This window comes from Physeter macrocephalus, chromosome 17, assembly GCF_002837175.3.
Source record: "Physeter macrocephalus isolate SW-GA chromosome 17, ASM283717v5, whole genome shotgun sequence".
Taxonomy (NCBI): domain Eukaryota; kingdom Metazoa; phylum Chordata; class Mammalia; order Artiodactyla; family Physeteridae; genus Physeter; species Physeter macrocephalus.
Window position 1 is genome coordinate 5,331,153 of NC_041230.1, and position 65,760 is coordinate 5,396,912.

A 65,760-nucleotide genomic window follows, 5' to 3' on the forward strand; every position below is an offset into this window, starting at 1 on the left:
AGCCCTGGCAGGCGGATTCTTAACCACTGTACCACCAAGGAAGCCCCCCCAATAAATCCACTTCTTACTCATCACTTTGTCTCTCACTGAATTCTTTCTGTGACAAGACATCAAGAACCTGAGCTTCGTTAAGTCCTGAGACGAGGTGTGTGATCTCAGTTAAAAGAACGTGGGTTCAAGTCCCAATCTGAGGCCCACAGTTTCATAAACAGGGTTCCTGTGCGGAATGGAACCAAGAAGGTCAGTGGATTTTTCTCTGCAGGTGGGTTGCCCTCTGTTTATTCCAAGTGGAGCTGGCTTATCCCTTACAGTTGTGAATCCAGTTTCCTCTTTAAGATATTTCTTTATAATTGAAAAATTAATTGATTAAAATATTTAATAGTGATTATGTGTAGGAGCATTGTATCCCTTCCTATGGAAACCGAAATAAGGCTTAGGGCTACTCTCTAGCTGTGACCCTGTTTACCCTCACCACAGCCCTGATCACTGTAAGATTTTTTTTGTTTGTTTTTGGGTTTTTTTGGCTGTACCGCATGGCATGCAGGATATTAGTTCCCAGACCAGGGATTGAACCCAGGCCCAAGGCAGTACAAGCGCCAAGTCCTAACCACTGGACTGCCAGGGAACTCCCAGAATTTTCTTTTTATTCATTTGTAATCCACGTGGCTCCCTCACTTCATCCCAGACTGACTTTTGTCCTTTCCTGACAGTCCTCTGATTGCCCCCTGGGAAGTCACCCCAGACTCTAAGATCTTCTCAGTCTACTTTGTTGTCCTGAGGACACTGGTCATCTGACTTTGTCTTGGGCATTTACTTAGCACAGGCAAGAGAAACACCCTCTCTGGGCCTCGGTTTCTTCCTGTGCAAAATGGAGAGGATGGTGGGGGCCTGATCCCAGGGCTCCCAGAGAAGGTAAGGAGAGGATGCGTGGCCACACCCCCACCCCCAACCTGCCCCGACGACACAGTTACTGTGGGGCATGACCGCCCTAGTGCTAGCTTGCCGGCGGTGTACGGAGGGGACAGAGAATGACTAGGGGGAGCACCCTGGGCATCTACAGCTCAGGTCTATCCCGGGAAATGCTCCTCAGGCCCACCACTCCAAGAGCACTTTCCATCGCTCTGCTCTAATCGCTGCCAGACCTCCTCAACTTGGGGGGCATCAGGGGTGAGGGGCACTGTGCCTCCTCCCAGAGTCTCTGTGCCTTCTCTGGGCTGCACCTATACGGAGGCCTGGCTGGGCTTGGGGACCTGGAGCCTCCACCTGCTGTTATCCAATGGAGGTGTCGCTGCTCACAGCTTACAAAATCAATTACATACTCACAAATGTCCATAGAAAAGAAAGGTGCCTGTAATCAGAATGCTGACAATCTGGGGAGATGGTGGACTCAGCATCCCCCAAAAACCACCTCTAGAAATTCTGCTCGGCCATGAAAGTTTTAAAGGAAAGGAGGGACGTCATCTCAGTTAATCATTGAGATTGCAACAGGAGGGAAGGGGGCAGGGCACAACATTTGAAAGGATGACATAGCCCGAGGACATGACATAAACTGATTAGAACCAAATGGGTCCAAGATGGTGGACAAGTTGACTTCCCCTAGAATATGAGCTTCATTATATGCTCATTGTAACACATCAGTGAGCTAAATGACACACCCACAGGTGCCATGACAGTTCTAAGGCGACAATAAGGATCAAAAATTGGGCGGTTGGGCTTCCCTGGTGGCGCAGTGGTTGAGAGTCCACCTGCCAATGCAGGGGACACGAGTTCGTGCCCAGGTCCGGGAAGATCCCACATGACCCGGAGCAGCTGGGCCCGTGAGCCATGGCCGCTGAGCCTGCGTATCCGGAGCCTGTGCTCCGCAACAGGAGAGGCCACAACAGTGAGAGGCCCATGTACCACAAAAAAAAAAAAAAAAAAAAAAAAAATTGGGTGGTGGCCCAATTCCTGGAAATTCCTGCCCCTTCCCAAAATAGCTGGAATACTCCTCCCACTCATTATCCTATGAGAAATTACCCACCACTATAAAAACTGACAACCCCACACCCTAGTGCCTTTCTTACCTTCTGAGATGGCCCACTCTCTGACTGTGGAGTGTGTTTCTCTCTAAATAAATCCACTTCTTACCTATCACTTTGTCTATCACTGAATTCTTTCTGCAATTAGACATCAAGAACCTGAGCTTCATTAAGTCTTGAAGTCAGGTGTGCCATCTCAGTTGGAAGACTGTGGGTTTTGGCCAGGTTAAGTCCCAGCACTTAGGTTCAAGTCCCAATCTGTGTTTTGGCTAGGTTTGAGTCCCAGCCGCGTGGGTTCAAGTCCCAATCAGGGTCTTGGCCAGGTTCGAGTCCCGGCACGTGGGTTCAAGTCCCAATCTGAGGTGCACGGTTTCAAGATGGCGGATCAGAGTCTTTGCCATCCTCCACTGCATGTAGGCTCATGGACTTCTTGTGATCTTCCCCTAGATGTTATCTTGTTCACACAGTTTGTTTGTGAGATCATTGAAGGGGAAGCTAGGGAAGAGATCTGGTCATCTGTTAATTACTTATTTTTCATTTCTGCTTCTTTGATCTACAGAAAGAAATGACAAGTTAGGCAAGGTATTCTGTGATTAAAAGACTTGAAAGGTGTGCTTGGGCCAGAGATTAGTAGAGCATGGGGGTGCCTGGTTTAAAAGTTTGTTACAATATAACTGCTAAAATGACAAGAAAAGGGGCTTCCTGCTGAGGGCCTTGTCACTGGCCACTGGTCTAGTGGCTAAGATTCAGTGCTCTCGCTGCTGCAGCCTAACTGAATTAATTCTCTGGCCGGGGAAGGGAAATCCTGCTTCAAGCCACTGCAGGCCGAGGCCACCCGAGATCAGAAGGATCAATAAAGTTTGCAGAAACACTTAAAAAGCCCAAATTCCACAATGGTTTTCTGGGAAGAGTTTTTATAGGCAAAATCTGGGGGTGGGCTGCAGGGTGTGTAACCCTCCTCTGATTGGTTGGTGATGAGATAACAGGGTGGTCTTTCAGGAATCTCAGTCATCAGCCTTCTGTTCCCAGCCAGTCTGGGGTCCATGTGCTTGTGTTCAGCCAGAAGCTACCATCCTCCACATGGGTGGGGGCCTCAGATCCTGCAGAAGAACTCAAAAATATATTGTTATGTATATTCGTTGAGGTGGAACCAGGACCCTGCTTTATCCCTGCGCTATTGTTTTCTTGACCACTCCTCTGTTTCTGCATTCCCTCCCTTCCCTAATTAGTAACAGTATGGATATGACCTTTGGAACTCAGAAAAGGTCTAGGAGCCTGAAGCTTTTTTTTTTTTTTTTTGCCACCAGGTATGTAGGATTCTTGTTGCCCTGCCGCCTGAAGCTTTTTTTTTTTTTTTTTTTAGCCACAAGGTATGTAGGATTCTAGTTGCCCTGCCCAGGGATAGAAGCCGTGCCCCCTGCAGTGGAAGCATGGAGTCTTAACCACTGGACCACCAGGGAATCCAACAAACATAAGGAGGGGTTTTGTACCTCAGAGGGCCCTGCAGGGTCCTGCTCTGTTTCATCATGAGCATTTCTCACAGCAACCTACCTGGAGAAGCAGATTTCTGGGGGAAATGCAGGGTCAGAAAAGTGAAGCGTTTTCCTGTATGATCAGGCCCAGCCGGATGGCTGCTCTCTTGCTCTCTGTACATCCCCTGCCCGATCAGTCCCTGCCTCACCTACACCCCACTCACCTGACTGACCTCCCTCTTAATCATAAAGCTTAATCAGTGAATGCCTACATACTCGCCCCACCCCACACCCCATCACCTCAGCTCGCAGGATCTTAGTTCCCCGACCAGGGCCACAATAGTGAAAGCACGGAGTCTTAACCACTGGACCACAGGGATGTCCCTGTTCTAATCTTTAGATTAGGACTATCTCATCTCCACTGTGACAGTTTATCAAAGTGACTGTGAGGGGAGTGCTCCTCTGCCAGCTTTCCTGGCAACCGGTGAACCAACCTGATGTCAGTTCTTCCTGGAACAGGCAACCTCCCTCTTCCCTGTGAGAAATGGAATATTTCCTGCCATGTCAGTGAACAAAGGATGTCACAGTCATCAGTGATTGCAGCCACAGCCTACGATGAGCTGGTGAGCACCGAGGGAACTCAGGAAGGAAACAGAGAATACCTGCCATCTAGCAGCCCTCAGACTGCAGCCACTCCCCACGGTGAGCCCTGAGGGAACTCAGGGTGAGAAAACACAGGACACTGGCCTTGGATAGCCAAGGTGCATATCAAAGGAATGATTGCAGTGAGCCCAGACTCTTGCATCTTCCCATACACAGAAAAGTGCTAAATTCCTTAATTTGAGATTTCTAATTTTCTTTTCTTTTTTTAATTTTAAAATATATTTATTTATTTATGGCTGCGTTGGGTCTTCGTTGTTGCGCGCACGAGCTTTCTCTAGTTGCAGAGAGGGGGGCTACTCTACCTTGTGTACCCCCAAGAAGTCCCAGTATATAGCTCCTCACTAAGGCTCCAGCTTGTCCATTATACGGGCAAGAGGTCATTAGTCTGGCCATTTAACACTCTGCCAGTCATAAAATTTGCCATGTTGCTACAACATAAGAACTCCCCATTTTCTCTCTCTGGTCCCTTATTTTTTCCTTCATGGTACTTACTACAAACTGCAACTATTTATTTGTCTTTTTTTGGTTTTGTTTATTTTGGTTTTGTTTACTGTTTTTTTTTTCTATTTGTTTTTTCTGTCTCCTCCACTTGCTTATATGTTCCATGAGGGAAAGGACAGCATCTATCCTGTTCACTACTGTATCCTAACTGCCTAGCACAGTACCTGGTACACAGGCATTCAATAAAGATTTGCTGAAGGCATAAACAGAGTTAGTCTGTCTTCACCAACATTAAATTCTGGTCCTTCCTTCTTCGGGAATACATATGTTCAGGAAAACATTATCCTCTAAGATGATTTACATCTGAGTTAAAAACTTGTACAAACTTATAAATCTCCTCTGTGTATTTATTTCTTCAGCCTAGAATGGATGACCTGGTCTGCTGATATCACCTCTTCCATTAAATTTGTATTATGCCCAGAAAAGCATTTTTCAAAATTTTCAACAACTAAAAAAAAAATTTTTTTCCTCATAATAAAGGTCAATTCAGTGCCTTTACCATCTGTTCCTTCATTAAAAATGTTTGAACAGGATCCTGTCTTTCTCCAGAATCACATTTCTGCCCACAGTCATGTGTCACCTCATATCACAAGTTAACCAAATTCTCAAATATTATTAAAGTATATCTTCTGACTCACTGGGCAATTTTTGTACAGGTTGGAGTACTTGCTGTGAGTGTCGTGAGGTAGCTTTTCTTGTTCCTGAATCAAATAAGTGGTGGATTCATTCATAGCATAGCATTTCAAAATTGAACATTCCATTTAATCAAAAGCTTCTATTTTCTGCCTATGAACGTTTATTTCTAGCAACTAGTAAGTGCATTCATTAACAGTCAGTTTTACACACACACACACACCCCCCACACACATACACACAACATCTTTATCACTATAAGAGTTATTATACACATGACTACAAGTAACTAAGAAAGAAACAGTACTAAGATCCAGGCAGTATGTTCAGTTCACCTACTACATAAGTAATAACTACCTCAGGCTCCTCAGTGTCATAGCTTAATTCAAATTCACACCTTAGCAAAACTACAAGATTCTGTATGTCTTGGACCTTCAGGGTTGGTTTTAAATAGTTGAAACCTTGGAAGTTAAAATCCTTAAATGCCCGAGACTTATCGAATATCTCACTTTTGTAAAGATCTGTGCTCTCAACATGGTTAAAAAAAAAAAAAAGATTTAACACACGTTATACTAGCAATCTATGAAAATCTGTTTTTCACCTAAAGATAAAGTGCATCAATGTGTAATCTGTCCAACAGGACCAGCTATGGTTTGGGTAGAAATAATAACAAAAATATACACCTCACAAGGATGTCTGAAGAATCAAAGTGGATAATACATGTGAAGGAATAAATAAATAATAACGTACTATATAAATGTTAGTAGCAGGTGGTAATGTTAATAATAAAATAAGTATGTTGTGCACCTTAAACTGCCATAATGTTATATGTCAATTATATCTCAATAAAGCTGGGGGAAAAAATAACAGAAAAATACAGTAGATATCCTCTCTCATCGGAATGAATTAGGGCAATTTGTTGCCTGGCTACATAGAGAAGTCAGTTACAGCAAGGAATCCTAGAAAATGATAAATACACACAGTAACCATTTTATTTTCATTTAAACCATGAATAAGTGTAATTCTTTCACCAATCCTCTGTGTAGGGCCAAGTCCTTATCCGAGTTTAGATCTGCTACCTGGAATTCTAGTCTTTCTTACATAAACCACACTCATAATGCATTATTTATAATTGCAGTTTCAGCTCTCATAAAATGCAGAAAAAATTCAACATATATGAAACAATCAAAACAAATTTCTTCTTACTTTTTATAGTTTTCTCCAATATTTTGAATTTTTCTTGTTTACCCCTAACTTGACAGCCAATTTCTTTTTTTTTTTTGGCTGCACCATGGGACTTGTGGGATCCTAGTTCCCAGACCAGGGATTGAACCCAGGCCCAAGGCAGTACAAGCGCCAAGTCCTAACCACTGGACTGCCAGGGAACTCCCAGAATTTTCTTTTTATTCATTTGTAATCCACGTGGCTCCCTCACTTCATCCCAGACTGACTTTTGTCCTTTCCTGACAGTCCTCTGATTGCCCCCTGGGAAGTCACCCCAGACTCTAAGATCTTCTCAGTCTACTTTGTTGTCCTGAGGACACTGGTCATCTGACTTTGTCTTGGGCATTTACTTAGCACAGGCAAGAGAAACACCCTCTCTGGGCCTCGGTTTCTTCCTGTGCAAAATGGAGAGGATGGTGGGGGCCTGATCCCAGGGCTCCCAGAGAAGGTAAGGAGAGGATGCGTGGCCACACCCCCACCCCCAACCTGCCCCGACGACACAGTTACTGTGGGGCATGACCGCCCTAGTGCTAGCTTGCCGGCGGTGTACGGAGGGGACAGAGAATGACTAGGGGGAGCACCCTGGGCATCTACAGCTCAGGTCTATCCCGGGAAATGCTCCTCAGGCCCACCACTCCAAGAGCACTTTCCATCGCTCTGCTCTAATCGCTGCCAGACCTCCTCAACTTGGGGGGCATCAGGGGTGAGGGGCACTGTGCCTCCTCCCAGAGTCTCTGTGCCTTCTCTGGGCTGCACCTATACGGAGGCCTGGCTGGGCTTGGGGACCTGGAGCCTCCACCTGCTGTTATCCAATGGAGGTGTCGCTGCTCACAGCTTACAAAATCAATTACATACTCACAAATGTCCATAGAAAAGAAAGGTGCCTGTAATCAGAATGCTGACAATCTGGGGAGATGGTGGACTCAGCATCCCCCAAAAACCACCTCTAGAAATTCTGCTCGGCCATGAAAGTTTTAAAGGAAAGGAGGGACGTCATCTCAGTTAATCATTGAGATTGCAACAGGAGGGAAGGGGGCAGGGCACAACATTTGAAAGGATGACATAGCCCGAGGACATGACATAAACTGATTAGAACCAAATGGGTCCAAGATGGTGGACAAGTTGACTTCCCCTAGAATATGAGCTTCATTATATGCTCATTGTAACACATCAGTGAGCTAAATGACACACCCACAGGTGCCATGACAGTTCTAAGGCGACAATAAGGATCAAAAATTGGGCGGTTGGGCTTCCCTGGTGGCGCAGTGGTTGAGAGTCCACCTGCCAATGCAGGGGACACGAGTTCGTGCCCAGGTCCGGGAAGATCCCACATGACCCGGAGCAGCTGGGCCCGTGAGCCATGGCCGCTGAGCCTGCGTATCCGGAGCCTGTGCTCCGCAACAGGAGAGGCCACAACAGTGAGAGGCCCATGTACCACAAAAAAAAAAAAAAAAAAAAAAAAAATTGGGTGGTGGCCCAATTCCTGGAAATTCCTGCCCCTTCCCAAAATAGCTGGAATACTCCTCCCACTCATTATCCTATGAGAAATTACCCACCACTATAAAAACTGACAACCCCACACCCTAGTGCCTTTCTTACCTTCTGAGATGGCCCACTCTCTGACTGTGGAGTGTGTTTCTCTCTAAATAAATCCACTTCTTACCTATCACTTTGTCTATCACTGAATTCTTTCTGCAATTAGACATCAAGAACCTGAGCTTCATTAAGTCTTGAAGTCAGGTGTGCCATCTCAGTTGGAAGACTGTGGGTTTTGGCCAGGTTAAGTCCCAGCACTTAGGTTCAAGTCCCAATCTGTGTTTTGGCTAGGTTTGAGTCCCAGCCGCGTGGGTTCAAGTCCCAATCAGGGTCTTGGCCAGGTTCGAGTCCCGGCACGTGGGTTCAAGTCCCAATCTGAGGTGCACGGTTTCAAGATGGCGGATCAGAGTCTTTGCCATCCTCCACTGCATGTAGGCTCATGGACTTCTTGTGATCTTCCCCTAGATGTTATCTTGTTCACACAGTTTGTTTGTGAGATCATTGAAGGGGAAGCTAGGGAAGAGATCTGGTCATCTGTTAATTACTTATTTTTCATTTCTGCTTCTTTGATCTACAGAAAGAAATGACAAGTTAGGCAAGGTATTCTGTGATTAAAAGACTTGAAAGGTGTGCTTGGGCCAGAGATTAGTAGAGCATGGGGGTGCCTGGTTTAAAAGTTTGTTACAATATAACTGCTAAAATGACAAGAAAAGGGGCTTCCTGCTGAGGGCCTTGTCACTGGCCACTGGTCTAGTGGCTAAGATTCAGTGCTCTCGCTGCTGCAGCCTAACTGAATTAATTCTCTGGCCGGGGAAGGGAAATCCTGCTTCAAGCCACTGCAGGCCGAGGCCACCCGAGATCAGAAGGATCAATAAAGTTTGCAGAAACACTTAAAAAGCCCAAATTCCACAATGGTTTTCTGGGAAGAGTTTTTATAGGCAAAATCTGGGGGTGGGCTGCAGGGTGTGTAACCCTCCTCTGATTGGTTGGTGATGAGATAACAGGGTGGTCTTTCAGGAATCTCAGTCATCAGCCTTCTGTTCCCAGCCAGTCTGGGGTCCATGTGCTTGTGTTCAGCCAGAAGCTACCATCCTCCACATGGGTGGGGGCCTCAGATCCTGCAGAAGAACTCAAAAATATATTGTTATGTATATTCGTTGAGGTGGAACCAGGACCCTGCTTTATCCCTGCGCTATTGTTTTCTTGACCACTCCTCTGTTTCTGCATTCCCTCCCTTCCCTAATTAGTAACAGTATGGATATGACCTTTGGAACTCAGAAAAGGTCTAGGAGCCTGAAGCTTTTTTTTTTTTTTTTTTTAGCCACAAGGTATGTAGGATTCTAGTTGCCCTGCCCAGGGATAGAAGCCGTGCCCCCTGCAGTGGAAGCATGGAGTCTTAACCACTGGACCACCAGGGAATCCAACAAACATAAGGAGGGGTTTTGTACCTCAGAGGGCCCTGCAGGGTCCTGCTCTGTTTCATCATGAGCATTTCTCACAGCAACCTACCTGGAGAAGCAGATTTCTGGGGGAAATGCAGGGTCAGAAAAGTGAAGCGTTTTCCTGTATGATCAGGCCCAGCTGGATGGCTGCTCTCTTGCTCTCTGTACATCCCCTGCCCGATCAGTCCCTGCCTCACCTACACCCCACTCACCTGACTGACCTCCCTCTTAATCATAAAGCTTAATCAGTGAATGCCTACATACTCGCCCCACCCCACACCCCATCACCTCAGCTCGCAGGATCTTAGTTCCCCGACCAGGGCCACAATAGTGAAAGCACGGAGTCTTAACCACTGGACCACAGGGATGTCCCTGTTCTAATCTTTAGATTAGGACTATCTCATCTCCACTGTGACAGTTTATCAAAGTGACTGTGAGGGGAGTGCTCCTCTGCCAGCTTTCCTGGCAACCGGTGAACCAACCTGATGTCAGTTCTTCCTGGAACAGGCAACCTCCCTCTTCCCTGTGAGAAATGGAATATTTCCTGCCATGTCAGTGAACAAAGGATGTCACAGTCATCAGTGATTGCAGCCACAGCCTACGATGAGCTGGTGAGCACCGAGGGAACTCAGGAAGGAAACAGAGAATACCTGCCATCTAGCAGCCCTCAGACTGCAGCCACTCCCCACGGTGAGCCCTGAGGGAACTCAGGGTGAGAAAACACAGGACACTGGCCTTGGATAGCCAAGGTGCATATCAAAGGAATGATTGCAGTGAGCCCAGACTCTTGCATCTTCCCATACACAGAAAAGTGCTAAATTCCTTAATTTGAGATTTCTAATTTTCTTTTCTTTTTTTAATTTAAAAATATATTTATTTATTTATGGCTGCGTTGGGTCTTCGTCGTTGCGCGCACGAGCTTTCTCTAGTTGCAGAGAGGGGGGCTACTCTTCCTTGCGATGCGTGGGCTTCTCATTGCAGTGGCTTCTCTTGTTGCAGAGCACGGGCTCTAGGCGCGAGGGCTTCAGTAGTTGTGGCATGTGGGCTCAGTAGTTATGGCGTATGGGCTTAGTTGCTCCGTGGCATGTGGGATCTTCCCGGACCAGGGCTCGAACCTGTGTCCCCTGCATTGGCAGGCGGATTCTTAACCACTGCGTCACCAGGGAAGTCCCTAATTTTCTTTTATTAACAGTAATCTTTTGTTCCTACCACCTGCCCTTTTTTGCAAAACTCCTGTATATCCTGGCTCCCCCCTCGCCTCCTCGGAGCAGTTCTCTCAAGGTTACTTGAGATGCTGCCACCCGGGCTTCAAGTTCGAAAAATTTCCACTGAATAAAACATAACTCTCAACTTTTAGGTTGTATGTATTTTTTTAGTCGACACCTGGTAGCGAAGACTGCTGCCCTGTCCTGCCCGCCATCTGCTGTACACAGTGGGGTGTGGCTCCAAGAACTTTATGCTTCAGGTGGGTGAGATCCCCTCACCTATTAGACCATCGATGTCTCTGCCGCTGACCTCAGGCATTCCTCAGTTTTGAGGCTGGGCAAGTACAGGGCTTGCAGGACTGCTGGATGCAGCCCAACACTTCTCCAAAGTCACACAGCAGGAAAGTTTTGGGGTCTAGAGGCTGAATACAAACTCCCAAGACTGACCCCAGAGCTGGGTTTAAACATTTTATCAGGGCACGTGAAGCACTTCACACCCCACCAGGGCTGGTGGCAGACGGCAAGGACCAGGGAGGCTCAGTTGCTGCTGCTGCTGCTGCTTTTTGCGTTGTTTGAATTCTAATCATGACCGTTTTCCCTCATTCCTCTGAATCCCAGAGCACTCACCTTCTGCCTGCACAGTCCTCAAGGGGGCGCCATCGTCTGTCAGCTCCACGGGCCTCTCCCATGGGAGGCATTTCTCTCAGACACAATTTCATTATGTCCAAAGGCTGAGTCCGCCTCCACCTTGAGCCCAGCACACAGTCAGCTGACCAAGAAACTGGTCTGAAAGAGAACTAAATGAAAAGCAGAGGGATCTTCACACGCATGTTGACTGAAAAAAAATGCACAACCTAAAAGTTGAGAATTCTGTTTTATTTGGAGGGTTTTCTGAGGACTTCAAGCCCTGGAGGCAGCCTCTCAGATAGTTGAAGAGGTCAGGGAGGAGCCAGGATCTAGAGGAGTTTTTGCAACAAAGACCATGTAGTCGGAACATCAAAAGATTACTGTTAATTAAAGAAAAGCAGGGCTTCCCTGGTGGCGCAGTGGTTGAGAATCCGCCTGCCAATGCAGGGGACAAAGGTTCGTGCCCCGGTCTGGGAAGATCCCACATGCCGCGGAGCGTCTGGGCCCGTGTGCCCCAACTACTGAGCCTGCGCTCTAGAGCCCGCGTGCCGCAACTACTGAAGCCTGTGCACCTAGAGCCCGTACTCCACAACGAGAGAAGCCACCACAATGAGGAACCCGTGCGTCCGCAACAACAGAGCAGCCCCCGCTCGGCGCAACTAGAGAAAGTCCTCGTGCAGCAATGAAGACCCAACACAGCCAAAAATAAATCTAAAAAATTAAAAAATAAAGAAAAGCAGATATCTCAAGTTAAGGAATTTAGCGCTTTTCTATATATGGGAATAAGCAAGAGTCTGGGCCCATTGAAATCATTCCCTTAATCTGCACCTTAACTACCCAGGGCCAGTAACCTGAGTGCCTGAGTGGGGGGCGGGGGCGGGTCTGCTTCCTGCAAAAACAACTTGGGAATGTGTGTCAAACCTTTATATCTTACGTGGCGGATTTACAGCCCCACTTTTGTCCTTTGAAAACTATGTACATACATCAGTGGAACAGAGATAGAGCTAATCTTTTAGTCCTATGGGTGTCTGGTTATTGACTCAAAGACCAGAGCCTTGGGGAATTCCCTGGCAGTCCAGTGGTTAAGACTCCGCACTTCCACTTGAAGCCCCCCACCCCCCGCAAGAAAAACCAAAAAAACCCGAAGTCTTCAGGTGTTGGGCCTGTTTGCTCAAGGCCATCCCCCATTTCTTTTCCAAGATGGCCACGCTCTTGTCTTCTTGTCTCGATTATACATATATGTCTGTTTCTTATTAAGATATTTAGTATGTCAAAGTGCTGCACTTGGGGGTAGCATGTTTAGGGAGTGTGAGTTATGCATGTCTCACCTGGATGGACTCTGACCTTTTGACCTGATGAAGTCATAGAGAACACCTGTCAGAAACTCAAGCTATTTATCTGACCCTTACCCTAAAATAACTCGGGATTCCTTAAGGACAAATATTTTCTGAGTGAGAGTCAACTACAATTCTCAACCAGGCAACTTTAACAACCTCAGGGCTTTTTGCTTTATAAGCCCCTGACTCTTTTTCTTCCCTGAACACTCTTTAGGGGTTACCTGTATCTGTGTCTCCTGAATTACAAGTCTTAAGACTCCAAATAAACTCTTTTTAAAATTTGAAGCCTCTTGCATTGTATGTATATATATATTTTTTTTTAAATTTATTAATTAATTTATTTTTATCTGCGTTGGGTCTTTGTTGCTGCACGTGAGCTTTTTCTTGCTGCAGCAAGCGGGGGCTACTCGTTGTTGCAGTGTGCAGGCTTCTCATTGTGGTGGCTTCTCGTTGTGATGCACAGGCTCTAGGCGCGGGGCCTTCAGCAGTTGTGACGCATGGGCTTCAGTAGTTGTGGCTCGCAGGCTCTAGAGTGCAGGCTCAGTAGTTGTGGCACAAGGGCTTAGTTGCTCCGCTGCGTGTGGGATCTTCCTGGACCAGGGCTCAAACCCGTGTCCCCTGCATTGGCAGGCAGATTCTTAACCATTGTGCCATCAGGGAAGTCCCTTGCATTATATTTTTTGCTACAGGCATGTAACAGGCATTCTACTGGCATGTAAAAAGCAATTAGATAATGTCGATGAAAAACTGATAGTCTAAGAAAGAGAGGGACTTCCCTGGTGGTTCAGTGGTTAAGACTCCGAGCTCCCAGTGCAGGGAGCCCAGGATCCCTGGTCAGGGAACTAGATCCCGCATGCATGACGCAACTAAGAGTTCACACGACGCAACTAAAGATCCTGCATGCTGCAACGAAGATCCTGCGTGCCACAACTAAGACCCTATGCAGCCAAATAAATAAATAAATAAATAAATATATTTTTTTAAAGAAATAGAATATTGTGGGCAGTCTGGTGGGCATGGCTGGCCCATAGACTAGTTGGTTGTCAGGCCCTGACTTGTTTGGAGGCTGCTGTCTGCTGGTGGGTGGAACACCTAACCTCTACACAGCTAAGGGCCTTGGCAGAGGAAGGGTTGAGCTTGTGGGCAAAGATGGGCAAGAGAAGAATTTTGAGAATGACCACTCCCTCCTCTGCTAGATCAGAGAAGGTTGCAGGACAGGCCGAGAACTGAGAACATCACTAGATTTATCTTTGTAGTTGCCATGTGTTTAACAGCAAGAGGAACTGGATTCTAATAATCTATTTTCCTGTTTAAGACAATTACTTATATTTGGAAATGAATCAATTAAATTGTTCAGTGATGATAGTATGTAGAAATGTCCCTTTGGATGTAAATGCCCAGGAAGCCCTGTGTTTCTCTCATTGTAGCTGTATCACCGTCAGGACTTGAATATTTTATTCATTTGTCATCCACATGGCTTCCTTCCTCACTTCACTGTAGACTCATTCTTGTATTCCCTCCTCTGAGAGGCCTTCCCAGGCTTCCCCTTCTGAAGTTGCCCCAGGGAATTCCCTGGTGGTCCAGTGGTTAGGACTCTGTACTCTCACTGCCAAGGGCCCAGGTTCAATCCCTAGTCGGGGAACTAAGATCCCACAAGTCACGAGGTGTGGGAGCAGGGGAGGGTGAAATTGCCCCAAACTCTCTAGTCTCCTCTGTTTTATTTTTGCTTTACTTCAGAATCCTTAGGACCATTTTACATTTTCTTGATTGATTGATTGATTGATTGATGTGGGATCTTAGTTCCCTGACCAGGGATCGAACCCCTTGCCTTCTGCATTGAGAGCACGGAGTCTTAACCACTGCACCACCAGGAAAGTCCATTTATTTATTTATTTTAAATTGAAGTATAGTTGATTTACAATGTTGTGTTAATTTCTGCTGTTCAGGACAGTGATTCAGTTATACATATATATACATTCTTTTTCATATTCTTTTCCATTATGGTTTATTACAGGATATTGGATATAGTTCCCTGTGCTATACAGTAGGACCTTGTTATTTACCCACTCTATATATAATTGTTTGCATCTGATAATCCCAAACTCACACTCCTTTCTTCCCCCATACCTCCTCTCCCTTGGCAGCTACAAGTCTGTTCTCTATGTCTGGTAGTCTTTTTCTCTTTCGTAGATAGGTTCAGTTGTGTCATATTTTAGATTCCACATATAAGTGATAGCATATGGTATTTGTCTTTCTCTTTCTGATTTACTTAGTATAATAATCTCTAGGTCCATCCATGTTGCTGCAAATGGCATTATTTCATTCTTTTTATGGCTAAGTAGTATTCCATTGTATATATGTACCACATCTTCTTTATCCATTCATCTGTCGATGGACATTTAGGTTGTTTCCATGTCTTGAGTATTGTGAATAATGCTTCTGTGAACATAGGGGTGCATGTATCTTTTTGAACTATAGTTTTGTCCAGATATATGCCCCAGGAGTGGGATTGCAGGATCATATAGTAGTTCTATTTTTAGTTTTTTGAGGAACCACCATACTGTTTTCCATTGTGGCTGCACCAACTTACATTCCCACCAACAGTGTAGGAGGGTTCCCTTTTCTCTACACCCTCTCCAGCATTTATTATTTGTAGACATTTTAATGATGGTCATTCTGACTGGTGTGAGGTGGTACCTCATTGTAGTTTTTATTTGTATTTCTCTCATAACTAAGGATGTTGAGCAACTTTTCATTTGTCTATTGGCCATGTGTATTGGGTTGGCCAAGAATTCCTTTGGTTTTTAAGTAAAAATAAAGGACATTTTTCATTTTCACCAAGAACTTTATTGAACAGTGTATTCACCCTTTTGTTCCACTACCTTCTGCCATTTTTCAGGCAACTTCATAATTCCACCTTTCCAAAACTTTTTATCTTTTTGAGCAAAGAACTGTTCCAGGTGCTTTTTACAGTCTTCCAGGGAACTGAATTTTCTTCCATTAAGAGAATTTTGTAAAGACTGAAATAAATGGAAATCCAAAGGTTCAATGTCTGGTGAATATGGCGGATGAATCAGAACTTCCCAGCCAGGCTATAATAGTTTCTGCCTGGTCATCAAAGAAACATGTGGTCTTGTGTTATCCTGATGGAAGAGTATGTGTTTTCTGTTGACTAATTCCGTACACTTTCATCGAGTGCTGCTTTCAGTTGGTCTAATTGGGAGCAGTACTGGCTGGAAGTAATCATTTGGTTTTCTGGAAGGTGCTCATAATAGAGGACTGCCTTCCAATCCCACCATATACACGTCACCTTCTTTGGACGAAGACCGGCCTTTGGTGTGGTTGGTGGTGGTTCATTTTGCTTGCCCCATGATCTTTTCCATTCCACATTATTATACAGTGTCCACTTTTCATTGCCCATCACAATTTGTTTTAAAAACAGAATGTGTTCATTACATTTCAGTAGAGAATCACATGAGGAAATATGGTCAAGAAGGTTTTTTTCACTTAACTTATGTGGAACCCAAACATCAAAGCGATTAACATAACCAAGCTGGTGCAAATGACTTTCAACACTTGATTTGGATATTTCGAGTATGTCAGCTATCTCCTGCATGGTATAATGTTGATTGTTCTCAATATCTCAGTTTGATCGCTATCACGTTTGAGTGTTCTACCTGATCGTGGAACATCATCCAGAGAGAAATCTCCAGCACGAAACATTGCAAACCACTTTTGACACATTTGATCAGTCACACCACTTTCTCCATACACTGCACACATCTTTCCTTTTTGTGTTTCATTTGTGTTTTTACCTTTCTTGAAATAATAAAGCATAATATGCCAAAAATGTTGCTTTTTTTGTTCAATATTAAAATGGCTGCAAAAAAATTCACCAATTTTGATGTTTGTTTTATTTTATTTTATTTATTTATTTTTTTTTTTTTTTTAAATAGTGACACTCCTATCTTGATGGCAAGCCAGGGAACTTTGCCTCCTGCTTTCTTTTTTTTTTTTTTTTTTTTTTTTTAAAGAATATGTTGGGGATAGGAGTTTATTAATTAATTAATTTATTTTTGCTGTGTTGGGTCTTCGTTTCTGTGCGAGGTCTTTCTCTAGTTGTGGCAAGTGGGGGCCTCTCTTGTTGCGGAGCACAGGCTCCAGACGCGCAGGCTCAGTAGTTGTGGCTCACGGGCCTAGTTGCTCCGCGGCATGTGGGATCTTCCCAGACCAGGGCTCGAACCCGTGTCTCCTGCATTAGCAGGCAGATTCTCAACCAGTGCACCACCAGCGAAGCCCTTGATGTTTGTTTTAAAAATGCACTCTGATATGACAGCTCTCATGATACAATCTAACAAAATTGTTTCGAATGAAGTTAGAGACAACTAAGCACTATTAGAGCCATCTTACGGAAAATACCGAGCGAATTTTTTGGCCAGCCCAATTTTTTTTTTCCTTTGGAGAAATGTCTATTTAGTTCTTTTGCCCATTCCTATTGATCATTTATTTAGTTTCTTTGTGAGAATCTGACTCCATCCCTGAAACATGACCTCTTTTCATTTCACCAAAAAATATGCCTTTTTGACATATTTATTTTGAACTAAAGGAAATTAAGAAGTATTTAATGCAAGAAAGGCACTGTGTTCTCCCCCTATTTGCCTAAAAGCAGGATGTAAATTTACAAAGGACAAAAATTAATCACCAGAGACAACTTTAGACGCTTATCAGCCTGGAGAGAGCACAAGAGGAATTTACATAACAAACTTTGCTAACTAGTGGCAAAAAACAAAATTCAGCTGATGAAATTTGAAGATCTAATTGGCTCTATTGAATGATTCATGTATCAGGGACCATCCCATCTAGGGATTAGAAAGGAGTTCCAAAGGGCTACAGAAAAGGAAAAGTTTTTAAAGGCAGAGAGAGGGGTGAGACAGGAGGTCATAAAGAACGAATTTGTGAACACTGATAAAGGGAAACCTCACTAATATGCGGTCAAGGGGCCAGAAGGGGAGCTCTCAGGAAGTACCACTGGACATCAACTACAGGAAGAATTGTCAATTATAAACCCCAACAGAAGAATCATTAAGAGGAAAGAATCATCAGTTACAGGCCCCAACAGGAAAAGATGTACATCGCATCTCCTACAAGAAACCTAGTACCCCAGCAACTCCACCAATGAGAAACCCTCATTACCCTAAACTCTCACTTTTCTCCAATAGACTTCCTTTCAAAATAATGCCTCCTGACTTCCTCCCTTTTCTCTAAAAAATAACATCCCTCTCCTTTGTTGGACTTGCCTATGGTTTTTGCCATTGCTTGCTTGTTCTGATTTATAATTCTCTGCTATTTCTGAATAAACCCATTTCTGCTGGTAAAATAACTGTTTTATTTTATTATTTTTATATTTATTTATTTTTTTGTTGTATGCGGGCCTCTCACTGTTGTGGCCTCTCCCGTTGCGGAGCACAGGCTCCAGTCGCACAGACTCAGTGGCCATGGCTCACAGGCCCAGCCGCTCCGTGGCATGTGGGATCTTCCCAGACCGGGGCACGAACCCGTGTCCCCTGCATCGGCAGGCGAACTCTTAACCACTGCGCCACCAGGGAAGCCCTATTTTATTATTTTTTAAAAAAATTAATTTATTTATTTTTGGCTGTGTTGGTTCTTTGTTGCTGTGTGCTGGCTTTCTCTAGTTGCGGTGAGCAGGGGCTACTCTTCACTGTGGTGCATGGACTTCTTATTGTGGTGGCTTCTCTTGTTGCAGAGCACGGGCTCTAGGCACCCGGGCTTCAGTAGCTGTGGCATGTGGACTCAGTAGTTGTGGCTCACGGGCTCTAGAGAGCAGGCTCAGTAGTTGTGGTGCACGGGCTTAGTTGCTCCATGGCATGTGGGATCTTCCCAGAGCAAGGCTTGAACCCGTGTCCCCTGCACTGGCAGGCAGATTCTTAACCACTGCACCATGAGGGAAGCCCCTATTTTATTTTTAAGGTCAACAGATTATTTCGCGAAGGGCACTCTCCTTTGGGGGATAAAAAGCGTCTAGCCGGCAGATTACCTCACTAGTGCTGGCCAGGAAATTCCAGACTGACTGGTTAAGATTACATTCTTAGGAGAAGCTAAAACTGCAGTTAGGTTCAGATATTAAGTCTTGCTATGCTGACATGCGTTTAGCACAAGTGACTCCATTTTGGGCCTGTTGTCTCTCTTTTTTTTTAACACTAGCTCTTATCCAACATTACTTTCCCACATTATTTGGCATCCCTAGAGACTCAAGTATTTTTCCTTTCTTTGTTACACCTCAAATGTATTGTTCTTTGTCGAAAGTATTATATAAGATTGAATTCTAAGCCACTCTTTTTCTTTTTTTAATGTCCTAAATTATTTATTAGGTAAGAATTTTACAAACATTACTTATATTAGCGGTAACAGTGGAGCCGGAGAGTAACTGCGCCTTCTCCAAACTTGCGGCCCTTTCTAAGGCCGCGGTTCTTTCTGCCTGCAGATGTCAGCCCTCACATCTCCCTGTGTCTAACCCAATTCTTTGAGTTACTCAACCCTGTCTCTCTCATGTATGTATAAACATGTCAATAAACTCCTGTTTGTTTTTCTCTTGTTATTGCCTTTTGTTACAGAGCTTGAGCTGAAAAGGTAAAAACTGGGTAGAGGAGTTTCCCCACCTACATCTCTAAATACTTTACAGTGCTGATGAACTGCAGAGAACACTCCCCTGCAGTCCGCCTTCGACCCCTTTAAGAAGAAAGGAAGCCCCTCCCTTCACTCTTAAAGCCTGGACGCCTTTTCACAGCGTCCCTCGAGGTGCCCAGTGCTTTTACTCCGCGGGGGCGGATGAGTAGCGCCCCTTCCCGCGGGCCCGTGGAGTTATGGGAACTACATTGCCCAGAACACACTGCACCAGAAGAAGAGCGGTGTTGCTCCAATGAAAGACCAGGACAGGGGCATTTCCGGTCTTAGGAAGCGTGTCAGGGCTGGACTTCCGGCGACTTCCAGGTTGAGGCCGCGTTTGTTTCCCTCGGCCTTGTCTACAGTGTCGGAGGCGGTAGAGCTGTGAGTAGCGGTAGGGGCTGCTGCTCCCGGTCCCGCTCCGCCCACAGATTCCGATGGCGGCGGCGGCGCTGAGGGACCCGCCTCAGGTAAACGCTCGTCCTGCGGGCCCTCACCGCCCTCACCCCACCAGACACGGAAGACCCGAGTACGGGGCGCCTGCTCACGTGCCCGCAGCCCAGGCCGCGGTGTCCAGGAAGATGGGGTCCCTATTTTTCACAGACAGTGTGATGGCACGTGGGAGAGGGTTACAGGCGGAGGTACCGGCGAGCATGTCCCAGGCCCTCACTAGTCCTGACATCAGCGGTATAGTGTCTGGAATTGTGGTGTCTTGAGGCACTTCCCGTGCTGATTTCCTGTCTCTTGCCTGTGGGGACCCTGGGAGTACCCCAGTGCAGGCCAATCGATAACATAGTGGTGTTCCTATTTCTGGCAACCAGTGTAAACATATGGTGTGGGAGTTTTCTCAGGAGCATATAGCAGCATGAGCAAATGCTCAGTGTGACTGAGTTGGGAACAGGGTACAGTAGGTCTTCATTCTTTCTGTTAAGAACAAAGAGCAGGGAATCAAGAATCAGGCCTGGGGCTTCCCTGGTGGCGCAGTGGTTGAGAGTCCGCCTGCCGATGCAGGGGACGCGGGTTCGTGCCCCAGTCCGGGAGGACCCCACATGCCGCGGAGCGGCTGGGCCCGTGAGTGAGAGGCCCGCGTACCGCAAAAAAAAAAAAAAAAAAAAAGAATCAGGCCTGTAATGTGGCTGCCTGAGAATCTGGGCATCTATTACGGAGATAATGGGAGATTTGCATAAGAGAAAGGAGTTGGTCTTATTTAGGTTTAAAAGGCTCCACCTGGCTACACAGTGGAGAGGAGATTATGGGGTTAAGGCAGGTGGCAGGGAATTCAGGAGGAGGTTACTGCTATAATCCAGATGAGTGTTGATGGACCAGAGTTATGACCATGGAGGTGGGAGAAAAGGTTGGATTCCAGGTCCATTTTTTTTTTTTTTTTTTTTTGCGGTACGCGGGCCTCTTACTGCTGTGGCCTCTCCCGTTGCGGAGCACAGGCTCCGGACGCGCAGGCCCAGCGGCCATGGCTCACGGGCCCAGCCGCCTCGCGGCACGTGGGACCCTCCTGGACCGGGGCACGAACCCGTGTCCCCTGCATTGGCAGGCGGGCTCCCAACCACTGCGCCACCAGGGAAACCCTCCAGGTCCATTTTTAATGAAAGAGCTGAGTAGACTTTGGATGGTGTAGGTGAGGGAGAAAAAGGAGGAGCCAGAGATGACCCTAGAGTTTTTCATCCTATCAGCTGAAAGGATGGAAGCTCCAACAAACTGGGATGGAAAAGTTGGTGGTAGGTTAATTTTCCTTGGGAACATCACAAGTTTTGTTTTGGTCCTGTTAAGACTCTGAAAAGTTTCAGAGAACAGTTAGTGGAGTGGGCAGTTGGACACACAGGTCTGGAAATCTGGAGAAGGCTTTCAGGAGGGAGACTTTCAAAAGTGGTGGCTATTATGTAGACCAGGGTGGAGCTGTGGATGTTGTTTAGGAAGGGAATGCAGGTTTTAGTAACAACGCTATTGGAGAGTCAGAAGGACTAGGGTGCATACTAAGGAGTAGTTTTCTTCCTTGACACTATTAGGGTTGCTGGACCTCACGAAAAGAGATTAGGGAGAGGGGTGATAGTGGAAATGGTGTGGGTTGATCTAGCAAGTAGCCAAGGCTTCCATGGGATGAATGGACTGGAGATAGCTGCTCCTATGTCCGGGAGGCATAGGAGTAATTGAGACAAGATGACACTGAGGCAGGGCTCCTGCTAATTAGTACTGTATGAATTCACCAGGATTTGGTGGTGAGCTTTGATGGGTTGTAGGATGTTTCATTCTTGCTAGTGAATAAGGTCTGGGGCGAATGTGGTCACTTGGGAGAGTCACTGTGCCGGGCATGTGGGACTGGGCTTTTAATGAAGTTTGGGTGGAGAGCAGAAGGTTGTGGTGGCTGAATGGACAGCAAGTGCAGCATGGAAGTGGAAGAGGGTCATGGATATCTGAAATTCACATGTGGCTCTGGGTGGTTAATATTGAAACAAAGATCACAGGCAACATCAATCATCAAAGCAGCATTGAGAATTTACCTGGCTGTGCGATCCATCAGAGGATTGGGGTTGTACTAAATCATGTTAGTAATTTTTAAGCACTCTTCTGGATGCCGTTTGCCAAGTACATGGGTGAGTCCAGGGAGATGTCTGTGGTGTGGGGCAGGAAGGTGGCAGAGCTGGGGAAGTGCAACTGTGGGGTCTGAAGATGTGAGAGATGTGTCTACACAATGATGTGCACAAGGAGAGATTGTGAGCTGATGGTCCACAGGCCCTGGAGTTGGGGCCTTAAGGGTGAAGCATGAGCCCAAATTTGTGTCTTGGAGGCACAATCTGGGAGGCCCCAGGGGAATTGCTTGGCAGGCCCAGAGCTGAGATGGTATTTATGTGCTGCAGCCCCCTGCCCCCCCATCTTTTGTTGCTGAGCACAGTAATTAATGGAATCCTGAGGAGAGTGTGGGCATCAGTGGCACCAGGGCCTGGTATCTCCTTTGAGGTGGGGAGCTTTGAAAGGGGATGATCGTGGAGATGTGTGAGGAGTTGGATTGTGGGTTTTCGGAGAATATTCGTAGTTTCATTTGTACTAATCGTGACAGGGTGGTGTGACCTTTGAGGACATTGCCGTGTACTTCTTCTGGGAGGAATGGGGCCTCCTTGATGAGGCTCAGAGATGCCTGTACCTCGAAGTGATGCTGGAGAACTCTGCACTTGTGTCCTCGCTGAAGAGTAAGTCCTTTACTCTTTTTTTTTTTTCCTTACTCTTCCCAGTGACCTGGACTAGGCTCTGTCTTTCCTCCCTTCCTTTTCTTCAGAGGATGTTGTCTTCTTCTCACATATGGACCATGGGAACTGCTTCCTTGCCTAGCTTTCTGAGTAGTTGATGTCATAGCCAGGGCTGGGTTGTTTACACTGCTCTCTCCTTTCTTTTGTAGCTTAATATCTGCTGTACTGATCTCTCATAGGTAAGGATTTGAGGTATATAATCTTGTAGTGAGCCTAATGAAGTCTACCTTATTAGTGAAGAGCATTTTTCATATAACTGTGGGCTGTTTGTATGTATTCTCTCCACGTCTGTTGCCCCTTTTTTTTTTTCTTGCGGTACGCGGGCCTCTCACTGTTGTGGCCTCTCCCGTTGCGGAGCACAGGCTCTGGATGCGCAGGCTCAGCAGCCATGGCTCACGGGCCCAGCCGCTCCGCGGCATGTGGGATCCTCCCGGACTAGGGCATGAACCCGCCTCCCCTGCATTGGCAGGCGGACTCTCAACCACTGTGCCACCAGGGAAGCCCTCGTTGCCCATTTTTTAACTCTATTTTTTTTGTTATTAAGTCTTTTGAATACCTTGTATATTTTGGATTGTAACATCTTATCAGATACGTGGCTTGCAAATATTTCCTCCCATTCTGTAGATTGCCTTTTTTTGTTGTTGATTGTTGCATTGCTGTGCAGAAGTATTTTCATTTTGTGTAGTCCTAGTTGTTTATTTTTGCTTTCATTGCCTGTGCTTTGGTGATATCCAGAAAAATCATCACTAGGACTAATTTCACAGAACTTTTTCCTTAGGTTGTCTTTAAGGAATTTTACATTTTTAGGTCTTACATTTAAGTCTTTAATGTATTTCAAGTTAGTTTTTATAAGTGGTATAAGACAGGGGTCCAGTTCCATTTTTTTTTTTTTTACCTGTGGATATCCAGTTTTCCTGACACCAATCAGAATTTACTCTCCCTGCCATCACCACATTTTATGTTTTTGATGTCACAGTTCACATGTTCTTATATTGTATATCCATTAACAAATTATTGTGGCTATAATTATTCTAATCCTTTTGTTTTTAACTTTTATACTTGAGTGATTTAAACACCACCATCACAGTATTATAGTAATCTGAATTTTACTACATACTCAGTTTTACCAGTGAGTTTTATATTTTTCTATGTTTTCATGTTTCTATTTATTATCCTTTCATTTCTGCTTAAAGAACTCCCTTTGGCTTTTTTTTTTTTTTTTTTTCAAGTTTCAGATATTTATTAATCAGTGTAAACCCCAACACAAAACACCAATGTGATTTCATGCATTTAGAGGGGAAATATTTCCTGGTTAAGTGGAAAATTGTGCAGATGGCTTCTGGAAGACCTTCATTCGAAGAAGCATTATAGTGAAACATTTCATTTAGAAGTCTGGAACTTCTTTCTTCAGTTTGCTGTAATCGACATTCACTGAGTAGAACTTGTATTGATCATTGGGACCCAGTTTGTTCCAGGGTTCTGGGTTATTCTTTCTTTTTTTCCTCTTTGGCCACGCTGGGCGGCTTGCGGGATCTTAGTTCCTAGACCAGGGATTGAACCCCGGCCATAGCAGTGAAAATGCCAAGTCCTAACCACTGTACTGCCAGGGAACTCCCTGGGTTATTCTTTCTGTCCCAGTTGACATCTGGATTGAACAATTCCAGTTGCAAGACATACAATGCTGCTCCAGTACCTCCCACTCTAATAAATACAAAGAGGGGGATCAAGCTAGGATGCTTCTTGGCCTGACCAGTGATCTGGTGGAGCATGGTTGCGACAGAGGCCTTGAGTTCAGATGGAGACAAAGACATGTGCAAGGCCCAGGACTAAGTAGTCTCTTCTCCCTTTGGCATTTCTTAGAAGTCAGGCTGAGTGTCAATAAATGAACTCCCTCAGCTCTTGTTTGTCTAAAGTCTTTCCTTAATTGTGCAGGACAGCTTTGCTAGGTAAAGTATTCTTGTTTGGCAGTTTTTTTCTTCAGTGTTTTTTTTTTTTTTTTTTTTTTTGCGGTACGCGGGCCTCTCACTGTTGTGGCCTCTCCCGTTGCGGAGCACAGGCTCTGGACGCGCAGGCTCAGCGGCCATGGCTCACGGGCCCAGCCGTTCCGCGGCACGTGGGATCTTCCCAGACTGGGGCACGAACCCGTGTCCCCTGCATCGGCAGGCAGACTCTCAACCACTGCGCCACCAGGGAAGCCCTCTTCAGTGTTTTGAATACAGTATCTACAGGATATTTGTTCCAGGAGCCCGTGTGGATACCAAAATCTGTGGATGCTCAAGTCCCTTATATAAAATGGCATAGTACAGTGAACAGAGTGAACCCTCCATATCTGCAGGTTTAGAATTCACAGATTCAGAGGACCAACTGTATATCATCCCACTGTCTCCTAGGCTGCAAGATTTCTGCTGAAAAATCTACTGATAGCCTTATGAGGGTTCCCTGTGTGAAGGAGTTTCTTTTCGTGCTTTCAAAATTCTGTTTGGCTTTGTTTGCTTGTTTACTGACAGTTTTGTTTATAATGTGTCTTGGTAATATCCTGTTTGGAATGAATCTGTACAGGGACCTATGAGCATCATGAATTGGGTTGTCCACATCTCTTCCCAGATTTGGGAAGTCAGACATTATTTCATTAAACTTTCTGACACTTTTTCTTTCTCTCTTTCCTTCTCCTGGGACTCCAATAATGCAAATATTGTTTGGCTTGATGGTATTCCATAGTTTACCTATGCTGACTTCACTTTCTTCCTGGCTGGATGCTAAATGACCTGTGTTTGAGTTCACATTTTCTTTCCACTGCTTGACCAAGTGTGTTGTTGATACTCTGTTTCATTTTTCTTTTCATTTGTTGTATTCTTCAACTTCAGAATTTCTGTTTGATTCTTTTTTTTTTTTTTTTTTTGCAGTACGTGGACCTCTCACTGTTGTGGCCTCTCCCATTGTGGAGCACAGGCTCCGGACGCGCAGGCTCAGCGGCCATGGCTCACGGGCCCAGCCGCTCCGCGGCATGTGGGATCTTCCTGGACCGGGGCACAAACCTGTGTCCCCTTCATCGGCAGGTGGACTCTCAACCACTGCATCACCAGGGAAGCCCTGTTTGATTCTTTTTTTATGATTAATGTCTCTCTGAACTTCTTGTTTTGTTCCTGTATCATTTTCCTTATTATGTTGAGTTATCTATCTGTGTTCTCTTGTAGCTCACTGAGCTTCCTTTTTTTAAAAGTTATTTTATTTATTTTTGGCTGCATTGGGTCTTCGTTGCTGCGTGCGGGCTTTCTCTAGTTGCGGCAAGCGGGGGCTACTCTTTGTTGCAGTGCGCGGGCTTCTCATTGCAGTGGCTTTTGTTGCGGAGCATGAGCTCTAGGCGTGTAGGCTTCAGTAGTTGTGGCTTGCGGGCTCTAGAGTACAGGCTCAGTAGTTGTGGTGCACGGGCTTTGTTGCTCTGTGGCATGTAGGATCTTCCTGGGCCAGGGCTCAAACCCGTGTCCCGTGCATTGGCAGGCAGATTCTCAACCACTGTGCCACCAGGGAAGCCCCCTCACTGAGCTTCCTTAAAACATTTATTTTGAATCCTTTGGTGGTTCGTAGATCTCCATTTCTTTGAGGTTGGCTACTGGAAAATTATTATGTCCCTTTGATGGTATCATGTTTCCTTGTTTTTCATGTCTCTTTTATCTTTGTGTCAATGTGTGTATGTGTGGTGAATCAGTCATTTCTTTCAACCTTTTGGGGTGAATTTTGGTTAGAGAAATAGCTTCACTTTCACGTGAATGCAGGGGTGCTGGCTGGGTGGGGTATTGTGGTTTTGACTCCAGTGAAGACCCCAGGAGTATAGTCTCTGTGCAGATCTGTCAGCTTACATCAGAATGGTGAAGATTGTAGGGGTCCTCAGTGACCATGGCAGCAGTAGTATGCGTGGTGGCAATGGCTTTTGGAGTCTTTGGTGACAAAGACTGCTGGGAATCCACTGATCTCTTTTTCTCCCATTGAGGATGTTATGGCTAAGGGGATTTCCTTTGGAATCCATGCTGATGAACTCTGCAGGATCCTCTAATGTGAAAACTGGGGAGTCTGCTGCTATCGGAGGGGTTCTTCGTTGTCAGTGACAAAGCCTGCGAGGGTCCTCCACAGAGCAGGCCAATAGGGACCATGATGGCACAAGCCCAGTGGCTGACACAGGTAACTCTCACTTATGTACTTTGATCCTAACCATCCAGGCATCTCTGCTAAGCCAGTTTTCCCAGCGATCCTTTCTGTGCAGTTATTCTCCTTTTTGTGCTCCACTGTGTTGCTGTTTGTCTTAACTGGACACTTATGCTGTACCCTGCACCCACCCCAGAGCTATTTTTATTCATTGATAGCTGTCTAATTGTTTTTGGAAGGGGAATGAATGCTAGTATCTCTTATTCTGTCATCTTGCTGGCATCACTCACATAGATCTCTTTTCTCTGGTCTTTTTTTGTGCTGAGTTGCTCTGGGACAGTGCTGGCCATTCTTTTGTGCTGTTTTTCTCTTAGGACTTGCATCATGTGTCCCACGTACTTGCTCAGCTAGGAGTTGGGGGGAGAATCCTTTGTGCATCACAGGATAGACATGACTCCAGTCATGGAAGAGTGGGCTCAGAGGGAGCCTGGTCTTGGTGAATGGCAGTTGGCGAGGGTGTGACACCAGGGCTGTGTGTAAGACCATACCAGAGGCCTGTCCCATTCAACCAGTGTTTTGTTTCCATTGCCTGTATCCACATCCCATTGCCATTTGTTCTTCCACATTGTTGATACTTTGCCAACTTGTCAGTTCTAGTAGTTATCATTTCCACTCTGGTTTCCTTCCAGTGGTAATCTCCATTTCTCTAAACCCCACATCTCAACCATTTCTTTGACAGGTCTCCCTGTAGTGCTCTCCAACATCAGGCCACACATGCTGTGCTTGGAGGTGTGCATATATCCTTATATTGACTTTGAACAGTATCTACTCTGTTATAGTTGATTTTCATGGGATGGGTACATTCACATTTTTCTACACAGCCTCATGTCCACCAACAGGAATGGTTCTGTAGGAAGCCAATGACAGAGGAGTAAGTTGTAAACCCTACCTCTGTTCCTTGTGTTATACACTGTCTTTGTGTCCTTCCCTTGGTGGGGTTTCCACCGTTCGGTGACTTTAGGAGCCCAGCAATGCACAGCAGCCATTTCTTCAGAGTTCAACTTGCTTGTCTTCAAAAGTATCCCTGGACCCATGCCTAGATGTGACGGATGCACATTTGTGATGGGCTTGCCCCATTCCTATAATGTCAATATATACTTCACCAGTATTTCTTTGGGTTCAGGTTGCTTCTGTGGAGCACAGGATGCAGAGGTACACTTTGAACAAAGCATTTCTATAGAAATCTCACAGGCCAGAACTCCCAGTCCAGCTCCATCTTCCCAGAAGACCCACCCCTGCGAGATGTGTAGTCCAGTCTTTTTTTTTTAATATTTAAAAAATATATTTATTTATTTATTTTTGGCTGTGTTGCGTCTTCGTTGCTGTGCACGGGCTTTCTCTAGCTGTGGTGCATGGGCTTCTCACCGTGGTGGCCTCTCCCATTGTGGAGCACGGGCTCTAGGCGTATGGGCTTCAGTAGTTGTGGCCGTTGCTGTGCACGGGCTTTCTCTAGCTGTGGTGCATGGGCTTCTCACCGTGGTGGCCTCTCCCATTGTGGAGCACGGGCTCTAGGCGTATGGGCTTCAGTAGTTGTGGCTCGTGGGCTGTAGAGTGCAGGCTCAGTAGTTGTGGCACACGGGCCTAGTTGCTCTGTGACATGTGGGATCCTCCTGGACCAGGGCACGAACCCATGTCCCCTGCATTAGCAGGCGGATTCTTAACCACTGCGCCACCAGGGAAGCCCTGTGGTCCAGTCTTGAGAGACATTTTCCAGTTGGTTGAGCAGCAGGGAACACAACACAGCCAGAAACTCGAGGTGTGGGGCATGTGCAAAATGTTTTTATTTCAGGGCAAGCAAACAACACCAGAAGCAGCACATGGGAGAAAAACCGTTCTTAGGCAGTGTAGGCAAGGCTTCACTTGTGAAGAGCTGCAATTTCCAGGAGTCATGGAAGCCTTTTACCTGCAGGGAGCTTGGGAAGGACTTCCTAGTCTTTTCAGGACACCTCCAGCAACAGGCCACTCACTCCCGGGAGAAGCCAAACAAAAATCTCTGAGTGTGGGGTGACTTGTCGAAGAAGAAAAATTCATTATACCTGGGGAGAACGCAAGAAAGCCTTCAACCCCCAAAACACACTTGATCAGGACCAGGGTGTCCACACTGGAAGACAGTGTTTTTGTGTGCCAGGACTGTGGGAAAGCATTCAGGTTCAAATCCTTGTATGTTGTACATCAGAAAGTCCACACTATAGAAGGGCTTTACATGTGTGGTGAATGTGTCAAATCTTTTAAGTGGAGCTCGACGCTCAGTCAACATGAAAGAGTTCATACTGGGGCAAGGCAGTACAAGTGCAGCAAATGTGGGAAATCCTTTAGCTACAAATCTTTGCTCGTTTATCCCCAAAAAAGTCACATTGGAGAAAAATGATACATGTGCAGTGAATGTGCCCAGTCTTTTAGCTATAGTTCCATCCTTACTCAACAACAGAGTGTTCACCCTGGAAAATGGCCTTATGAGTGCACTGAATGTGGGAAGTCTTTTACTAATAGGTCTGGCCTCCGTTATCATCAGAGAGTTCACACTGGAGAAACGCCTTATGAGTGCAATGAATGCAGGAAGTCTTTTACCTATAGTAAAGACCTCCATTATCATCAGAGAGTTCACGAAGGAGATAGGCCTTATGAGTGCAGTGCATGTCAGAAATCTTTTACTGCTAGGTCTGGCCTCCATGATCATCAGAGAGTTCATACTGGAGAAAGGCCTTATGAGTGCAATGAATGTGGGAAATCTATCACCTTCAGCTCCAGACTTCACTGTCATCAGAAAGTTCACACTGGTGAAACACCTTGTAAGAGTAATGAATGTGGGAAATCATTCAGCAAAAAATTGCTTTCTTTCAACATCAGAGAGTTCACATTGTGTAAAGGCCTTAGCTTTTTAGGAAATGTGCGATTGTCCTGTTGATTATAATGGCACTAAAGGAGCCATCTATCTGAGTTCAGTTTTGTACAAATGTTCACAGTTAGGAGATCCCCTGTAAGTTTGAGTTATATGAAAGCATGTGTGGCTTGTTATACTCTCTGATCTGCTCAGGGCTCTTGCCAAATTTATGTCAGTGCCAATTTCTATGGCCAAAGACGTTTTACCTTTACCACCTGGCAGGTCCCCACAGTTTGCATCAGTCACCATCCCAGTGTGCTCAGGGAAGCTGACCACTGGTCTCCCATGTAAAGGTTTGTGGATTCCTGTAGTCTCTCATTGATATTCTCCTTAACGCCGTTACTGCAGAGGCGGGAACACAAAGGTAGTGAAAATGGAGATCTGTAGTCCTGGGATGTGGCTTTGTGGCCCAGTCTGTATTCCTGTTGACATGGTTGGAAACGTCCTTCATTGCTCACCAATGTTGGCTTCCACTGAGGCAAGACTGATTCTCAGAGGGCATGAGGAGAGACATGGTGGTCAATATAGCATTCCCAAATTTATTTTCTTAAAAGGGATGCACAGATTTGTGAAATATAAAGCCATTTTTTATAGCTTTATTTAAAGGTATAATTTACATTGAATTAAACTTTATACATTTTCATGTATACATAATTTAAAGTATACTATTTGATAAGTTTTGATGTAGGTATGAACCTGTGAAACTACCATCATAGTTATAATAATGGCCATATCCATTGCTGTATATTTACCTCATGTCCTTTTATAATCTCTCCCTGCCCTTCCCTCCCTCCAAATAATCATCGATTTACTTTCACTTAAAATTGATACCTTTGCATTTTGTAGAATTTATATGGTGGGAATCATTAAATATTTACCCCTTTTCCAGGTTTACTTTATGTTGTCTAACTACTTTGAGATTCATCAGTGATATTATGTGAATACTTCCCCTTTTTCTTTTGCTGAGTAATCTTATCTTTGGATAAATCGGTATTTGTTTATTCATTCATCTGTTTATGGACATTTGGGTTATTTCCAGATTTTTGACAATTTAAAAATAAACGTGATACAAACATTTGTGTACATTTCTTAAAATGAATATGTTTTATCTTTTATCAATAACTTTGAGTGCAGTGTCTGAGTCATAGGGTAGGTGAATGTTTAACTTTTGAAGAAACTAACAAATTTTGATCTAAAATGACTACCTTTTTGCATTCCTACCAGCAGTGTATGAGGGTTCCATTTCCTCACATCCTAGTGAATCCTGATTTGTTTATTTTAATTTTAGTCCTCCTTTAAAAAAATATATTTATTTATTTATTTGGTGCCAGGTCTTAGTTATGCCAGGCAGGCTCCTTAGTTGTTGCATGTGAACTCTTAGTTGAGGCATGCATGTGGGATCTAGTTCCCTGACTAGGGATCGAACCCAGGCCCCCTGCATTGGGAGCGCAGAGTCTTATCCACTGCGCCACCAGGGAAGTTCCCAATTTTAGCCCTCTTAATAAGTTTGTCATGCTATCTCAGTGTTGCTTTAATTGGATTTCCTTAAGGATTCATGATGAGCATTTTTTCGGATGTGTATATGCTATCTGTATGTCTTTGGTAAAATGTGTGCTCATATCATTTGGGCTATTTTCCTTTATGAGTTAGGGCTATTTCCTTTTTTGGCAGGCCTCTTACTGTTGTGGTCTCTCCCATTGCGGAGCACAGGCTCCGGACGCACAGGCTCAGTGGCCATGGCTCACGGGCCCAGCCGCTCCGTGGCATGTGGGATCTTCCCAGACCGGGGCACGAACCCGTGTCCCCTGCATCGGCAGGCGGATTCTCAACCACTGCGCCACCAGGGAAGCCCAGGGCTATTTCCTTTTAACAAATAGGACAGTGAAATAACAAAGATATATTGGAATTTTACCCATTTTACTCCTTGAATAACATAAGTGATTCTTTTGCTTTATGGAATAATTGTTTTCAATTCTGGAAAAATATTTCCTAATTTTTGCAAATTTGGGGACTTCTCTGGTGGTCCAGTGGTTAAGAATCCGCCTTCCAATGCAGGGGACATGGGTTCGATGCCTGGTTGGGGAACTAAGATACCACGTGCAGTGGGGCAATTAAGCCTGCGTGCTCTAGCGCCTGCACACCACAACTAGAGAGAAGCCCACGCACTGCAATGAAAGATCCTGCATGCCGCAACTAAAATCCCACGTGCCACAACTAAGACCTGACGCAGCCAAATAAATAAATAAAATAAATTATTATATTTTGCAACTTTGTATGCTGTACACAATGTAATGTTCATATTTATCATACACTTAATTAATTTGCATTATAGATTCATCTGCATTATTAACACAATCATTTTCCTAAGTTAGACGTTTAATAATATAATAAAGCCCTGCTTTGTAGTTTTCACCCATTTTCCTGGTCTATCTTGGGGATTGGTGGGTTGGAGCAGGACTTTAAGGTGGACCAAGTGTGGGACTTCCCTGGTGGCACAGTGGTTAAGAATCTGCCAGGGCTTCCCTGGTGGCGCAGTGGTTGAGGGTCCGCCTGCCGATGCAGGGGACGCGGGTTCGTGCCGCGGTCTGAGAGGATCCCACATGCTGCGGAGTGGCTGGGCCTGTGAGCCATGGCCGCTGGGCCTGCACGTCCGGAGCCTGCGCTCCGCAACGGGGAGAGGCCACAGCAGTGAGAGGCCCGCATACTGGGGGGAAAAAAAAAGAATCTGCCTGCCAATGCAGGGGACATAGGTTCAAGCTCTGTTCCGGGAAGATCCCACGTGCCCCGGAGCAACTAAGCCCGTATGCCACAACTACTGAGCTTGTGCTCTAGAGCCCGTGCTCTGCAACAAGAGAAGCCACTGCAATGAGAAGCCTGCGCCCGCAACGAAGAGTAGCCCCTGCCCGCTGCAACTAGAGAAAGCCTGTGCGCAGCAACAAAGACCCAATGCAGCCAAAAAAAAAAAAAAAAAAGGTGGACCAAGTGGTATTAGGATAGACATTCCGAAGCCCTTCTGGAAGCCAAAGAATAGGTCAGTGATCAGACTCTCCAAACATGGGCCATACAATGTGGGTTTAAATCTCATCGCCAGCCATCACTGGCACAACAGGCAAAACAATCCACTCTCTCTGGGTTGTCTCCTGTGTAAAATGGAGATAAAGAGTAGCCCTGCTCCCAGGCCTTTGGAGGAGCTGAGGTGCCCATTCTGTGTGCAGTGGCTACACCACCAGCCATACCTGCAGGTGATATCCCCAAGCCACATACCTCTGGGAGCTTCTGTCCCCAGGTGCTTGTGAGAAACAAATGGGGCTTCCTAGAACCCTCTGATCCACTGGAGGACGTGGCTTCAGGTTACTGAGGTCTCAGTGTGGAATCCCAGGGAATCTGTGGGCCACTCTAGAGCTCCCCAAGATTTACTTCACTCACTGTGACAGGGAGGTGATGAAGGTGTTCACCGTAGCCTCTGTGAGGGTCAGTCAAAGCAACAAAACCCAGCCCGTACTGGTACCAGGATTCCAGGATTTGCATTTTGAGCATTTCTTTTTAATTCTCACAGCACTCTGGGTATTGGGAGCTATTACTGTATCGCTGGGGGAATCCAGGATCACAAAGATGAAGTGGGTCCCCCAAGGTCACACCACAGACAAGTATCAGATTCAAGAGGCTGGATTCAAACCTGGGAGTCTAGCTGCAGAAGTGGGGACAGTCCCTTTATCATGGCACGTGAAGCCTTCAGCCCGGGGCAGGTGCACAGTGAGGTTCATGGAGACTCACCTGCTGTTGCTGTTATTGTTGGAATTATTTTCATGATCATTTCCCCATTCCTTGGATGTCCCAGAGCAGTTAATGTCTACTGTGGAAAACAGAATGGAGGTTTCTCAAAAAACTGAAACTAGAACTACCATGTGATCCAGTAATTCCATTCCTGGGTATATATCCAAAGAAAAGAATAATAATTTGAAAAGGTACATACACCCAATGTTCATAGCAGCATTATTTACAATAGCCAAGATATGGAAGCCACCTAAGTGCCCATCAACAGATGAATGGATAAAAAAGATGTGGTACATGCACACACGCACGCACACAGTGGAATACCACTGTGCTATAAAATATGATATTCTGCCATTTACATCAACATGGATGGACCTGGAGGGTATTATGCTCAGTGAAAAAGTCAGAGACAAATACTGTTTGATATCACTTATATGTGGAATCCAAAAAATAGAGCAAACTAGTGAATATAACAAAACAGAAACAGACTCACAGATACAGAGAACAAAGTAGTGGTTACCAGTGGGGAGAGGGAAGAGGGGAGGGGCAAGATAGGGGTAGGGAACTTAGAGGTACAAACTGCTGTGTAGAAAATAAGTAAAAACAAGGGTATATTGTACATCACAGGGAATTACAGCCATTATTTTGTAATAACTTTAAATGAAGTATAATCTATAAAAATTTTGAATCACTATGTTTTACACCTGAAACTAACATAATGTTATAAATCAACTATATGTCAATAAAAAATGTTTAAATCAGGGAAAAAAATTGAGCTCAGCTTAACTCATCTCTTCTCAGTCTTTAGTATCTCCTAATAAAAATTATTGAGGTCTTTTTTCACCCTCCTCAGATGCTTCCCCAGAGTTATCTCTGCCACCATCTTTGACTAACTACATAATCATTATAAATAGTTCCTTATAATTTGCATTTCACAACTTTTTTTTCATCTATTCCTCATGCACAACAGTCCCAGCAATCACTGGAGAAATGATAACCCCCTCCCAGCAAGGAGATGAGATTATGGGGTTCAGATGCCCCTTTTGCACATGCCCTCTGCCTGAGAACACTATCACTCATTGAGCAGGCACTACACTATACCAAAACAATTTCGTAAGTTGCTCTCCATTTGAGATAGATGTCAGATTCCTAATGGAACTGAATATATCTTTGGTCATTGAGTAAGAAATATTAAGTGGCTAGACAGTTCTGCTTTATGGTTTAGACACAGTCAGTGAGGATACAGGCATGAGAGATGTTCTCTGGGAAACAGGCAGAGACAACTTCTTGTCCTCCTATTTCAGGGAGGCCTAAACATCGTTACTCATCTTCCAAGTCATGGCCCTAACTAAACATACAGAGTTAAAAAACAACCAACAGTACTAACTGTATGTATTTGAATAGCAAGAAAACGTTTATTACATTCCAGCTAAGAGCGGATACATTTTGAGTCTTAATGAGAATATGTCCACTCGCATTTGTAGCCTTTGGAAATAATTGGAATAATCTTTTTAGCCACAGGGGGCCATTTTGAGCTTATAGAGACCGGAATAATGTCTCTAAACAAATAATCCGTGGCAGACAACACTCCCCGGAAACCCGCGAACCGCCCCTTTAAAAAGGGATAATCACATTCCTTTCCCCCCAAGGTTAGTCATTTCCGAGCGCCACTCTCAGTGTCCCAGAACCTTTTTTTTCTTTTTTTAAGTATGGCTGATTTAAAATGTTATATTGGTTTCACGTATACAACATAGTGATTTAATTTTTTTTTTTTTTTGGCCCCGTCAAGCGACATGTGGGATCTTACCCGTGCCCCCTGCAGTGGAAGCGCGGAGTCTTAACCGCTGGACCGCCAGGGGTCCCGTGATTCAATATTTTTATAGCGTGTACTTCATTTAAATTTATTACAAAATAATGGCTATATTTCTCCGTGCTGCGCAGAACGTTTCTTCGCCAAGGTGGACGCCGGGAATCTCCTCCCGCGCAGCTGTGGAAACTACACTACCCAGAGGGCAATGCGCCCAATGGTGGCGGAGTTGAGCCAATGAAGGCCCAGGGCAGAGGTATTTCCCTGCGTGGGCTTCGCTTCGGGGCGGGACTTCTGGCGTCTTCCTTGTGGCGGTCATTTTGGCGTTTCTCAGGTCAGGTCGCCCACTCAGAGGCTCGGAGCCAGGGGTCCTAAAAGAGAAGGCGCCAGAGGCCTCCGCAGAGGCGGGTCCAAGGCTTGGCGGCGGCGCACCTCAGGGTGACCCGTGACAGGCTGAGGTCGGGACCTCCACGCCTCACAGACTCCACCTCGCCCACAGACTCCGATGGCGGCGGCGGCTCTGAGGGACCCGCCTCAGGTAAACGCTCGTCTTCCGGGCTCTCACCGCCCTCATCCCCCCAGACACTAAAGCCCCGAGTGCGGGCCGCCTGCTCACGTGTCTTCAGCTCGGGGGCGGTGTCCAGGACGGTGAGGCGGTCGTGGGTAGGTCTTTTTCTGACAGTGTGAGGGCGTGTGGGAGAGGGTGACAGGCGGAGGGACCCGCAAGTGCAAAGGCTGGGAGGTCGGACTGAGGCGGGAGGATTCGGGAAACCTGGAGTCCGTCTTATGTCTGCAGGACACAAAGAATGTGAGGCGAAGTTGTGCCTGAGGAGATTTACTTTCATTCTGAAGGGTGTGAGCAAAAGAGGGACTCTGAGATAGGATTCTAAAAGTTTTCCAAAGGCTGCTCAGAGGAAGAACAGACGAGAAGAGAGATAATAGATACGGGAAAGGTCGAATCCTGTAAAAGATTACACAGCTGGCAAGAGTCTGCTCTCAGGACTGAGGCCCGGAGGTAATTAAGACATCTCGAGCTCACCTGGCTCCTGGACTGGCCAAGGGTACTTAACGGTCTGAGCCCAAGGATGCTGGCCCGTGGTGGTCAAACTCTCAAACGACCTCTCTTTTTCCACAGATTCCTGTAACTACGGAATCGCTTAGTGATACTGGTTTGTGGAGTTTATTTCAGGGTCTCGTTAGTCCTCACCCCACCCTTGTGGTCTCTGGGGTAATAGCGTCCTAGTACTGTTCTGCCACTCTTCCAGGCCTTGGGCCTGGGGGCCTTGAACAAACACCAGGCCTGGCGTTATGTAGAATGGTTCCTATTTTCGGCAACGAATGGAATGAGATGAGGAAAGTACCAGATCAGGCATAGGTACCAGAATGTGCAAAGGCCTGGAGGGGAGGCTAGGCAGGAGGGTTCAGGCACCTGTAGGTATCTTTTCTTTCTCATGGGAACTGAGAGCAGTGGAGCAAGAGGCAGGTCTGGAACAGCTTTTTTTTTTTTTTTTTTTTTTTTTTTGGCTGCGTTGGGTCTTCATTGCTGCGCGTGGGCTTTCTCTAGTTGCAGTCAGCGGGGGCTACTCTTCCTTGTGGTGCGTGGGTTTCTCATTGTGGTGGCTTCTCTTGTTATGGAGCATGGGCTCTAGGTGAGCGGCGCTCTGTGGGCTCAGTAGTTGTGGCGCACAGGCTTAGTTGCTCCATGGCATGTGGGATCTTCCCAGACCAGGCATTGAACCCGTGTCCCCTGCATTAGCAGGCAAATTCTTAACCACTGCACCACTAGGGTATTCCTTGGAACAGCTTTGTGAGAAATTGGGTGTCTCTTCTGGAGGTGATAGGAGCAATGAGAAATTTGGAGCAGTGGAGACAGGTGATCTGACCCAGGTCTCAACAGGCTCCCTGTGGCTGCAGCATGGAGAACAGTATTGGCATCAGGGAGGTAATAGGAAGACCAGGGAGAAGGATACTCCTATAGTCTGGGTGAGTGTGCTGGTAGCTGGACCAGCGTGGTGGCCATGGAGGTGGGAGATGTGGCTGGATTCTGGATTGGTGTTTTAGGTATGGTAAGTTGGATTTTCTAACTTTGAGATTGAGAGAAGGAGTCAGGGATGAAGTGAAAGTATGGATTTTGCATGTGGAAGGATGGAAGCTCTACCAGCTGATATGGGGAAGTCCGTAGTAAGAGTAATTTTCACTGGGGATATCAGAAGTTTTATTCTTGACCTCTTAAGGATATGAGATGTTTCAGAGTGCAGTTTGTGGGCATCTGGAACTCTGAGGAGGAGTTTGGGATGGAGACTTATCCAAAAGGTAGTAGACAGTGTGGACCAGGGAGGAGCTGTTGATCATTTTAGTATGGGGAGTCCTGGTCAGGAGGATAATGGTAATAATAGCCTAGGAAGAAGAGAACGGGCCTAAGGACTGGATTTCCTGCTTGGACCCCCGGTTGTGGGAGGTGGGTGTCACAACATGGGTGAAGGAGTTAGTCACAGAGACAGTTATAAGGGTAAATGGTTTGGCATGCGACCAAGGCTTCTGAAGGCTTAGTGGACATGAGATGGATGCAGAGGCATCATCGGGAGTAATTCAGACAAGCTGGTGTTTATTCACTGCTCTACCAACTTACTAGGGTTTTGTTGTAACCCTTGGTGGGACCTGGGGTGTTCTAGTCAGGCTGGCAGATTAGCTTAGGGACACAAGTGGTCATCTGGAAAACTCACAGATAATGTAAAGGGCCAGGCGCTGGGCCTTGAATGAGGGTTAGGTGGAGAAAGGAAAACTATGACTGGTGAGGGTTCATCAAGTGCAGCACAAGTGGAGTAGGGCCATGGTGTCTGAGATCTGATGTGGTTCTCAGTGGGTGAGGTTGAAGCAAGGGACAGTCAAGGAAGGAGGCCTTCATAGCAGGATTCAAGGCTGCCTTTGTCAGTGGGGACTGTCACCGTCTAGGATCGTACTTGATCATGTTTGAATTTGCCAGGCATTCTGTGGATCACATATACTGAGTAATGAATAGAGAGACTGAGAAGATGATTTTGGTGTAGGGCAGGAGGGGGGTTGTGGCTGTGGGAGTGAAGCTGTGAGAGAGTTGTGGTGGAAAGAGTGATGTGCACATGGAGAGGGAGCGTGAACTCATGGTTCCAGGGCCCTGGTATTGGCATAAGAGTCAAGGGTGAGCCCAGGATTGGTGGTGTCTGGGAGAAATGATCTGGGGAACCCCAGGGGAATTGCCTGAGAAGAGTGGGGTGTTGTGGCTTTATGTGCTAGGTCCAGAGCTTAGATGACATCTGTCTGCCCACCTGCCTGTTATTGAGGGCTGACACAGTGATCAATAGGACCATGATGAGACAATGGGTATCAGTGCCACCTGAGCTTGGAAATCTTCACTGAGGTGGGGAAGGAAGAGGGGTAAGCAAGTGATAGATTGGGGAGGTGGTGAAATTAGGATCCTAGGGGGAAAGCTGGTCATGAAATGAACTATCCCCATCATGGCAAGGCTGTGTGACCTTTGAAGTTCTCCCTGCGGGAATGCAGCTGTGGGAGCGAAGTGTGGTTCAAAGAATGATGTGCATGTGAAGAGGTAGTGTGAACTAATGGCCCTAGAACCCTGTTGTTGGGGTCATAAGGGTGAAGGAAAGACCAGTGTCAGATCACTCACACCCTCCCTGTGGCCAGCATCTCTCCCTAACCTATGTTTGTGACACCCACCTTATTGACAAGAGGCAAGTGGCCTACATGCAAGACCCAGAGGTCAGATGTCACCTATCTGCTCCTCTGCCTGTTGATGTGGGAAGACACAGTATCAGTGGGAATATAAGGAGAGAGTGATTGTAATGGCACCAAGGCCTGGTATCTCCTCTGAGGTGGGGAGTAGAGTGAGCAGAGGATAGATTGGGGCGGGCAGTGGGGGGAGTGGGGAACGTGGCATGATGAACTTGGAATCCTAGGAGAGAAGCTGATGGTGGAATGAACTGTCTCCATTATGACAGGGTATGAAATTTGAGGATGTGGCCATTGACTTCTCCCAGGAGGAGTGGGGGCTCCTTGATGAGGCTCAGAGACTCCTGTACTACAATGTGATGCTGGAAAACTTTGCACTTGTAGCATCCCTGGGTAAGACCTTCACACTCTTTCCAGTGTTCTGAGATGATGTCCTGTTTTTCCTTTTTTCCCTGGAGTTAGCATTGTCTTTTCCACAGCTGGATCGTGGGCTCTGCTAATTTCCTCTACTTTCTTGTCAGATGTGCTGTGGATGCCAGCACTGAGCTGTGTGTCATGCCCTGAGTAATGGACTCCCCAAGCATCCCTAACACCTGTTGCCTCCAAAAGTGCAGAGATGGCTCTGGGAGTCAGGAGTCTTGTAGTTGGCTTAATGAATCCCACCTTGCTTGCCCTCTCCCTGGTGGAGTGACTATGTCCAGATCCATGGCCTCCAGTTCTTCCCCCTTCTTCTAGCTAACAGTTCCTTGTGACTGCCTGTGCCAGATCATGGTCATTACTTACATGATCCATGAGCTGTTTTTGTAAGACTCTCCTTTAGTTGTTTTTTGTAATGTTTTCTTTTTTTTTTTTTCCAGGAATATCTCATTTTATTAGAGACTTTAAAAAAAATTGAACTATAGTTGATTTACAATGTTGTGTTAGTTTCTGGTGTACAGCAAAGTGATTCAATTATATGTAATGTTTTCTTTACTGAATACTGTCATATGGCAAGTTGCTCTAGGCCAGTGCTGGCCACTCACCTATGCTGTCTTTCATAAGACTTGTGTTATTCAGGTTCTTAGTAGTTGTACAATAGAGGGTGCAGAGAGAACCCTGGTTGTTTCACAGAGTAGACATGGTAAGATGGTCTCAGAGGAGAGCCTGCCTGGGCCTGGTGAGTGACAGCTGGGGGAGGACATGACATCGTGGCTGTTTTCATATCAAACCAGGAGCCTGCCCGGTGACCAGTAACGCCACTGACCGCACCTCATTTCTACCTTTTCCCCATACTTGACACTTTGCTGACTTGTTATTTCATCTGTGACTTCCAGCTCCTGGCTGCCTTCACCTTTGCGGCTTCCATGGGTCACCTGTTCCTCTGTACTGCTCCCTCTGCAGTGTTCTCCCCCATTGACCTGCACATGTATCATGAGGTGTGCATATATCCTTAAATATTCCTTGAATGCCAGCTACTCAATTCCATTTGGATTTTACTGGGGCAGGACACAACCAGCCTGCCCCACAGCTGAAGGTTGTTGGCAGAGGAATGAGTTGGAAACCTTGCCTCTGCTCTATGTGGTGCAACCCATCCTTGTGTCCTTTGTCTGGTGAGGTCACCCCTATTTGTGATCTTCAGAGGCCTGCCCACTGCTGCCAAGCAGCCACTTCCTCAGCTTGCCCCCAGCTTCCTTGCTTTTAGAACAAACCCATGTCTCATTCTTTGTTGTGTCTGACACACCTTTGTAGTGGGGCTTCACTTTCCCACCAAAGTAAACATGCATTTCCTCAGCGTTTCTCTGCTTTCAGGTTGTTGCCATGGAACAGAAGATGAGGAGGCCCCTTCTGAGCAGAGTATATCTGTAGAAGGAGAGTCACAGGTTAGGGCTTCTAAGGCAGGTCCATCCACCCAGAAGACCCACCCCTGTGAGATGTGTGTCCCCATCTTAAAAGATATTTTGCAGCAAGCTGAGCACCAAACAGTATACCCTTTGCAGAAACCAGACTTGGGTGGCACATATGTGAGATGCTTCTGTTTCATTGCAAACCTTCGCCAGCAACAGAGGCATGACAGTGGAGAGAAACCCTGGAAAAGAGATGTGGACAGGGCCTCGCTTGTGAGGAGCTGCAACTTCTTTGTGCCTGGGAAGCCTTTCACCTGTAGGGAGGCTGGGGAGGACTTTCCAGCCACCTTGGGCCTTCTCCAGCACCAGGCCACACCCAACAGTGAGGAACGACAGAGTGGCAGCAAGAGTGGACAGGCCTTTCACAGTGAAAAAAGTCATTACACGTGGGGTGAATGTGAAAAAGTTGCCAGCCACAGCCACACACTTGTTCAAGATCAAAGTGTCTGCTCTAAAGAAGGGCTTTATGAGTGTAACAAATGTAGGAAAGCCTTCAACTGCAACTACAGACTTGTTCAGCACCAGCAAATTCACACTGGACAAAGACCATATGAGTGTGGTGAATGTGGGAAATTCTTTAGCCATATCTCTGGCCTTGTTAAACACCAGAGAATTCACAGTGGTACAAAGCCTTATGGATGCAGAGAACGTGAAAAATTATTTACCCACAACTTTAGTCTTACAAAACACCAGAAAATTCACAGTGGAGAAAGGACTTATGAATGCAGTGAATGTGGAAAAGTCTTCAGTCACAAATCCAAACTCATTCACCACCAGAGACAACACACTGGAGGAATGCATTTTGAGTGTGGTGAGTGTGGGAAATTCTTTAGCTACAAATCCAACCTCATTGAACACCAGAGAGTTCACACTAAAGAAAGACCTTATGAGTGCAGCGAATGTGGGAAGTTCTTTAGACAAAGTTCTAGCCTTTTCCGACACCAGAGAGTTCACACTGGAGAAAGGCCTTATGAGTGCAGTGAATGTGGGAAAGGCTTTAGACAAATTTTTAATCTCATTCGACATGGTAGAGTTCACACTGGAGAAATGCCTTATGAGTGTAGCGAATGTGGGAAATCTTTTAGCTGCAAATCTGAACTCGTTCAACACCAGAGAATTCACAGTGGAGAAAGACCTTATGTGTGCAGTGAATGTGGGAAGTCCTTTAGACAGTTCTCTAACCTCATTCGACACCGGAGTGTTCATACTGGAGAAAGACCATATGAGTGCAGTGTTTGTGGAAAATCCTTTAGTCGCAAATTTATCCTCATTCAACATCAGAGAGTTCACACTGGAGAAAGACCTTACGAGTGCACTGAATGTGGAAAATCTTTTACCCGCAAATCTGACCTCATTCAACACCAGAGAATTCATACTGGCACAAGACCTTATGAGTGCAGTGAATGTGGGAAATCCTTTAGACAACGCTCTGGGCTTATTCAACACCGGAGAATTCATTCTGGAGAAAAGCCTTATGAATGTGGGGAATGTGGGAAATCCTTTAGCCAAAGTGCTAGCCTCATTCAACATCAGAGAGTTCACACTGGGGAAAAACCATATGAGTGTAATGAGTGTGGGAAATCCTTTAGCCAAAGTTCTAGCCTCATTCAACACCAGAGAGGGCACACTGGTGAGAGGCCTTATGAGTGCAGTGAATGTGGGAAACTCTTTACCCACAAATCTGACCTCATTCAACACCAGAGAGTTCACACGGGAGAAAGACCTTATGAATGTACTGAATGTGCGAAATCCTTTAGCCGCAAATCTAACCTCCTCAGACACTGGAGAGTTCATGCTGGAGAAAAGCCTTAAATGTGCAGGGAATGTTTTATTTTCTCACTCAGTATAGCAACACTGGAGGAGACTGTGTGAGAGCCATTTACCTGAATTTAAACCTCTTATTCAAACATACACCATGCAAGATTGCTCATAAGTTTCAGTTACATCTAAGGCTTTATGGAGATGCATTATACTTTGTAACCTGCCCAGAGCTGCTGTTAGATTTATGTCACTGCCATTTTCTGTGGCTGAAGCCTTTTCACCCCTGTACATCAGGCAACACTCCAACAGGCTCAGGAAAGCTGAACTCTGTGTTCTCCCATCTGCTTGAGGAAATTATGAATAGCCCAAACCCTTAGCAGGATGCTCATTCCTTTCTCTCTGATTTTAAGGAATGGACCTGACCCAGGTTGGGTCCAAAGGACCTATCCTCAGCTTGCTAAGAAGGACTACCTTTTTCAGGGACATTATTGTTCTCACATCATACTTGTGATGAATTTTTCCAGGTTCTGATTTACCAACCTGGAAACTGCTTGCTGCACGTTGCTCTGGTTTGTGATCTTTTGTAAAGGCCTCCTCTTGCACCTTTAATTTTGGCGGTTCTTTTCTCTCTTCCATGGGGTTTGGAAGCAAAATTGTGATCTGTTAGCATGTAGAGGTGAACAGATTAATTTGCATTGCTTCCCAAGGCCTTGAAAGAAAGACTGCAGGTCTCTATGGTCCTAATTCGTGGACTGGTGCCAGGATTTTCGGAGAGGTCGGAAGTCACCCTGAAGAGGAGGCCTTTGTTGTGAGAACCCCCAGTGCTTCTGTGACCAACATGAATTTTTTTCCCTTGTTCACATAATTCCCAGCACCATTGAGGGGACCTCGTCCCCAGGTCCTATAAAGGAGCCATGTGCCATGGTGTACAAATTTTCAATGACATTTTCAGTGTCATTTATTGTTAGACTACAAGGGTCAGGTAGAACCATAATTTGTGTTACTGAATCAAACTCAGGTCCACTTCCCATGTGCAGCACAGCCAATCTACTGACACCAGGTTGTGATGAAGTGAAGTACAGCATTTACTGTAGGGCATCAAGCAAGAAGAATGGGCAGCTAATGTTCAAAAGACCTGAACTCCCCAATGGTTTTCAAGGAAGGGTTTTTAAAGGCAACATTTGGTTTGAGTGTTGCAGCTCGTGGACTTTCTTCTGATTTCTTAGTATTGAGGTAACAGGGTGATGTTTTCATTATCTTAATCATCAGCCTGCTAGTTCCAACCAGTCTGGGGTCTATGTGCTTGTGGACAGCATGTAGTCACCATCTTCCACCTGGGTGGGGGTCTTGGTTTCTGCCGAACAGCACAAAGTTATGTGTCAGATTGTTGTTATATGTATCACTTGAGGAGGAACAAGGACTGATTTATTGCTGAACTATTGTTTAAGCTGTCATTACTTTTCTTCCTTGACTGCTTTTCCTTTGTTTCTGTATTCCCTCACTTCCCTAATTAGGAACTGCTTGAGTCCGCTCTTTGGAACTTAGGGAAGACCTTGGAGTCTAAAACCTCTTTCTACTAACAAACAAGGGACACATGGAGGGGCTTTTGTACCCAGGAGGGCCTGCAGGGTCCTGCTTTTATTTGATACTCCTCAATCCTGAGGGGAACAGGGTCAGGACAAGAAAAGGAATACAGTTTTGTGTAGCGATGTTAATCATAAATTTACCAGGGAGACTTGGTTTTCAGGGGGGTTGGTTTTGTTGGTGCAGAAACACTGGATTAATAGGGAGTTGAGGAGACTGCAGTAAATTAGATGGAATGTACCTCTTCTAAAAGTTCGTCTACAAATGTTCCAGTGACTATGTCCTGTGTGATCAGTGTGTACAGAAATTCTCAGGATCTCCATAACTGTATTTCCTGTAGCTGAGGTTTGTGGATTCCTATAGCCTTTCTGTGCTGTTCCCTCAAGGGCATTGCTCTACTGGTGGGAAAACAAGGATAGAGAGAAGGGCAGTCCTGTAGTCCAAGGATGTGTCTTTTGTGACCCAGTGAGCAGTTCTTTTGATTCAAGTGGCAGCAGCCTTCATTGCTCGCCAATATTGGCTGCCACCAAGGCAAGGCTGCACTTCCCAGGGCATAAGGAGAGAGATGGTAGAGACCATACAGGGTTGCCAACCTAATTTTCCAAGGGAAGTGGGACATCTATACTTTTATTTGGAACCACTTTTTAAGCCTTTCCTAAGGTTTAGCAAAGGTTAAGGTAACCCTTGAACAACATGGGTTTGTATAGTTGATGTGCAACAAAGTGCACTTACCTAATGGGTACAATTTGATAAGCTTTGACATACATGTAAAGCTGTGAAACCATCACAATCATGAAAGTAAATTTATCTATCACATATTTACCTCATGCCCTTTTGGAATCTCATTCCCTACTCTCCTCAGCCCTACAGACAATCATTGATTCATTGAGTCACTTTCCTTTACAGTAGGTTAGTTTTTATTTTCTATAATTTTAAATAGGCATTGTAAGATGTATACTCTTTTTTAAAAACTGATTTACTTCATGCTGCACAATTATTTTTAAATTCAACAATGATGCTTATATTAGTAGTTAATTATTTTTATTTCTGAGTAGTCTTCTGTTCTATGGATAACGTCTTTGTTTATCCATTCATCTGTTTATGGACATTGGTTTATTTCCAGGTTTGGGGTATTATAAATAAAGCTGCTTTAAATATTTGCATTCAGTTCTTTATATGGATATATGTTTTATTTCCCATGTGTTAATAACTCAACTGTTGCAGTGTAGGTAGATGTTTAACATTTTAAGATATGCCAAACGGTGATCTAAAGTGGTTGTTCCCTTTTGTCTTCCCATCAACAGTGTATGAGAATTGCAGTTCCTCTACTAGGTAGCCAACACTTGATGCGGTCAATGTTTTAAAATTTTAGCCCTTGAAATAAGTGTGTAGTTTTAACTTTCTTTGGTTTTAATTCCATTTTGCTAAGAATTCATGATGTTGAGCATTTTTTCCTGCATTTGTTTGCCCTCTGTTTATCTTCTTTGGTAAAAAGACTATTTATAACTTTTGACTACTTTCTTTTTATGTAATTTATTTATTATTTTAACAAATAAGACAGTGTAACAACAAAGACTTATGTTGGAATTTCACTCGTTCTTCAATGATGTGACCTCTTTGCCTTATGGGACAATCATTTTTGAATACTGGAAGGAAATTACTTTTCCTCAATATTTTGCCCTATGCACAGCTGAAAGCCCACATGCACCATATATTTTTTTGCTTAACCTGCACTATTAACATATTCTCCACTACATTCTTTTTTTTTTTTTTTTTTTTTTTTTTTTGCAGTACACAGGCATCTCACTGTTGTGGCCTCTCCCGTTGCGGAGCACAGGCTCCAGACGCGCAGGCTTAGCGGCCATGGCTCACGGGCCTAGCCGCTCCATGGCATGTGGGGTCTTCCCTGACCGGGGCACGAACCCGCGTCCCCTGCATCGGCAGGCGGACTCTCAACCACTGCGCCACTGTAGTGGAGGGAAGCCCTCCGCTACATTCTTAAGACTCCGTATTCAATAATACATTAAATCACGCCTAGGTTTGTAGTCTTTGTGCTGATTTCCCTGGTGTAAATACTCCTGTCATGGTCAATTTCTTTTCTTCTTCTTCTTCTTCTTTTTTTTTTTCCTGTCATGGTCAATTTCAAACTGCCAAAATGGTGCACTGAACGTGAAGTTGGTAAGATATTGCAGTAGCACACTATTTTTTTTTAATTTAAAAAATTTTTTTATTTTATTATTTTTGGCCGCTTTGGGTCTTCATTGCTGTGCGCGGGCTTTCTGTAGTTGCAGTTAGCGGGGGCTACTCTTCGTTGTGGTGTGTGGGCTTCTCATTGAGGTGGCTTCTCGTTGCGGAGCATGGGCTCTAGGCACAGGGGCTTCAGTAGTTGTGACACGGGAGCTCAATAGTTGTGGCTCGTGGGCTCTAGAGTGCAGGCTCAGTAGTTGTGGCGCATGGGCTTAGTTGCTCTGAGGCATGTGGGATCTTCCTGGACCAGGGCTTGAACTCGTGTCCCCTGCATTGGCAGGTGGATTCTTAACCACTGCACCACCAGGGAAGCCCCAGTAGGACACTATTAATTCTATTTCAACATACTGATACAGTAGCCACAAATAACCTCAAAAACAGACAATAACAAAAGAGTCAAATGATTAGGAAGTGGCAAGTTTTAAATATTTGCTTTTTAAAAGCAGTTTGATTTAAATACAATTAACTTTGGGAATTCCCTGGTGGTCCAATCGTTAGGACTTGGTGCTTTCACTGCTGTGGGCCCAGGTTCAATCCCTGGTCAGGGAACTAAGATCCCACAAGCTGCGTGGTGTGGCCAAAATGTATACACACACACACACATGCACGCACGTGATATATATAAACTGTACATATTTAAAATGTACATTTTGATATTTCCATACATGCTTGCATCCCTGAAACCAAGTTTTCTCCTGCCCATTTCAATTTATGTTTCTCAATATATCAAATTATAAGCACATAGTCTACCATTTGTAATGGCTATTTTCAAATGTATCCATAAATGGAAAAGACTGTTATGAAATCCCATGAACCCTCTCCCAATCTTCATCATGGTATATATCATTTCATGGTATTCTTTATCTCTATGTACATTAGTGGGTTATATTACTTAATAATCCCAGATATGTCAATGTATAACCTCTTCAGATTGCATTTCTAAGATGTAAGAACTCATAACTGATATTTGGCACAGTCTTGATACTTTCAGCTCTTTTAACTGTAATTCAGCCTTTTTTGGCTTCAGTTTGAAGGGTAACAGTTGTTTTTTCATAATTCTTTTCAGGATCATCAAAGGAAGTATGGGCAATCATCTTTATACAGGCTGCTTAAAATATTCCAAGCATTCAGGGATATAGCCTTTTGGAATTTCTGCTAACTCAACTTCACCAATGAATACATTTACCAGAGTAATCCCAAATGCCACTGGAATCCCAGTCAACAAAATGTGGGATTTCACTAAATTCACAAAATCCCTGTCATACAAATATCTAATCATCCTGTTGTACCCCTGAAAGTAATATAATGTATGTCAATTATATTTCAACTTTCTGTTTCTGTTTAGTATGTTCACCCTTCCTCCATATTTCCCCTTTAGTATACTAGATACTGATGAGGTGGGTGCCTGAGGTCTTTTCCAGATGGACAATTTTGTGATGGTGACAGACCTGGAAATACACTGTGTATTTTGCTTCCACACTTTGTGCAGGCCATGTGTGCCCGGTATGCAGTAGGTGGTGACACTGCATCACAGCCCAGAGATCTGCAACACACATCTGTGGAACACAGTGGGTTAGGTGTGTGGGACACAACTTGAGGGTGCCCCACAAACACTCTAGGGACACAAGTGTAACATGTATGGAATGCTGATGCCCCTCAGCCCAGCCTGGAGGCAGACTTGCACATACCACATCCACAATAGAGAAGATGTATGGCAAACATGGACCACACACACTGGCATATGTAAAGCACACCAGGCACCTGTGAGATGCATGGAGGCCCTATTACCACCTCAGTCTCCATGAAAATTGGACAGACGTGATAGGGATGCCCAGTTGTCATATGTGGGCCACACACAATTACACAGTTCCCATGGACCAAGTGAGATGAGGCCAGCACAGCCTGGCTGGAGGAGAACACACCTGTCCCCTACGTACACCCCATCACTGCAAGTTTGATGAAGGGCTGATGGGAATACAGATCGGGAGCCTGATGTACATCCCTGCACAACCCAGAGATCAAAATGTGAGCGGTGGTTTGATCTGAGCAGGAGAGCAGATTTTCATGAGTTTTACAGGAGGGAACATTCAGCTGTTTTCAGGAATGGTTGATCAAGTGTGTTCCCTAGGAGGACGACAAGGGCATGTTCTTGGTGATTAGCGTCACAGTCAGTCATTGATTTGCATTTCACCTAGAGGGGTGGGAGGTGCGGTCATTACTAAGGTCACCTGTTAGGGGGAGTGAGGAAGAAAAGCCACAGCGACCCCAGCATATGAGGGCCACAGTGGAGATTCTCAAGTCCTTCAATGTCTCTTCCAACTTACAAAATAGTGACAGAGGTTACCAGGTGACAGCTCTGTCTGGGTGCACTGAGTGGCAGGGAGACCCTAAGGTGGTGTTTAGAAGGAAAACTGACAGGACCTTGGAAATGAATCATGAGTGTGGCAGTGAGGCCCAGGGATGCATTTGAGATGACATCAGTGGCAGTGTCAGGGGTGTCCCGCTGGTGGTTGTACCATCCATACTAAACACTCATGGGTGGGAAGCGAGTTGCCAAAAGGCCTTTGTGGGGAGGAACTTGAGGTCTGAGAAGGACTCTCCTTTTTTAAAGGAGAGTCTGGGGAGCACATGACACCTGGGGATGGATTCCACAATGCAGGCGAAGGAAACTGCTGGAAGAAGGGGCCAGAGGGGATGTGTGAGATGGTAAAAGACTTGTATGAGTTAAACGACTACATAGAAGGGGACAAACATGGCTTTAGAGGGAGAAACATCATCTAAAAATCCAGAGGGCACACCCTGGAATTCATTGTCACTCTTAAATGTTCTTCCAATTATGTAATATGTTCAGTGACTCTGTTCTCCTATCTCAGCCTCTATTTTAAAAAATTATTTATTTATTTGGTTGTGCTGGGTCTTAGTTATAGCAGGAGGGCTCCTTAGTTGTGGCATGCATGTGGGATCTAGTTCTCTGACCAGGGATCAAACCTGGGGCCCCCAGCTTTGGGAACTCGGAGTCTTATCCACTGCGTCACCAGGGAAGTCCCCTCCTGTCCCAGTCTCTGATGTGCTAGTTTTCTTCAGCACCTAAGACGTGACCTCTTAGATATCACCTGATTCTCAAATCCATGAACTCCCCCACTCCACCCCATTTATCCATTTGAATCGGGTTCTCCTGATCTTCTCTGCTTGGTTCTCTTGGTCAATACGTCCAGTAAACTCCTGTCTCAGCTCCTAGCCCGATTTTAGTTCCATTTTCCTCACTAGGAGAAACACTAGTTCTCCAGTTCCTCTCTGCCTGCCATGAGGCAGTCTTATGGGGCTGTAAGATATCAGTGACCTGGGCAGATTGTGGACAGTAAAATTTCATAGTCCCGAACCTCTTTTTTCTAAGCTGCTGACTCAGTTTAAATTGTGCCAAAATCAATAGTGTTTTACTAAACCTTGGCAAAACCCTCCCTCACTGCTTTGTAGAAAAGCCTCCCAAAGAGGGAGGAGTTTATTCTCACAGTTGAAGAGTAATGCCATGTCCCTACTGGTCTTTCCAGAAATGCCCCTTCAATTTTGCCCTGTCTTATTTCTGCCTAAATTCTCTTCCCTCTTCATCTACAGTTATATCTCATGGATTTTATTGTGTTAATATGGTTTATGAGACCCAATTATTAGTATAGTTTATTTTTATTTATTTATTTTTAATTGAAGTATACTTGATTTACAATATTAGTTTCAGGTCTACAGCATATTGATTCAGTATTTTTATAGGTTATTCCATTTAAAGTTGTTACAAAATATTGATTATATTCTCTCCGTTATCCTATATATGCTTGTAGCTTATTTATTTTGAGCATAGTAGTTTGTTCCTCTTAATCCCCTACCCCTATCTTGCTCCTCCCCTTCCCTTTCCCCACTGGTATCCACTAGTCTGTTTTCTATATCCGTGAGTCTGTTTCTGTTTTGTTATATCCACTCCTTTGTTTTATTTTTTAGATTCCACATATTAGTGATACATAGAGTATTTGTCTTTTTTCAGTAAGCTTAGTACTCTCTAGGTCCATTCACATTGCTGCAAATGGCAGAATTTCACTCTTTTTATAGCTGAGTAATATTCCATTGTATATATGTATCACATCTTTATCCGTTCATCTATTGATGGACATTAGGTTGCTGCCATGTTTTGGCTTTTGTAAGTAATGTTGCAATGAATATTGGAGTGTGTATATCTTTTCAAATTACTGTTTTGGATTTTTTTTTCTCTTTTTTCTCCTCTGCTCCTCCCTCCTCCCTCTTCCCTCCTTCTTCTTCCTTCCTTCATTTCTTCCCTCCTTCCTTCCTTTCCTCTTCATCTTCTTTTGAGAAAATTTTTGAAGAAGAAAAGCTGGTCCTGGGTCCTGGTCGTCCCTCTAAACTGAGACCAGATTTCTAAAGTTTGGTTTTGGTTACAGTCATTGCCCAGTTTGTCATCTCTTGTACTCTCAGTACTGTCTCCCAGTACTCTGCTCTCCCATATAATACAAAGTATCTTGGAAGAAAAGTCCCGAGGCAGGGCTCTGCTTAGCCTGATATCAAGTGCTGAGTGGGAATGGAAGGAAATGGCAGAATTTTAGTGCATATTTCTTCAGGTGTTCTTCAGCCCTGAACCCACCTCAGGGATGCATCAGTCACCTGATCATCGATACTTGTATGTGTCTGTCTATTCCTCTGTCTTGGAGCCTTCTTCATCCCCATCACTGCTTGATTCAGGCTTCTGTGAGTAGCGCCATTGATGTGGTGAATCAGGAAAATGTACTCTTCACAAGGCAGGTGATATTCTATGTCAGTCATCCTCCAGGTCTCATTAAAATGTCTGAATTGTTCATACATTTAGTTCGTTCTTTCTCTCTACTGGGGATTCGTATTTGCGCCTCATTCATCATAACTAGTTTTCTCTAATATGGTTTCTTTCTTTTTAAGCTATATTTTATTCACTGTTTATCATAAGTTTTTTGCCTTGTTTTTTAATGTATTCATTTTATTTATTTATTTTTGGCTGTGTTGGGTCTTCGTTGCTGTGCGCGGGCTTTCTCTGGGTTGCGGCAACCGGGGGCTACTCTTCGTTGCGGTGAGCGGGCTTCTCATTGCGGTGGCTTCTCTTGTTGCGGAGCACGGGCTCTAGGCGTGTGGGCTTCAATAGTTGTGGCTCGCAGGCTCTAGAGCACAGGCTCAGTAGTTGTGGCGCACAGGCTTAGTTGTTCTGCAGCATGTGGGATCTTCCCAGACCAGGGCTCGAACCTGTGTCCCCTGCATTGGCAGGCAGATTCTTAACCACTGTGCCACCAGGGAAGCTCTCTAATATGGTTTCTTATTATATTCTAGTTTAGGTTTGTGTAAATCTGCACTCTCTACGTGTGTATGATTCTTTTAACTATGAAGCTTTTAGAAAATATTGCTTGAATGAAGGTAGACACATACTATCTATGGATCTCCCTCTTTCATGCCACTTACTAATGATGTTCCTCTGAGTTATGACATCTCCCAGGGAATTAGGTGTTGGAGAAACCCCTGTGAGTTATCCCAAATCCGGAGCGAGGCAAGTAAATGGCTTCCACTCTCCTAATTGTCAGGCTTCCATGCCTTCTGCTTCCCTCCCTGTGATAACCCTGGGCACTTCAAGGACTCTTGGAAAAGTCGCTCTCCCACGTTCTCCCAATTGCTTCTTTGGATATTGTCACATGAGTTGTACTTGTTTTTAATGACAGTTAATTGGGACAAAAATTGTTTAAAAGTTATTCTCAGTACCCCATCCAGCCACTGTCATACATTTGCAGATGACTTGAAAATGATTGGCCTGGTGGGAAAGGGGATTAGGGAATAATAAAACTATAGCTCAAGGCTTGAGTTCCTCATCCAAATCACAAGACAGACTCGACTTGTCACCATGGGCTCCTTGTGGTGTCAGACAGAGATGGGTATCTTTTCCTTTTGTACCAAGATGTGAGTTAATCAGAAACTTAAGGAATAGATAAGATAGGGGAAGATTACTCTGTTACTGGTTTTGGAAGTGAGACCCTAAAAAACTTTATACATAAAGTAGGGGCTGTTTCCTGTTAGATGCAGAGTGTGCTGTATCCACCCCATCCCACCCTGTACAAACCCAGTTCCTTCTACAGGCTTCTAGAGATTCTCCTTGACACCATCCATCTTTTTTTTTTTTTTTTTTTACATAGAAAGTAGAAAAATAATTTGTTCCAAAAGAGGGCAGAAATAAGAAATTCATCCTGAAAATATACTTTGGTATAATTCTGGCGGGACACATTTTCCCTCTGAACATGTTCCCCTACTGACTGCCGCACTGGAGTCTTGTTGTCATGTAACAGTTTTTAAACACTTCGCTGATTCTCATGTTGTGAGCAGGGAGGAGCCATCTTCACGTCCACAGGTTCCAAGGAGAGAGTAACGTTTTTTCTCAGAAGAACAGCACTTTCTATCCTGTAAGAGTACATTAACATTTTATAGGGACTTCCCTGATGGCACAGTGGTTAAGAATCCGCCTGCCAGTGCAGGGGACACGGGTTCGATCCCTGGCCTGGGAAGGTCCCACATGCCGCGGAGCAACTAAGCCCATGTGCCACAACTCCTGAAGCCCATGTGCCACAACTACTGAAGCTTGCGCGCCTAGAGCCCGTGCTCCACAACAAGAGAAGCCACTGCAGTGAGAAGCCTGTGCATCGTAACAAAGCAGAGCCCCTGCTCGTTGCACTAGAGAAAGCCTGTGCGCAGCAATGAAGATCAAATGCAGCCAAAAAAATGAATAAATAAAAAAAGAAAGTAATGGTAAAATATAATTTAAAAAAAACCATTTTATAGAGGCAACACAGTTTAAATGGGCACATCATTCATCAAAGTGCAAAAAAAGGTGACAAGAAAAAATGCTGCATTGTAGAATAATATATTCAAATGTGGTGTGAACGTTTAAGGCAGCTGATGGCCAAAGTGGGCAAGTCAAGGAGGGTGGTCTGGGTATGGAGGTGATTTTGCATCTAGAGGAGGTCTCTTCATGACAAGAGATAGCAGCAAACTGAACAGGTTACCAACATGGTGATGATAACTCCCTGGTTGGGACCCTTAGGGATGAACCAGGGCACCAGGAAGCCGACTAAGCCCCAGAACATGCTAATCATGATGAGAGGCACGGTGAGGCCGGCATATACCATGATTGCTGCGAGGGGTACCAGTCCCTGCCGCACCGCCTCACTTTGGTCCCACCCAGAAGTGTCAACCTGATACCATCCATCTTTAAGTTTTTATTCTCTTCCTTTTTCTTCCCTCCTTCCTTATTCTATTCTCATGTGCACAAAAAAGAATATTTACATACTTCTCAAAATGTTTTAACTAATTAAATGAGATGAAACCTATCAAAAATATGAATTATCACACTTCTTAGGAGCAGATTTTACATAGTCAAATGGGAAAAATGTCTATGCTTAGAAACATGGAAAGCACATGGGTGAGTGGCTCTTCCTTCATTTTTGGACTCTGGCTGAGAATCAATGTGGAAAATAGGTTTGTAATGAAAATTTCCTTCAGTTAGTAACTTGAGAAAAGGTTTTAGGCACTATCCACATTCTCCTCCTTTAGATTGTGGGGTATCAGGGGGAAGAGTTCAGTACTTTTTCTTAACTCTTCACAGTAGGCAGAACCATTAAAATAGTTCTAGATTGAAATCCAAATGGAGTAAGCTGTTTGTTAACTATCATCCCTGACTTCCTCTGAATCTAAGAAGAGTTTTAGGATATAAGCTCATGATTCTAGAAGGAAGGTGCGGGAGGGTTCTAGTCACATGCATTCAGATCCCCAATGCATAGCCCTGCCATCTCTTCCATACACTAATAGAACCTCAGATGTCCTGATGGGAGGGGGAATGCCAGGCTTATAGCCCAACATGGACTGAGATTCAGAGAATAACACCCCAGCATGGAGCACAGCAGTGCCTGGCCGTTCCTGTAACTCTCTTTCTGAAAATATTTTCTTTGAGAATCCACTGCATTCATGCACTGCTCCTGTCAACTCTCTTGATGTCAGGGCTCATAGACTAAGCTTGCTGGCTTAGAAAACTAAACCTTTATTGGAATTCTATTTTGATGATTCTCTTTGGAAGTCCATCTCATTACAATTTTGTTAGAAAATGAACTTCCATTCAATTCCTGAGCTGCAGTTATGTCTGTCCTTAATTGTCATTGTTGAAGATGTATCCTACTGTCCCATCTGTCTCAGAATCTGGATTTTCTTGAATCTAGATTTTAGTTTCTCTCTCTTTTTTTTTTAAGATTTTTTTGATGTGGATCATTTTAAAAATTTTTATTTATTTATTTATTTATTTGGCTGTGTTGGGTCTCTGTTTCTGTGCGAGGGCTTTCTCCAGTTGAGGCGAGTGGGGGCCACTCCTCATTGCGGTGCGCGGGCCTCACTGTCGTGGCCTCTCCCGTTGCGGAGCACAGTCTCCAGATGCGCAGGCTCAGTAGTTGTGGCTCACGGGCTTAGTTGCTCCATGGCATGTGGGATCTTCCCAGACCAGGGCTCGAACCCATGTCCCCTGCATTGGCAGGCAGATTCTTAACCACTGCGCCACCAGGGAAGCCCTGATGTGGACCATTTTTGAAGTCTTTATTGAATTTGTTACAATACTGCTTCTGTTTTATGTTTCATTTTTTTTGGCCATGAAGCATGTGGGATCTCAGCTCCCCGACCAGGGATCGAACCCACACCCCCTGAGTTGGAAGGCGAAGTCTGTTTTTTTTTTTAGCTGTGTTGGCTCTTAGTTGTGGCATGTGGGATCTTCGTTGAGGCGTGCGGGATCTTTCATTGCTGCGCACGGGCTTCTCTCTAGTTGTGGCATGTGGATTTTTCTCTTCTCTAGTTGTGGCTCGCAGGCTCCAGGGCGCATGGGCTCTGTAGTTGTGGTGCGCGGGTTCCAGAGCGCGTGGGCTTTGTAGTTTGTGGCACGCGGGCTCTCTGGTTGAGGCGCGCGAGCTCAGTAGTTGCGTAGCGCGGACTTAGTTGCCCTGCGGCATGTGGGATCTTAGTTTCCTGACCAGGGGTTGAACCCACGTCCCCTGAATTGGAAGGCGGGTTCTTTACCACCGGACTGCCAGGGAAGTCCCAGTTTCTCTCTTTATAGCTCCTCCCTCCCCTCCATTCTTTCTGATGAATTGCTTCTCGTATACCTTGAAGAAACTATAATATTTTGTAAGCTTTTTGTAAGCTTTCCATATTCAAAAGTTACATCTGTAACTCTAGCAGTCTCTTATTTTCCAGAATTGGGCCACTTCCTTTTCTTTTTTCTTATCTGCAATTTCTGACATGATTCTTTCTCTCTCTCCCTCCTCTCCACTCTGTCCATTTAGTGACTCTCTTGCTTTGCACTGTATATTTGCTCGCTGTCTCCCTGATCCATGGTCACATCTGGTCACAGATAATTTTTTCAATGTGTGTATTGGCCCTGTGTTAAACTTCCACAAAAGAGAACATGGGAGAATGATATGCCATCTAGATTGTATTCCAAGACTTGGAATCTTTATGTTGATTTATTCCTGGCAAATGATGAGAAAGTGTTCCTCACTGAGTTCAGGACAAGATCCTGAATGCCAGTCATACCATATCTCTTTGTTTTATTATTCAGTGGATGCCTCAAGGATAAAGTTCAAGTTTTGATATAGTTACGAAACCTAATCTTTATAGTGCAATTATGGACCGTATTTCTGTCTTTCGTCTGCTCTTTCAGCTGCCTTCTGGAAACCTCATGTTGCCTTTTCACATTGCAGAGCTATGGACATTTCTATAATGCACTCTTGTAGATGATGATAGATAACACGGTATGTGGGAAATTCCTGATTCAGGCAGAGACTCCAGATCTCATGACACCATCTGGAATGTGGTTAATGTTTCCCTCAGAGAGCAGGATATACTTAAGAAATCAGGGGGCTTCCCTGGTGGCGCAGTGGTTGCGCGTCCGCCTGCCGATGCAGGGGAACCGGGTTCGCGCCCCGGTCTGGGAGGATCCCACATGCCGCGGAGCGGCTGGGCCCGTGAGCCATGGCCGCTGAGCCTGCGCGTCCGGAGCCTGTGCTCCGCGACGGGAGAGGCCACAACAGAGGGAGGCCCGCATACCACAAAAAAAAAAAAAAAAGAAAAGAAATCAGGATTGTGCCTCCATAGGAAACCTACTTCTCGAGGTTCTCTGAGAATCCTCCTTTTGAGGTCCCGTATGGGAGTAGCCTGCCAATTGTGTGGAATTCGGAATCTTTTCTTTAGTTGTGAAATGCGAACCCAGTGAGTGACTCCCTGGAGTTTCACTTCTCCAATTGTCAACAGAACCCGAAGGGTCCCTTCTAAAGAGGTTCAAGAGTAGTTATTCTCTGACATCTCTTGCAATAGATGAAATCTACTAGCTGAATATCACGAAGAAGCTGTTTAAAAGATATTTTCAGGCGGTGACCTTAACGAGTTGGTGATTGGGACTGGGTGTAATACCTGAGTTCCTTGGAATATTTTGCCATGTCTGCCTATAGCAGGGCAGAGTCTAGTATTGGAGGTGAAATCCCGAGACACATGGGCCTTCCAGTTAGTAATTAATAGGGGATAACTGATTTGTCAGTGGACTACATGAGTGTAAGGACTAGTGGGAGTACCTTTGGTCAAGGGAGCTCAAGAGTTTCTGAAAGTTTTGGTGATTTTAATTTAAGAATGCCATTGGTCCTTTTAACTTTTCCAGAAGATTGTCGGTAACAAGGACAGTGTAGTTTTTGAGTCAGGGGAAACACCTTACAGGGTTCTTTTACAATGGTTCCCATGTGACACAGTCACTTGATATAAACATTGGGATGACCCAGGTTGGAAACAAAATCAGTCAGCTTTTTTTCAAGGGCTGTAGCTTTTCAGCAGAGAAATGGTTTAACCCAGCCTGAAAACAGACAATAACTAAAACATAGTCAAATTGCATGGAGGGTAGAAGCTGGATACAATCCATCTGAAGGTGTTCAAATTCTTCTTGGTGGTGCCTGGGCAGCCAGGTCATGCATGCATACCCCCCATCACCGCCTGGGGACTGTCCACTAGGGATCAGAGCTTCAGTAAGAGCCAGCTGTAAACCCCATCCACCCCCTCACCCCAACCCCCAGCCCCAGTGGCACTCGGCCCCTCTCTCCAAAGGCACGGCTGCCCCTATGCCCCCCTCCCCTCAGGACGATCAGGACTCTAAGACTAGCTCCTCACTCCGAGCCCCTTCCCTAGGCCCACGAGCTCTTAAGCATCCTCCAACAGCCCCTGAGGCAGGTCTGCTCCCTCTCCCCATTTCGTACTGGGGGAAACTGAACCTGGGGTGGGAGTTAGAGGGAGAGTCTCTTGTTGCAACCCCCAGCAAGGGGTGGGGATCCAGGAATCAATCCTAAGCCCACAACCCAGTGTCTCAGGAAGTCTGACCCACTGTGTCCCCCTTCCCTCCTGGCCTGTTTCCACCCCAAGAAAGCCCCTCCTTCTGGTTCCCTCAGGCTCCTCTGAGTGTCCTTCTCAGCCTCCCCCCTCCCTGGGGTGCCCTCAGACCTTCTCCTTCCTGGATGCTGATGGCCCCTGTAATAGTTTGCCAAGGTTGCCATAGCAAAGTACCGCAGACTGGGAAGCTTAAACAACAGACATTTATTTTCTCACAAACATGGAGGCTAGAAGTCTGAGATCAAGGGGTTAACAGCATCAGTTTCTCCTGATACTGCTCTCCTTGGCTTGTAGATGGCCATCTTCCCCCTGTATCTTTACATTGTCTTCACTCTCTGTGTGTATATCCTAACTTCCTCTTCTTTCTTTGGCTGCATTGGGTCTTAGTTGTGGCACACGGGATCTTTCGTTACAGCACACGGGCTCTTGGTTGTGGCGTGCAGTCTTCTCTAGTTTCAGTGCACAGACTTCTCTCTAGTTGAGGCGTGTGGGCTCAGTAGTTGCCCTGAGGCATGTGGGATCTTAGTTCCCCAACCAGGGATTTAACCCGTGTCCCTTGCGTTGGAAGGCAGATTCTTAACCACTGGCCAACCAAGGAAGTCCCTAACTTCCTCTTCCTTTAAGGACAACAGTCACGTTGGATTAGGGTCCACCCTAGTGACTTTATTTTACCTTTTTAAAGACCCTGTTTCCAAATACAATGACATTCTGAGGTACTGGATGTTAAGACTTCAACATATGGATTTTGGGACATACAATTCAGCCCATAACTGCCTGCACCCTTCTTTTCATAGGGAGCTAACATTGAGGAGTTCTCTTGAGGATTACCTCATTTACCAGCCCCCAAATTACCCAGCAGAGGAACAATTTATTATTTCCACTTCTCAAAGGAGGGATCTGCAGCTCAGAGAGGATGACTTTGACAAGGGCACACATCTGCCAAGTGGCTGAGTTAGGGAAGATTTAGTCAACACTGCTCTGATTCAGCTCACCTACTTCCTTTGTTTTTTTTTAAGATTTTTAAATTTTTAAAAATTTTTATTTTTGGTTGCGTTGGGTCTTCGTTGCTGCACGCGGGCTTTCTCTAGTTGCGGCTACTCTTCATTGTGGTGCACGGGCTTCTCGTTGCGGTGGCTTCTCTTGTTGCAGAACACGGGCCCTAGGTGGGTGGGCTTCAGTAGTTGTGGCACGCGGGCTCAGTAGTTGTGGCTCGCGGGCTCTAGCGCACAGGCTCAGTAGTTGTGGGGCACGGGCTTAGTAGTTGTGGGGCACGGGCTTAGTTGCTCCGCGGCATGTGGGATCTTCCTGGACCAGGGCTCAAACCCCTGTCCCCTGCATTGGCAGGCGGATTCTTAACCACTGTGCCACCAGGGAAGCCCTCACCTACTTCCCTTGTATCCGCTCCCTGACAGAAACATCTGGGGACTCCAGCCAGACCTCCAGATACCTCTCCTGTGAGATCATCTGCTGAGCACTGAACCATCATGTAACCACACCCTGACATTTCAACCTAAGGAACCCGGGCCCTTCCCCATGGGCATGCAGTGCCTTCCCTGCAAACTCACTTCTCTCCTGTGAATAGTATTCTCATGGACAGCAGCACCATCACCCTGGTATCCCTAACAAGGTCATCAGTGTCACCCCAAACACATCACTGGCCCTCACCTGAAACTAATATTGTAAATCAACTATAGTTCAAAAATATATATATATGAAAAATTTTCACTTCGTAATCATTTCACATTTCATTATTTTCTATATTCTTGAGGTTATGTGTGGCTACTGAATTAGTATGGTGGAAATAGACTACATTGGTGTGCTACTGGCAACTTTTTCCAACTCCATGGTCAGTGAGTTCACACTGACAGTTTTAAATTGGCCATTGATGGGAATATATACACCAGGGAAACTGGCAATACTACAAAGTATGGCTTGATTTATTGGGGTTTTTTGTTTTTTGTTTTTTTGCTGTGCAGCTTGCAGGATCTCAATTCCCCGACCAGGGATTGAACCTGGGCCACGATAGTGAAAGTGCGGAGTTCTAACCACTGGACTGCCAGGGAACTCCCCTTTATTTATTGTATTGTTGAATATTTAGACTTAAAGTAATGGAGAATATATTAAAAATGCAGATTAAACTTAAAATTAGCTGTAAGTTATATGTGGTCATTGCAATGTACCAAAATAAATAAATAAATAAATAAATAAGGTAGGGGAGATATCTTCCAGTATTCCAGAATAGTAAATACAATTATTCCTTAGTTAAGAAGTCACATCACTGAAGAATGAATGAAGTTGCAACATAAGTCTTTATTGTTTCACTATCTTCTAATTGGTTAATGAAAAGAAAAATAGCCAAAATTCATTTTTAAAAAACAGGCAAAGGATATGAACATTCTTACCAGACATACAGGTGGCAAATTAACAAATGAAAAATGCTCAACATCATGAAACATCAGGGAAGTGGAACTAAAACTACAGTGAAATACTGTTACACACATTTATTAAAAGGGTCAAAATTGGACTTTGGTGCAGTGGTTAAGAATCCACCTGCCAATGCAGGGGACACGTGTTCGAGCCCTGGTCCAGGAAGATCCCACATGCCGCAGAGCAACTAAGCCTGTGTGCCACAACTACTGAGCCTGCACTCTAGAGCCCGCAAGCCACAACTACTGAGCCCGTGTGCCACAACTACTGAAGCCCGCGCGCCTAGAGCTCGTGCTCCGCAATGAGAAGCCACTGCAATGAGAAGCCCGCGTACTGCAACAAAGAGTAGCCCCAGCTCACTTCAACTAAAGAAAGCCCGTGTGCAGCTACGAAGACCCAATGCAGCCAAAAATAACTAACTTTTTAAAAAAGGTTTAAAAAAAAGGGTCAAGGGGCTCCCCTGGTGGCGCAGTGGTTAAGAATCCACCTACCAATACAGGGGACACAGGTTCGATCCCTGGTCCGGGAAGATCCCACATGCCGTGGAGCAACTAAGGCCATGCGCCACAACACTAAGCCTGCACTCTAGAGCCCGTGCGCCACAACACTAAGCCAGCGCTCTAGAGCCCGTGAGCAGCAACTACTGAGCCTGTGTGCCACAACTGCTGAAGCCCCCGTGCCTAGAGCCGGTGCTCTGCAAGAGAAGCCACGGCAATGAGAAGCCCGCACAATGAAGAGTAGTCCCGCAACCAGAGAAAGCCCGTGCACAGCAATGAAGAACCAACACAGCCAAAAAAACAAAAAGGGTCAAAATTTCAAAAGTCCAGCCATACACACCATTGGCAAAGATACGGAAGAACTAGAAGTCTCTCACTGCTGGCAGGAATACAAAAGGGAGCAATTGTGCTAGGTCACAGTTTGATGCTTCTTGAAAAGTTATACATTTATCTAACCTGTAACTCAGGCGTTGCACTCTGAGGAATTAGCACAAGAGAAATGAAATATATCAGTATTGAAGAATTGTACTAAAATGTCTATAGCAATTTTGTTTGATATAGCCAAAAACTGGAAACAATTCAGATATCCAAAAAACAGATGAAGGAATAAACAAATAGTGATATATCCAAAGAACATCATACTCCTCAACAATATAAAAGGAATGAACTACCCACATAAGAACCACTGATGATTCTCAAAATAAATACACTGCCTGAGGAGGACAACCGGGGGATAAAAGACTAAACATTTTATAATTCCATTCATATAAAGTTATAGAAAATGCAAAATATTTTATTATAGAGTAAATCAATGCTTGCCTGGAAGGCCAGGGAGGGCAGAGAGAAAGAGATTATTAAAGGGCATGAGGTAAATACTGGGTAATGCATAGGTTAATTATCATGATTGTTTGATGGTCTCACGGGTTTATATGAATGTCAAAACTTTTCAAATGGTACAGTTTAAATATAGACAATTTATTTTTATTTTTTTTTTTGTGGCTATTTTGAGTCTTCATTGCTGCACATGGGCTTTCTCTAGTTGCCGTGAGTGGAGGCTACTCTTTGTTGCAGTGCACGGGCTTCTCATTGTGGTGGCTTCTCTTGTTGCAGAGCACATTGTTTGATGGTCTCACGGGTTTATATGAATGTCAAAACTTTTCAAATGGTACAGTTTAAATATAGACAATTTATTTTTATTTTTTTTTTTGTGGCTATTTTGAGTCTTCATTGCTGCACATGGGCTTTCTCTAGTTGCCGTGAGTGGAGGCTACTCTTTGTTGCAGTGCACGGGCTTCTCATTGTGGTGGCTTCTCTTGTTGCAGGGCACGGGCTCTATGTGTGCGGGCTTCAGTAGTTGTAGCACGTGGGCTCAGTAGTTGTGGCTCACAGGCTCTAGAGTGCAGGCTCAGTAGTTGTGGCGCACGGACTTAGCTGCTCCGTGGCATGTGGGATGTTCCCAGACCAGGGCTCGAACCCGTTTCCCCTGCATTGGCAGGCGGATTCTTAACCACTGCACCACCAGGTAAATCCCAATTTATTGTTTATCAACTGTACCTAAAAAGCATTAAGAAACAAAATTTCTTACTGTTTTAGAAAAATAAAGTTTAGCAAACCTATGTTAACACCACCATATCCCTTGTAATGCCCTGGGATCGGTGCCTGGCCTCAGTAGTAGAAAATATTGGTGAGCAATGAAGACCATTTACAGCTGAGTCAGTAGGAATGCAGGCTGGGTCACAAAGGCCACATCATCGGACTAAGAGATCTTCCGTCATTCCCTCCCTGTTTCCCTGTCTGTGCAGCAATGGCCTTAAGGTGAACAGCCCAGAGAAGCTATAGGAATACATAAAACCATTAGATTATTTTCTAAGAAGGCCCTCAGCTATACAAGATACACAGTTCTGAAGGTCCTGAGAATTTCTGCAGTTGCTCATCCTTCACAGCCATGGTGCCTGGAACACTGTGGATACCCTTTTAAAAGAGGCATAGTCCAGCCAGTTTGCTGCAGTCTCCTGTGATCTCTACTAATCAGCTGTTCCTGTAACTATTATCATTCCCCCTATAATCTTTCAACCAGGGATACTACCACACATACAGAATTCTGGATGTTAGAGCACATGGCTCCACTGCAGGATCTAGGGAACAGACTTCCCTCACCAGTGCTGAGCAGGATGCAATATCTCCTGTGAATAAGAGAACAATTTCATGTTGTTCCCAGAAGTACTGGAGGTTGTCACAACTGCTCCATCAGGATAAGCTCTGTCAGCACAAAAAATACTAGCATTCAGCCTCCAAATTAGGACCAAGCAAGCAAACCAGGCCCAGACCTGCAGGAGCACTGCCACCATTCCATCCACCCATGAGGCACATGAGGGTCAGGATCCCACAAAATCTGTTTCTTTTATTCTGGCAGAACACAGTTGTTCTCAAACTATCCCTTAAAGTGAACAGAACCCTCGAGATTAAAGGTGACGGAAACCTTAAGGCCTTTGTTATAGCAGAAAACCAGAACAATGCAGGCAGGCTGTTCTTGGGTCAGTGACTTGCCGGCTGGGAATTCCATCACAAGAGTCATGTGAGACCAACAAAATGCCCAGAAAAGGCAGTCCATCTTTACAAGTCACCAGCAGAACTCAGATGGAGTCCTCTTGGTCACAACTGGGTCAAGCCCCTGCCCTAACTAATCAGAGAGAAAGGAGAGTACTCCAGCTTCTCATGAAGTCCCTGAGACAATAAGAAGACACTGAGGTTTCCTGCCCCAAACACACTGGGGTGGGTACGTGATGCACAATCTGGGCACCTGCCAGGTGGTGGAGGTGAATGGCTTCTGCCTTAGATCTGACAGGACAGTAATCTGGCAAGGGCTCCAGTAATCTGGAAGGTTAAAACATGAAGTGCGCCTTCCACATATCTGAAATTTATGTTGATATTTGGATGTATGAGGTTCACTTCAGGCAGATGGCACCCTCAAAAGGCACCTTCTTCAGTGTTGTTATACTGAAGGAGGACATATGACATTTCTGCATGTCTAAGTTGCTTTTCCTGTGTGAATTTTGTGGTAATTAAGAAGGTAAGGCCTTTGGCTTATGGCTTCCGCACATTTAACACACCCATAAGGCCCAATCCTGTATGAATTCTGGTGTTGAGTGAGGTTGGAGCTGTGGCTAAAGGTGTTCCCACATTGGTCACACTTATAAGGTCTTTCTCCTGTGTGAACTCTCTGATGGTCACTGAAGTTGGAGCTTCAAATATGTGGGGTTTTCAACACCAACCAATTCTCTGCACACGCCAACTGGGTGTCCTACAATTTAATTCAGTTCTGAAACTAGGTGCTCAGACTTAGCACAGACCCCACAGCTTAAGGGCTCAGTCCTACAAGACTGTGCAATCCAAGGTGGATCCCTAGGTTACCCACACTTCTGTCCAAATTGACTACAAATCGGGGGGTTCCCATGACCACACTAGCTCAGTTTTGATAATCTGCTAAAATAGCTCACGGAGCGCCAAGGAAACACTTTTACTTACTAATCTGTTTATTACAAAGGCTATTTCAAAGTATACAAATGAGCAGGCCAGATGATGAAGTACAGAAGACAATGTCTAGGAAGGTCCCAAAGCAGAAGTTTCTGCCCTGAGAAGCTTGGTGTGCGCACCCTCCTAGCCCATTGATGCTTTCTTGCTTACCAACCAGGAAGTTCTCTGAACCCCACCCTTTAGGGTTTTTATGGAGGCTTTGTTATCTAGTCATGATTGATTAAACCACTGACCATTGGAGTTTAACCGAAACTCCAGGTTCTCTTCCAGGAGGTGGGGGGAGAGGAGGCTGACAGTTCCAAACTCTAATCACAAAATTGGTTCCCCTAGCAACCAGTCACCAACCAGAGCTTTCTAGGAGCCTTTGAATGGGTCTCCTCTTTAGCATGCTCCAATATAAGAGGCTTGAAATGTTCTTTTCAAAATGTCATCAGGTTATTCTTATCCGCCCAGAGTTTGGGAACCATAACTCCAGGCCACTCAATGTGATGATCTCACACTCAGTTTTGAACCACTGGTCATAAGAGACAAAAACAACATGAAAAGCTCCTCCAATTACAGAACAAATTCCACTTCACTCTGTTATCAAAGCTACAAAATATAGTAAATCCCACACAGTAGATTGTCCCAGGCCCCTTACATGTTTGTGACTCAATCAGTAATCTGAGGTGGGCAGGAACATTAAGGGCATCATGCCCCACAGCACGTTCTTACCAAAGGATTGATCCAAGATACATAGTTTTGTTTTGTTTTGTTTTAATAGTGTAAATGCTCTCACATATGGTATCTCATCTCTTTTCCCTGCTCTTTTTTTAAAAATAAATTTATTTATTTACTTTTGGCTGCGTTGGGTCTTCGTTGCTGCGCTCATGCTTTCTCTAGTTGCAGCGAGCGGGGGCTACTCTTCCTTTCAGTGAGCGGGCTTCTTGTTGTGGTGGCTTCTCTTGTTGTGGAGCATGGGCTCTAGGCGCACGGGCTTCAGCATTTGTGGCACGCGGGCTCATTAGTTGTGGCTTGCGGGCTCTAGGGCGCAGCAGGCTCAGTAGTTGTGGCACACAGGCTTAGTTGCTCTGCGGCATGTGGGATCATCCCGGACCAGGGCTCGAACCCGTGTCCCCTGCATTGGCAGGTGGATTCTTAACCACTGCGCCACCAGGTAAGTCCTCCAAGATACATAGTTAAGTGAGAAAAGCAAAGTGCATATCTGTATATGAAATATTTATTTTTACTAAGAAAAGCAGCTTGTATAGGACTATATATATATATATATATATATATATATAATTTTTTTTTTTTGCGGTACGCGGGCCTCTCACTGTTGTGGCCTCTCCCGTTGCGGAGCACAGGCTCCGGACGCGCAGGCTCAGCGGCCATGGCTCACGG

The 65,760-nt window shown here is 45.2% G+C and overlaps 2 protein-coding genes across 5 annotated transcripts; one reads left to right on the plus strand and one right to left on the minus strand.

The window, feature by feature from the left end:
- The first annotated feature begins 19,660 nt into the window (after positions 1-19,660).
- On the plus strand, positions 19,661-45,953 carry ZNF551 (zinc finger protein 551). Of its 4 annotated transcripts, XM_007127414.4 has the most exons (7): positions 19,661-19,809; positions 22,410-22,539; positions 25,500-26,772; positions 35,393-35,514; positions 35,593-35,796; positions 39,251-39,374; positions 40,770-45,953. In XM_007127414.4, exons 5-7 carry the CDS (start codon positions 35,764-35,766, stop codon positions 42,674-42,676), a joined length of 2,064 nt encoding a protein of 687 aa, XP_007127476.1. In that variant the 5' UTR covers positions 19,661-19,809; positions 22,410-22,539; positions 25,500-26,772; positions 35,393-35,514; positions 35,593-35,763; the 3' UTR covers positions 42,677-45,953. The 4 variants fall into 4 exon arrangements, 1 of the variants encoding a protein (XP_007127476.1); XR_008615528.1 differs by lacking the exons at positions 35,393-35,514; positions 35,593-35,796; positions 39,251-39,374; positions 40,770-45,953 and adding exons at positions 27,476-27,557; positions 30,026-30,622; XR_008615527.1 differs by lacking the exons at positions 35,393-35,514; positions 35,593-35,796; positions 39,251-39,374; positions 40,770-45,953 and adding an exon at positions 28,706-30,622.
- Positions 23,899-24,365, minus strand: LOC112062463 (cytochrome c oxidase subunit NDUFA4-like). The gene is made up of 2 exons (XM_024116967.2): positions 24,198-24,365; positions 23,899-24,085 (listed from the first exon to the last, which is right to left on the minus strand). Exons 1-2 carry the CDS (start codon positions 24,363-24,365, stop codon positions 23,981-23,983), a joined length of 273 nt encoding a protein of 90 aa, XP_023972735.1. The 3' UTR covers positions 23,899-23,980.
- Positions 45,954-65,760: the final 19,807 nt, after the last annotated feature.

Excerpts from the sequence above, each read along its gene's own strand:
- LOC112062463 (XM_024116967.2), bottom strand. The coding sequence starts at position 24,365 with ATGCTCCACCAGATCACTGGTCAGGCCAAGAAGCATCCTAGCTTGATC. Across the intron at positions 24,086-24,197 it reads ACCCAGGGAGTTCCCTGGCA|AATAACCCAGAACCCTGGAA; the intron begins GTACAGTGGTTA and ends AAAAAAAGAAAG.
- ZNF551 (XM_007127414.4), top strand. The coding sequence starts at position 35,764 with ATGGCGGCGGCGGCTCTGAGGGACCCGCCTCAG. Across the intron at positions 35,797-39,250 it reads CTCTGAGGGACCCGCCTCAG|GGTATGAAATTTGAGGATGT; the intron begins GTAAACGCTCGT and ends CCATTATGACAG. Across the intron at positions 39,375-40,769 it reads TGCACTTGTAGCATCCCTGG|GTTGTTGCCATGGAACAGAA; the intron begins GTAAGACCTTCA and ends CTCTGCTTTCAG.